Source organism: Ochlerotatus camptorhynchus, unplaced genomic scaffold (assembly GCF_037179485.1).
Source record: "Ochlerotatus camptorhynchus isolate MF236.1 unplaced genomic scaffold, CSIRO-AGI_Acam_v1.1 ptg000067l, whole genome shotgun sequence".
Taxonomy (NCBI): Eukaryota; Metazoa; Arthropoda; class Insecta; order Diptera; family Culicidae; genus Ochlerotatus; species Ochlerotatus camptorhynchus.
The window spans coordinates 2,563,983-2,636,071 of record NW_027040557.1 but is presented as its reverse complement, the minus strand read 5'-3'; the positions used below and the strand labels follow the sequence as shown (position 1 = coordinate 2,636,071).

Below are 72,089 nucleotides of genomic sequence, written 5' to 3'. Positions count from 1 at the left end.
CGATTTGGTAATGTTGGTGATTAATTCTTTTGCAGGTTCCGGCTTTCGAGACCGCCGATGGCAAGTTTCTGACCGAGAGCAACGCCATTGCCCACTACGTCTCGAACGAGCAGCTCCGTGGCAAGACCGATCTCGAGAAGGCTGAAGTCCTGTCATTCCTGTCCCTGGCCGACAATGAACTTCTGCCGGCCGTGCACGCTTGGGTCTTCCCCATGATCGGAATCATCCAGTATCAGAAGAACAACGTCGAGCGTGCCAAGCAGGATTTGAAGGCTGCTCTGGGAGCCCTGAACGCTCGTTTGTTGCATCAGACATTCCTGGTTGGTGAACGTCTCACGTTGGCCGATATCGTTGTCTTTGCCACTCTACTGAGTGCTTACGAGCATGTTCTGGACCCGTCGTTCCGTGCTCCGTTCGGCAGTGTGACCCGTTGGTTCACAACGGTCCTAAACCAGCCGCAGGTTAAGGCCGTCGTCAAGAACTTCACTCTGTGCGCTAAGGTGGCTGAATTCGATGCGAAGAAGTTAGCCGAATTCCAGACCAAGACCGGAGCTGTCCAGCAGAAGGAGAAAAAGGAGGCCAAGCCGGCCCCGGCTAAGAAAGAGAAGAAGGAAGCCGAACCGGTTGAAGAAATGGATGCCGCCGAAATGGCTCTGGCCGAAGAACCCAAGTCCAAGGATCCATTTGATTCCATGCCAAAGGGTACGTTCAACTTTGACGACTTTAAGCGTTGTTATTCGAACGAGGATGAAGCCAAGTCCATCCCGTACTTCTTTGAGAAGTTTGACCCGGAACACTACTCCATCTGGTACGGTGAATACAAATACTCCGAAGAGCTGACCAAGGTGTTCATGAGCTGCAATCTGATCACGGGAATGTTCCAGCGATTGGACAAGATGCGGAAGCAGGCCTTCGCTTCCGTGTGCCTCTTCGGTGAGGACAACAACAGCACAATTTCCGGCATCTGGGTCTGGCGCGGCCAGGATCTGGCCTTCACCCTGTCGCCCGATTGGCAGATCGACTACGAGGTGTACGACTGGAAGAAGCTGGATGCCAGTTCGGAGGAAACCAAGGCACTGGTTAAGCAGTACTTCAGCTGGGCCGGTACCGATAAGGAAGGTCGCAAGTTCAACCAGGGCAAGATCTTCAAGTAAGCTACCAGCCAGTACCCATGCGCTTAAGTAACATGCTCTGTAGGATTAATCAGGTATAAATTTGAACGATGTGAATGGAGGAGTTTATAAAGTGGCTTTGATGAGCTAACAAGACTCTTCTTTCTCTCTTTGCTGGTACCGAACAGAAATTGGAAAGTCAGATAACCACCAGCAGGTAAAATAACAAGATCAGGAAGGACTTTGTTGATAAAATACATACACACACACTCACATGATAACATTAATCATGAAATTGGCATTGTAAATGGGTAGAAATGAAAGAATTTCTGAACATGATACATTTACGAATTTATTTCGCAATGTTTCCCACAGCTTCCGAAACGTAAACATTGGGTCGAACCTACACGGAGAAAAAATACTACCCAAAATTTGAGTTCTTTTTACTTTATTTTGAGTTGAGTCTCTTACTTGCACTCGTTATTGTTGTCAAAAAAGGAACGAGAGATTCGACACAACGATATAGTTCAGCCCAATAAGTTACTTTTGAGTAAATTGCATATTTTTAAATTTACGTGAATTAAACTTAATTTTGGGTAGAATATACTAGAGGAAGAATTTGTTTGCTGGTGTTAAATGGAAACTACTATGTGCGTTTGACTCAAATTTGGGTTATTGAGCTGAACTCGGGAATTGAGGGAAAAGAACTTAATTGTGGGTAGTTTTCATCTCCGTGCATGTGGAGGCGAACCAGCCCAAGGCTGAAAGCCTCCTTAATAAAGCTAAATAATAATAATCTCCGTGCATATGAATAACGAGATTAAAGTCTTCCGTGCTTTTCTTATGCGGAACTTACACGGCGAATGAGAACGACTCAAATTTGAGTTTAGTTCACTCATAATCGCCAAAAGTGCAGGAACTCAGCGATGAGTAAAATTTGTCCCATGGTTTCCTGTGGAAAACCTAAAAAATCTGCCGGAAAATGAGGAAATTGACGAAAATTTTATTCAGTCTCGGATTATTTTATATAATAGACTGAGTGAATCCAATCTTTACTTTTCTCAAATTCGGGAATTTTTCCCTGGAAAATCCTGGAAAAACCTGGGAAAACATGAGGCAAATTAACTCATCGCTGAGCTCCTGCACTTTTGGCAATTATGAGTGAACTAAACTCAAATTTGGGTCGTTCTCATTCGCCGTGTACTAAAGCCCTACAGTAAAAGTATGGACGTCTGTCAAAAGTTGTTCCAATCGAACCTTGATGGTGCGCACGCGAATTGCTCGATTGGAACAGCTTTTTTTCAGTTTAGTGGTGACAGTCGTCCATACTTTTACTGTAGGGCTTTAGAACTTACTCGTATTCATTAAAGCCTTCGAGTTAAAGTATGGACGACTGTTAGCACAAAACTGAAAAAAAGCTGTTCCAATCATTTTGACGGTTAGATTGAAACAACTTTTGACAGACAAACTTTTACTATAAGGCTTTAGTATTCATGCGTCACATTGTCGAATTATTAGTCTCAGGAAATTCCCTGAATTTAGGCAGTCTACACTAAATTCGATAGCGCCTAGATATATGCTACAGCTGATGTGTCACGATAAGGCTTTTAAAATCCCCGAGTAAAAATATGCATTTAATTGACCACTTTGTCAAGCAGTTTTGGCGTGACTTTCTACCAGCGATTTCATAAAACTGGACCAAATAATTAATTCATTCGAGCAGTTAAAATGGCATTTACTACCACTCGAACTTTGAAATCAAACATTATTTTGGATTTTTTATTCTAGAACCTCGAGAAAAGTAGCCAACATTTGTGAATAATTGTAACATTATTTTCGGCGTCTTCGTAAACGCTACTTCTGTTTGAAATGTAGTTTGAGACTTGTAGAGAAATTTTTTTAGTAAAAATTCAAAAAGTGTTAGAAACATAAATATCTCAAAATACCCTTGTTCAATTGTTGAAACGGTTTTTTTTTTATAAATTAGGCGCATGGAAAATTAAAACATTTGAAATGTTCAAAACTATGGACATTTGAAAATTGACAAAAATCGTAGAACAAGAAATGTTGGTCAATTTTTTAATGTTTTGTTAGTACACCTTATAATGTAATTTTTTTTCACAGGAAATAGTTTAAAATGGCTCAAATATAGTATCCTGCGACGCTTTGTCTTAACTGCTAACTCACCCACCACCATCATCAGGTACAGGAATCTTTCCCCTATGGTAGCCACAGCATAGTTCTGTCAAAACCTCAGAATTTTCATTGATCCATTCAAAGCCGATCATCTGTCCAATAGTTGTTTTTTTTTTGTCAAAATAGGGGTTTTCTGGGTTCTGGGTTCTGAACAAGTTTGGAAAGACAGCCAAATGCGTTGCCCCTTAACATAAGAAGCAATGGTACACTTAACAAACTTAAAATGCGATTTTCTCGACTTGATGATTTTCGCTATGGGACGGACATGCGAATGTGGCAGTACAGGTAGGGGAAATTCTCCCTTTCTGGATAATATTCTTAGTTTTGCGTGGGCATATACTTCAGTTCACGCAGAAAGAGTTTTGGTTACAAAAGCAGATAGGCCGTTTTCAAATGTTACGCGAGAGTTGCGCTGAAGTAAAGTTATGTTTTTTAAAATAAATGTTCGAAAGGATTTTCAAGTAGTTTGAAACTTTCTGGAAGTGCTTTTTACTTCATTTAGAATCCCTGTAAGAATCCTATGAAGAATTACTATGAAGCTATGCAAACTTTCCGGAGTTTCCCTGAGCTTCGTTTAGGTTCACTGACCTGCTCACTGAACATTAATGACTTGAAATGGTTTGAACTTATCCGAAGTACTTTGATGCTTCATTACTTTAAGCATGTTAATTGTTATACATAGGTTTTTGTTTTGTTTTTTAAAATACATATTGATACTTAGGAAACATCGCCTCAACCTCCAGGAGTTTATGTCCAATTTGACAATCTCGATCGCGACGGTTTCAACTTCAGGACAGTTCAGCCAATATCACCAACAAACCGACATGAATGACCATAGCAAAAACAATAAAATTTCTGACTAAAGCACACTACTGACATCTGGCTCCGTGTTCGTGGGAAATATTTAGCTAAGCCATGAACCCACATGCAAAAGTTATGAATTGGTTCGTGTCTGATCTATTCTGGGCAAATTATTTTTATCTAGATAAAAAAATCCTATGATTTTGATAGTTCGGAGCACTGCACAATTAAATCGGTCGTTTACGGTTTTCGGGCATAAGCTAGAATTAAGTATTATGTCGGTTTGTCGGTGATAATATGTCCATTCTGCACGTTGGCCGGGCAGACCACGAAGTAACAGCCATCGCCGATGCCTCTGATAACTGGAATGTCTTTAGTTTCACGCGGCATGTTGCTATGCTGCATGATTCACTGGCGTCATAAGTTATCAAACGTCTTTCGTCAGATGTCGCCGGTCTAGACGGTTCACCTCCTCCGAGGAAGCTTCCGATTTTTGAAATGGGTGCAATTGACAACACGATCGGGACCGAGAGCGACCGTCAGCAACATTGTGAAACGCCTGGTGAAACGATTCATTACAATGAGACACCATGTTCATCAACAATACCGTCTCCGTTAGTTGCAAACCTCAAGCTTGAGTCGACTAATGCTACCGAACCTGACGAAGATGAAGATTTCAGGATGCAATGTAAGTATATCAGCATAAGGTCTGTCCGGACTCAGTTCCAGCACAAAATATTCTTCGAGAAGCGTCTCCTAGCGGCGGCTCTCTGGATAGACCATTCTCAATGCTGGATTTCTCTATGGCTCTTCTTTCATCGAACAACTCCTCACCGGGAAGCGATATGATTAAATTCAATCTTCTGAAAAATCTCCCAGATATCGCTAAAAGACGCTTGCTAGATTTATTCAATTCCTTGCTAGAAAACAACATTGTACCGCCTGAATGGAGACAGGTCAAAGTTATAGCCATTAAAAAACCTGGCAAATCAGCGTCTGACCATAACTCATACCGTCCGATTGCTATGCTTTCGTGCATTAGGAAATTGTTGGAGAAAATGATCCTTCGGAGACTCGATCACTGGGTCGAATCAAATAACTTGCTATCAAATACACAGTTTGGGTTCCGCAAGAGCAAAGGAACAAACGATTGTCTAGCGCTGCTTTCCACAGATATTCAACTGGCCTTTGCACACAAGGAACAATTGGCTTCAGTATTCTTGGACATTAAGGGGGCTTTTGATTCAGTTTCCATTGAAATTCTGTCAGACAATCTGCGCAGATGTGGACTTTCTGGAATTTTAAATAATTTCTTGTACAATTTGTTGTCAGAAAAGCAAATGAACTTTTCTCTTGGAAAACTGACAACTTCCAGAATTAGTTACATGGGCCTGCCCCAAGGCTCATGTCTCAGCCCTCTTCTTTATAACTTTTATGTCAAAGATATCGACAACTGTTTGGCAGAACAATGCACGCTAAGACAACTTGCAGATGACGGTGTGGTTTCCGTAAGAGGTCCACATGCCGTGGACTTGCAAGGACCATTGTAAAATTCCTTAGATAACTTGTCTTCTTGGGCTATGAATCTAGGGATCGAATTCTCGCCGCAGAAAACTGAACTGGTAGTGTTTACTCGAAAGCGGTACCCAGCCCAAATGCATCTTAATCTTTTGGGCAGAAACATTACCCAATCATTGTCTTTCAAGTACCTTGGGGGTCTGGTTTGATTCAAAGTGCACTTGGAATGCCCATATTACGTATTTGAAGCAAAAATGTCAGCAGAGGATCAACTTTCTCCGTTCAATTTGCGGCACATGGTGGGGTGCTCATCCGGGAGACCTCATAACGCTTTATAAAACAACTATTCTCTCTGTTCTAGAGTACGGCTCTTTCTGCTTTCTCTCGGCAAGAAAAAGTCACCTAATAAAATTGGAACGAATTCAATATCGTTGTCTGCGTATTGCTCTAGGCTGTATGCACTCAACGCATAACATGAGTCTCGAGGTTCTGGCAGGAGTAACACCCCTCCAGAACCGTTTCTGGGAGCTCTCTCTCAGAATACTAATCAAATGCGGAGTGACGAACACACTTATAATTGCTAATTTTGAAGAAATTCTTGGGCTGAACACACAATCTCGATTTATGAGAATCTACCACCACTACATATCATCAGATATGTGTCTTCCTTGTTATACTCCAGACCGTGTTCACTTCACCAATCGCAGTTCCTCAATTGAATATGATCTGACCATGAAACAAGCAACTCATGGGATTCCCGATCAACTTCGACCTATTATTATTCCGCGTATTTTTACTGAAAAGTACCAACAAGTCAATTGCATGAAAAGATATTTTACAGACGGGTCCCGTCTCAATGGATCCACTGGCTTCGGTGTCTTCAATGAAAACTCTAGCGCCTTCCGCAAACTTCAGGAACCTTGTTCCGTTTTTGTTGCTGAGCTGGCAGCAATCAACTTCGCATTGGGGATGATTTCCAACATTGACGAGTGCACGGATGAATTTGAGTTCACTCACTCGACAAAAAGTGACACAACAGCGGGGCCCTGTTTAGGGGCTGTTCATAAACTACGTAGACACTTTTTTTGGGATTCTTGACACCCCCCTCCCCCTGCGTAGACAATTTTCCATACAAAAAAATTAAAATTTGTATGGGCCGTGGATAATTGTCAACCCCCCCCCCCGTAAAATGTCTACGTAGTTTATGAACAGCCCCTTACTAAAAATGAACATATATGTGTTCATTTTTAGTAAACAGGGCCCCGCTGTTGTGTCACTTTTTGTCGAGTGAGTGAACTCAAATCCATCCGTGCACTCGTCAATGCCCGCAGACCATTACTTCATCTTCACGGATAGTCTCAGTTCGATTGAGGCTATTCGGTCGATGAAAAAAGGTAGGCACTCACCTTATTTCCTTTCAAAGGTAAGGGAGCAGATGTGTGTGCTGGTCGAAAGATCATATATGATTACCTTTGTATGGGTTCCCTCACATTGCTCAATCCCAGGCAATGAGAAGGCGGACTCTCTCGCAAAGGTGGGCGCGCAGGAAGGCGAATTGTATGACAGGCAAATTTCACACGATGAATTTTATCATTTAGTGCGTCAGAGTACCTTTTCGAGTTGGTAAACCGATTGGGACACTGGAAATCTTGGACGGTGGTTACATTCAATTATTCCTAATGTTTCTTCGAGAGCGTGGTTTAAAGGCTTGGGCTTAAGTCGTGACTTTATTCGCGTGATGAGTAGACTTATGTCCAACCACTACTCGCTAGATGCGCATCTCAATAGAATAAACCTCGTGGACAGCAACATATGTCGGTGTGGAAACGGTTACGACGACATCGATCACGCAGTTTGGCAATGTACGGATAATGACGCCGCCAGAGAGCGACTTTTGAATACCCTCGAGGCCCAAGGAAGACAACCCTATGTTCCTATCAGAGACGTGTTGGCAACCCGTGATCTCTGCTATATGCAGTCCGTTTATGTTTTTCTTCAAATGTCTAGTATAAGAATTTAATTCCTTTTGTCTTTTGTCTCTCTTTATCAGTTTTTGTTTGTCTTGTCCCCCCGTCTCGATGAGTCTCATCGTCGCCCACTGGTCACCCACCATAGCCGGTCGAACTCCGGACGAAGCTAGAACAGCACTACCGTTCATACTGGCGACAACGCTCTGATGAGACAACGAAACCCTACCCCAAGCTCCTCCCCTGATCCTATCCTTCGAAAATGTACCCTTCTAACCTCGAGTAAGCCGCGAGTAATCGGCCCAACTCCTACTAGACATAGAATTAAGTGAATCTTGTTACACACAGTGAACAATGAATTATCGGCTCCGTAAAGCTAACGCGATTGAGCCTTCCAAATAAACGAACTAGATAAAAAAAAACATACAAGAAGAAGTTGAAAAGTAGGTGTTTCACTCATAAAACCTGTAAAACAACACAACAATAGGCTGCTAACGCTGCTAACGTACCGCAACAATAGGGCTGTTTCCCTATATGTTATTATTTATATTTTATTTATATTTTATTTATATTTTTTTTATATTTTATTTAAATGTTATTTATATTAATACTAGCTGAGTGTATCGGCGATTCAATATAAGCTTGAGTTTATGCGCTGATTAATAAAAGCATATATTGTACGTAGCCCCCTTCCCTCTTATGTAAGGGGCTACCCCCTATTACCATCTCCTTATACCTCCACATGCCAAATTTGGTTCCATTTGCTTGATTAGTTCTCTTTGGAGGCGAACCAGCCCCAGGCTGAAAGCCTCCCTAATAAAGATAAATTAATTAATTAATTGATTAGTTCTCGAGTTATGCAGAAATTTCTGTTTCATTTGTATGGGAGCCCCCCTTACAGAAAGGGGAGGGGTCTCAAACCATCATAAGAACCTTTCCCGGGCCCAAAAACTCCTGCATACAAATTTTCACGCCGATCGGTTCAGTAGTTTCCGAGTCTATAAGGGTCAGGCAGGCCCCGTAACGTAGGCAGATCACCTTTTCGTGGTACGTTACGGGATGTAAGATCTACCACCGATTCCTAGCCTTAACTACTTCAAACTAGGGGAACAGGATCTTTCAGTAATCAAAGGAACACAAATTATGTGACGGGTTGTCGGATACGGGTTTAAAAAAAAGAGATCCGAACGATTGAGCTGCTCAACTAAGAATGAATTTCTATATTAATCGATACTTAAAGTTACCCTGCGCTAGCTAACTGATCTGCTGACTTAGCACGTCCAAGGGTCGTCCACCGTCGTTGTCGTCGTCGTCGCTGTGGTCAGGATGTTATCTGCTGATGAGGCCAAAACAGTGTTCGATCGTTGCACTCGGTTGAACTGTTTACTTCTGCTGATGTGGGTCAAACGGTGGCTATGGAATGTACGCAAATGTTGTTAGCAACAAGCTTCAGGTTGGCTGTGGAATAGCTGGCTTCTGATGATGTGGCCCGAATAATGATTGTATGGTGTTTATTGGAATCGTGTTGTTACTAACTGGATCTATGCTGGTGCTCCGGTTGGTAACTCACATCTTAGTCCTTGTTACTTTTTATGCCTTGTTGATAGTGATAAGTCCTCGGGTTGCCTGGACAGAGGATGATCTTGAAACAAGGAAAAAGATGAGTTAAACGCTGTACAGACTGGAGAGTTATAACATGTTATAACGGTTGTCAAATAATTGCAACACAGAAACCACCATCAAGATAGCGCTATAACATGTTATAACTCTGTAGTCTGAACGTACTATTATAGTACGTTCAGACTAAAGAGTTATAACATGTTATAGCGCTATCTTGATGGTGGTTTCTGTGTTGCAATTATTTGACAACCGTTGTAACATGTTATAACTCTCCAGTCTGGACAGCGTTTTAGTTATAGTACGTTCAGACTACAGAGTTATAACATGTTATAGCGCTATCTTGATGGTGGTTTCTGTGTTGCAATTAGTTGACAACCGTTATAACATGTTATAACTCTCCAGTCTGGACAGCGTTTTAGTCTTCATCTATGTGATTCCTAATCTTCTTGGAAGGTGTTTCGACGCTCCGAAGCGGGATCTTTCGCTTTCAATTAGAATCGATTCTTTGCGATGAAGGCAAGCAAGGTTGCAAATACTCATTTCAGCTAAAATAATGTTTTTTGGAATAACAAAACCAAAAGATGGTATTATGGCATGTTTCACTTGTAACTTACAACAAGAGGTTACAAAGTATGCGTTTGAAACATAAAACCTGTAAATTTTGCTTTGTATGAGTCACAATCAGCGATTTGCTGATCGCTGAGGGAGTGCACAGGAGTGGAACCGAGGGGGACGACTCTATCTACGATGCAGGAAATATTGTGTTTTGCTGTGGCTAGCTGCGCGTACGCTGAGTAGATAGAAAGAAGATTTATCACGATTTTGAAGATTTCCTGCAAAAAGATGATGCACGATGCAAGTAGATGAGAGAAATGAAAGAAGATGTTTCGAAGATTGATTCGCTAGTGTGAGATTTTTTGAGCATCTAGAATTGAGATTTAGATGTGTCGCCCCCTCGAGTGGAACTTACCCACACGAATTGCCGGCGAAAAAGTGACGTCATTTGACATTGAGCGACTTGAAGACTGATCGTTCGCCCTTTGTTCGGAATGCGGACGAAGGGCGACTCGCCCCGCTAGAGTAATTTCATCCGCCGGGCGACCAAATGGCGCTCCGGGATGCGGACGAAGGGCGACTCGCCCCGCTAGAGTAATTTCATGCGCCGGGCTACCAAATGGCACTCCGGGATCCGGACGAAAGGCGACTCGCCCCGCTAGAGTAATTTCATCCGCCGGGCGACCAAATGGCGGATGGAACTTAGCAATTTTTTTGTGATTTTTTTTCGCGGCGACTGATTACGTGGTCAGTCGTTTTTTTCATATCGTGCGTGTATAGACGCGTTTATCCGCGTCGTGAAATTTGCCGCCGATGGCAAAGTTGATGGTAAGTACTGAACAGTTTGATATTAAGTGTAATTATTATTAAAATTGATTCGCTGGAGGAATCCGGCTGAGTTATGCATCCTAACTGATGCAACGCATCCTAACTGATGCAACGCATCAATAAGGATGTTTAATTCATCCGGATTCGTCCGGCGGATCAATTTTGATGTAATTTATTGTTTTCCAAAATTGATCCGCTGGAGGAATCCGGCTGAGTTGAGCATCCTTATTGATGCGTTGCATCAGTTAGGATGCATAACTCAGCCGGATTCCTCCAGCGGATCAATTTTGGAAATTAATTACAAATTGAAATTAATTACAAATTGACAGATGAAAAAATTTGATGATTTTAAAAAAAAAACTTTTTTTCAGCCGACTGCTTCCACTAATTACGCCGGCTGCTTCCACTAATTACGCCGGCTGCTTCCACTGATCCGCTGGAGGAATCCTTACCGATGCAACGCATGCCGATGCCGGATCCCGATGTTTATGTTTAAGGTAAAGTTAAGTTAAATTTTTATTAAAATTAAGTAAAAGTTAAAGGTATTTCAATGTTCAGTTAAATTAAGTAAGTTACAACAAAATTTAAGTTAAAATTATGTTGAATTTAAGTTAAAGTTCGGCTAAATTAAGTTAGAGTTATGTTAATTTTATGCTACAATTATGTTTAAGTAAAGTTAAAGTTAAGTTCATGTTATGTTAAAGTTAAAGTTATGTTAATGGTAAGATAAACATTTGTTAAAACAAAAGTTAAAATTTAGTTTATGTTACGTTAAAATTAAGCTAGAGTTAAGTTAAGGTTCTGTTTAAGTTAAGTTAAAGGTATGTTACAGTTATGTTTATGTTAAGATAAAGTTAAGTTAATTTATGTTTAAGATAAAGTTAAGTTAAAGGTAAGTTAAAATTATGTTGAAGTTAAGTTAACGTTAAGTAAAATTTAAGTTAACGATAAGTTAATGGTAAGTTAAAATTATGTTAAGGTGAAGTTTATTCAAATTGATGTATAAGTTATGTTAAAGTTAAATTTAAATTAAATTTATGTTAAAGTTCAAGTAACGTTAAAGTTATGGTTATGTTAAGTTATAATTAATTTAAATTCAAAGTTATGTTAAAGTTAAACTTATGCTAAAAATAAATTAAATTTATAGCGAATTTGTTTCAATTTAAGTTGAAGTTTTGCTAAAATTATGTTCAAGTAAAGTTTAGTTAAAGTTATGCTATATGTAAGTTAAAGTTAAGTTAAAATTAAGTTAAAGTTAAGTTAAAGTTAAGTTAAAGTTAAGTTAAAATTAAGTTAAAGTTAAGTTAAAGTTAAGTTAAAGTTAAGTTAAAGTTAAGTTAAAGTTAAGTTAAAATTAAGTTAAAGTTAAGTTAAAGTTAAGTTAAAGTTAAGTTAAAGTTAAGTCAAAGTTAAAGTTAAGTTAAAGTTAAGTTAAAGTTAAGTTAAGTTTAAGTTAAATTAACGTTATGTTAAAGTTAAAGTTGATGCTTAAGTTAAGTTAAAGGTCAGTTAATTTTAGGATAAAGTTATGTTAAAATCAAGTTAAAATTACGTTAAGTTAAAGATATGTAAAGTTAATGTTCGGTTTAAGTTAAAGTTATGTTTAAGTTATGTTAAATTTAAGTTAAAATTTAAAGTCAAGTTAAAGTTAAGTTATGTTAAATTTAAGTCAAAGTAAAGTTAAGGTTATGTTAAAGTTTATTTAAAGTTAAGTTAAGTTTAAGTTAAGTTTAAGTTAAGTTTAAGTTAAGTTTAAGTTAAGTTAACGTTATGTTGAAGTTAAAGTAAATGCTTAAGTTAAGTTAAAGTTCAGTTAATTTTAGGATAAAGTTATGTTAAATGTAAGTTAAAATTACGTTAAGGTTTTGTTTAAGTTAAAGATACGTTAAGCTAATGTTCGGTTAAAGACAAAGTTATGTTAAAGTTATGGTAAATTTCAGTTAAAATTTAAAGTAAAGTTAAAGTTAATTTTAGGTTAAAGTTATGCTAAATTTTAGTTATTTTAAAATTTAAGTTATGCTAAAATTAAGTTAAGGTTATGTTAAAGATAAGTTAAAGTTAAGTTAAAGCTAAGTTAAGTTAAAGTTAAGTTAAAGTTAAGTTAAAGTTAAGTTAAAGTTAAGTTAAATTAAAGTTAAGTTAAAGTTAAGTTAAAGTTAAGTTAAAGTTAAGTTAAAGTTAAGTTAAAGTTAAGTTCAAGTTAAGTTCAAGTTAAGTTCAAGTTAAGTTAAAGTTATGTTAATGTTAAGTTAAATATATGTTAAAGTTAAGTTCAAGTTAAAGTTAAGTTAAAGTTAAGTTAAAGTAAAGTTAAAGTTAAAGTTAAGCTCAAGTTAAAGTTAAGTTAAAGTTAAGTAAAAGTTTAGTTAAAGTTAAGTTAAAGTTAAGTTCAAGTTAAAGTTAAGTTAAAGTTAAGTTAAAATTAAGTTAAAGTTAAGTTAAAGCAAATTTAAAGTTAAGTTTAAGTTAAGTTAAAATTAAGTTAAAGTTAAGTTAAAGTTAAGTTAAAGTTAAGTTAAAGTTAAGTTAAAGTTAAGTTAAAGTTAAGTTAAAGTTAAGTTAAAGTTAAGTTAAAGTTAAGTTAAAGTTAAGTTAAAGTTAAGTTAAAGTTAAGTTAAAGTTAAGTTCAAGTAAAAGTTAAGTTAAAGTTAAGTTCAAGTAAAAGTTAAGTTAAAGTTAAGTTCAAGTTAAAGTTAAGTTAAAGTTAAGTTAAAGTTAAGCTAAAGTTAAGTTAAAGTTAAGTTAAAGTTAAGTTAAAGTTAAGTTAAAGTTGAGTTAAATTAAGTTAAAATTAAGTTAAAATTTAAGTTAAAGTTAAGTTAAAGTTAAGTTAAAGTTAAGTTAAATTTAAGTTAAAGTTAAGTTAAAGTTAAGTTAAAGTTAAGTTAAAGTTAAGTTAAAATTTAAGTGAAAGTTGAGTTAAAGTTGAGTTAAGTTAAGTTAAAGTTAAGTTAAAGTTAAGTTAAAGTTAAGTTAAGTTAAGTTAACGTTATGTTAAAGTTAAAGTTAATGCTTAAGTTAAGTTAAAGTTCAGTTAATTTTAGGATAAATTTATGTTAAATTTAAGTTAAAATTACGTTTAGTTAAAGTTAAGTTAAAGTTATGTTAAGTTAATGTTCGGTTTGAGTTAAAGTTATGTTAATGTTAAAGTTATGTTAAATTTAAGGTTAAGTTAATGTTAGGTTAAAGTTATGTTAAAATATAAGTTATGTTAAATTTAAGTCAAAATAAAGTTAAGGTTATGTTAAAGTTTATTTAAAGTTAAGTTAAAGTTTAGTTAAAGTTAAGTTAAGTTTAAGTTAAGTTTAAGTTAAATTTAGGTTAAGTTTACGTTAAGTTTATGTTAATTTTAAGTTAAGTTTAAATTAAGTTTAGGTTATCTTAACGTTATGTTAAAGTTAAAGTTAATGCTTAAGTTAATGTTTGGATAAAGTTATGTTAAATGTAAGTTAAAATTACCTTAAGGTTTTGTTTAAGTTAAAGATATGTTAAGTTAATGTTCGGTTAAAGATAAAGTTATGTTAATGTTTAAGTTATGTTAAATTTAAGTTTATATTTAAAGTTAATTTAAGTTTAAAGTAATGTTAAAAATTAAGTAATGTTAAAATTTAAGTTAAAGTTAAGTTAAAGTTAAGGTTAAGTTAAGTTAAAATTAAGTTAAAGTTAAGTTAAAGTTCAGTTAAAGTTAAGGTAAAATTAAGTTAAAATTGAGTTAAAGTTAAGTTAAAGTTGAGTTAAAGTTGAGTTAAAGTTGAGTTAAGTTAAGTTAAAGTTAAGTTAAAGTTAAGTTAAAGTTAAAGTTAAGTTAAAGTTAAAGTTAAGTTAAAGTTAAGTTAAATTTAAGTTAAGTTAAGTTAACGTTATGTTAAAGTTAAAGTTAAAGTTAATGCTTAAGGTAAGTTAAAGTTCAGTTAATTTTAGGATAAAGTTATGTTAAATTAAAGTTGAAATTACGTTCAGTTAAAGTTAAGTTAAAGATATGTTAAGTTAATGTTCGGTTTAAGTTAAAGTTATGTTAATGTTAACGTGATGTTTAATTTAAGTTAAAATTTAAAGTTAAGTTAAAGTTAAGTTAATGTTAGGTTAAAGTTATGTTAAAATTTAAGTTATGGTAAAATTAAGTCAAAGTTAAGTAAAGGTTATGTTAAAGTTTATTTAAAGTTAAGTTAAAATTTAGTTGAAGTTAAGTTAAGTTTAACTTAAGTTTAAGTTAAATTATCCCGTAATTTAATAATCGTTTAATAAATGTAGAATAGTGTCTAATGAAACATTATTTCACATAATAATCAAGCGTCTATATACACCTTTATATCATCGCTGTTTAAGGAAGTAATGATGTCTAATTAACGCTGAATAATCAAAAATTTGATCGAATAAGCTCTGTTACAATTTTTGTAAGTCGAAGAGAAGCTTCTCGACATACCTTATTCAACACCAAATACTTCGATGTTGTAGTTGAATAAATTCTCCAGATTTGTGTGAACAAAGCCTGAACAGAGGTTAATATTTAAAATAGTACAAGTATTATTAAGCATGAAGTGATATAAAATAGTCAAGAAGTCGTTTCTTCAATAGGCAATTGTTTGTTGGGAAGTAAATGTTAGGTTAAAGTTATGTTAAAATTGATTTTTGGCCTCTATTCGTGACCCAAATTCCAAAAATACCCATATTTATGGACTTTTGAAATTATTTTTCACTTTTTAGAAACTGGAAGCCGCCACATTTGATTTCAAAATGGCATCGGATATCGATTTTCTCTAGACGACAACCTCCAAAAACCTTCAAAAAAATCCCATATTGATTGATATTTGATAGTAATTCCCAATCTCTTCTTGGATCTCGGAATTCAAAATGGCGTCGTATGCCTATTTCCAATCTCTAGACGTCACCCGATCCCAAAAATACAAATTTTATAGATAATTGACAGCATTCCCAATTTTTCTTAAACCAGAAGCCACCATCTTTAATTTCAAAAACTTATCGGATATTGATTAGCGGCCTTTAGTCATTAGCCAGATTCTAAAAATACCCATATTTATGGATATTTGACACTTTTTCTGCAACAGGAATCCTCCACCTTGGATTTCAAAGTAGCGTCGGATATCGATTTCCTATATCTACACGTCACCCCGATTCCAAAAATACCCATATCGATGTCAATGGTATCAACGGTATATGACAATATATCCCATATTTGATTTAAAAATGGCGTCGGATATCGATTTCCAGTTGATTGTAGATTGTAGATTGTAGTAGAGTTGGAAACTTGATCATGTAAACACTACGCATCATTGGCTGGTAGTACGTTAAAAAATGATACAACAATCGTCAAGTTCGCTGTAACGTCACCTAGTGCCTCGTCATCCACGAATTGGCGCCTATGTCAGTAGTCTAATAACTCTTAGCGCGCTGATGGCATGGTTCCAATGCCGCATAGAGAGTTGCTACAATGATATTAGGTTAGCTAAGGTCAGTTAACTGACTGGTGGGGAACGGGAGCTTTAGCTATGACTATTATGTATGCATTTCTATAACGTTATCTAACAACAATGGTGTGTACTGTTTACAAAATCATGTTTGTAATTCTAATGTGTTGTATGGTTGAAAGCATTTGAAAAAGTTAGATTTTAATGTTTTGCACATTTGAAAACATCCGAAAACAATAAGTTCTTAGTACAATTGAAAACACCCGAAAATCATTTTGTTTTAATGTCTTGTACATTTGACAACATCAGGAAGCATATACATTTGAAAACACCCGAAGAACGTTAAATTTTAACGTTTTGTACGTCTAAAATCATCTAAAAAATAAAAATTCGATTAAAATTCTCGACGTCAGAACAACATTTGAATAGCAAAATTTTATTTCATGTTACATCTAAATAGCAATGTTTTCTAATGTTTTATGCCAGGAATATATTTTATTTCGATGCTGATGTAGACATCAAACGTTAGGCAAACGTAAATTTTTATTCGGGTTCCCTCGGGACACCCGGAATATGTCCGCATGTGGCCAAAGTGGTTCTTGTTCTGGTTCTTGTAGTGGTTTGAGTTCCATTGAACCAGAAATTGAATTCTGATGTATTTTGATGAGTCGCATGATGGGTTTGACCCTAATCAGATGTTGGCCTCTTCCCCCGGGACACCCGGAATGTGTCCGGATGTGGCCAAAGTGGTTCTAGGAACTAGATTTGAGTTCCATTAAACCAGTCGTTGAATTCTCATGTAATTTGATGTGTCGCATGATGGGTTTGGCCCTAATCAGATGTTGGCCTCTTCCCCCGGGACACCCGGAATATGTCCGGATGTGGCCAAAGTGGTTCTTGGAACTAGATTTGAGTTCCTTTGAACCAGAAATTGAATTCTCATGTATTTTGATGTGTCGCATGATTTGTTTGACCCTAATCAGATGTTGGCCTCATCCCCCGGGACACCCGGAATATGTCCGGATGTGGCCAAAGTGGTTCTAGGAACTAGATTTGAGTTCCATTAAACCAGTCGTTGAATTCTCATGTAATTTGATGTGTCGCATGATGGGTTTGGTCCTAATCAGATGTTGGCCTCTTCCCCCGGGACACCCGGAATATGTCCAGATGTGGCCAAAGTAGTTCTAGGAACTAAATTTGAGTTCCATTGAACCAGAAATTGAATTCTCATGTATTTTGATGTGTCGCATGATGGGTTTCACCCTAATCAAATGTTGGCCTCATCCCCCGGGACACCCGGAATATGTCCAGATGTGGCCAAAGTGGTTCTAGGAACTAGATTTGAGTTCCTTTGAACCAGAAATTGAATTCTCATGTATTTTGATGTGTCGCATGATTTGTTTGACCCTAATCAGATGTTTACCTCTTCCCCCGGGACACCCGGAATGTGTCCGGATGTGGCCAAAGTGGTTCTTGGAACTAGATATGAGTTCCATTGAACCAGAAATTGAATTCTCATGTAATTTGATGTGTCGCATGATGCGGTTGACTTCCCTAATAAAAAATAACCATAAACGAACGATAACCCAAATCATCGAATTATTCAACAAATGGTTTGGATGATACTCAGAACAGCAGTTAGCTTGTAAGATATTATTGTTAGGTTAAGATCTATTTAATAAAAAAAACATATGTTAGTTATAAGAAAATGAAAAATAAAATTTATTGATGAAGTCATGTTTATGCTTCAACTGTTTTCATTTTTATTAATTTAAAACCCATTGAAAAAGAAAATGGTGGTGAACATTCGGGAGCGCGCCGGGGCGCCTGGGGGCGGACAAAATGGCCGAAACGATCAGTTTTTTGACAGGTATCGTTTTCGCCTCAGGCGCCCAAATGTTGCAAATATGGTCGCCCCCGGCGCGCCGGCGACCAAAATTGGACCAAGCGGCGCCGCGAGGTTCGAGTCGCCCAAGTCCGCCCCGTCCGCCGAGCGGTCCGGGGGCGAGCCGTGGGCGACTAGCCCGCTGTATGTGGGTAGGTTCAGAAAGTGGCTCCACTTGTTATTTGCGAACACTAGCGCACCTATAGCGATTTGTTTGCTTTGATTCACCGATTTGTTTGCACTTCTCCTTCTGTTCTGTGGTGAGTGTGTGAAAAATCGCTGATTGTGACTCTCATGAAGTGAAATAAACAGGTTCAATATGTCAAACCAGGTGTCAAACACATTCTTTGCAACCTCTTCTTGTATCCTACCAATTCAAAATATGACCATGGCATCTAATAATTTCATAATTAAAAAAAAACATTGTTTTAGCTGAAATGAGTATTTGCAACCTTGAAGGCAAGAATGACAACTAGCTGTATCAAAACCGAATACTTCAGTGCCAACATTTCAAAGGGGCGTAATTGCATTTGTAAACAATGGCTTTAGCCGTCGATTTCTCGTGAATAAAAGCTCACTCATGAAAAATAATGACACCAGCAGGTAGAGAGATTTTTCCTCTACCAGTTAGCATTGTCATTTTAGAGAGGTAAGATTTCATTCGCGAGAAATTGACGGCTAAAGTCATTGTTTACAAAAGCAATTACGCCCCTTTGAAATGTTGGCACTGACTTCATGATTTCTCAATAGTGATGGAGTAATATGACATGCACTAAACTAAGGACACGGGATATACTACAATAGATCAAATTACTGGTCGCAGTGGTTTTATGTCCCGAACAGAGAAAAAAGGGTCAGACAGACAGACAGACAGAAATTCATTTTTATTTATATAGAAGATTTATATTTTATTTATGTTTTATTTTATTTATATTTTATTTATATCGGATTACGGTAAACGACTTGTAGTCAATTTTATTTGTTTATACGAAAGTTAGAAGAAACTGAGAGGTAAGCACATATCATCGGTAAGAGACATGTGTGTAAGAAAATTTGCGATTGAACGCTTGCACAAAAAGACTAGGGAGGGAAACGGACTCGAAACTCAAATGTCATTAGCCAAATACATCCGTAGACCATACACACTAATCGAGTCAGTACGGTTTTACTGAGTTTTTGAATTGCGGAACTGTTCGGTAAAAGTTTAAAAATCTGTGGAAAATTTATTAATGAGAAAATTGGTTCTGAACTTGTTCATACTTAGTTCTGTTAACCTCATTTAATGATAGAAAATAAAATTGGTCGATTTAATTGATTCCTTATGGATAACGGTCATTTGAATTTATACCGACTTTTTCAGCAATTCAAAAACCCAGTAAAAAAATACTGACTCCTGTAAAACAATCTTAGTGTGTAGGTCCACCGTTGTATAATTGGCAATGCACCCGTGTACTGAATGGGAATTGTGGGTTCGAATCCCACCGGTGCCCTTAGATTTTTTCGCAAATTTTCTCACACATACATCTCTTACCGATGATATGTTCTTACCTCTCAGTATCTTCTAACTTTCGTATTTATGTTGTATTTATGTTTTATTTATATCTTATTGATATTTTATTTACATATTTTATTTCATATTCTTTATACGGTATTCATATTTTATTTTAATCTTATTAATATTTAATTGTTATTTAATTTATATATTTTTTTATTTTTTATTATTTTTTTTATTTTATTAATATTTAATGTATAATTCCTGCAAAACTTTAACTGAAATGGTTATAGAACTTTACATGAATGTTTGAATGATAAAGTTTTAACGTTATGAATTATGTTTTTTTTGGAAGTGGACCTTTCAAATAATGGGTTGTTTAGAACCATTACTATTCAAAATTGTTGTTTCTCCATACATTTTTGGAAAGAGAACTATATTAGAACCTTTTTACTTATGGTTTGAGAACTTTAATGGTAATGGTTATGGTAGTTAGGCTCTCAAGGTCCACTTGTAAGGTCCTCTTCCAAAAAATCATAATACATAAGGTCAAAACTTTAGCACATAAACGTTTATGAAAAGATTCATAACCATTTCAGTTAAAGTTTAGCAGGGATTATCCAGCTTTCCATGCTCGGTAATGGCGGCCTGTTTGTATGAATAAATGTATCCTTCACTGTGCTTTTTGACACTAACTGGAGGGCGTATGTTGTTCCATTTTCTTCTGTTCCTGGGAGAGGGAAAGGGAGGGGTCAAAATCCGAACATCCAGATAGTGTCAAAAAGCACAGTGAAGGATACATTTATTCATACAAACAGGCCGCCATTACCGAGCATGGAAAGCTGGATAAACAATTTTTAACCATTTTTGGTATGGTCAAGTAATTGTTCGCATTTATGTGGGCAATCGAATGTGCAGAGACAGCTTCCACTCCTGCGTAGAATATCTTACCCATATACACACATGGGACAGGGACCAACGGCTGTACTTCCCTTCCGAAGGAAGTCGTGACCAAAGATTTTTATGCCTCAGAAAAATCCCACTGACCTCGGCTGGGATTGAACACAGACCCATTGGGGTGAGAAAGCAGTCCCGCTTACCAAACCACCGGCGCCGGCATCATTACAATTTTAGTTGCATCATTATCAACCGCTCGGAGTAGCTGGCATGCATCATCATTAATGGTGACGTCTGGATTTTTTAAAGTGCATGATTCACGCCGGTATGTACCATTAAAGCGAGTATATTTACTGATTTGTTTTGATGCCGACATAAATTTCACAACCCTTTAGCTTGATTGCGAAATTTTTCGCAATAAATAGATAAGCCTTGAGAGATAAGCCCTTTGCAAAAAAAAAAAAAATCAGCATTCGAGCAGACCAAATTTTCTGACAGCTGTCACACTATTTGGATCACTTTGACAGATCAGAGCATAAAACTGCTCGACGACAGCATATAATTGAACGAGTTTTTGTAAACTTCCAGCACGGCAAACGGCAACACATCAGCGCCAGGCCGCCAGCGAGTGATCGTCGTTTCGTCTCGAATTTCATTCAAGTTTTGGTCTCGGTTCAGACTGGTCGTGTTTCCTGCCTTTCACCGTTTCGTGTCCGTCGAATAGTGGCGAGTTTGGATTGAAAGTAAAATTACTCCGGTGTTCCTTGTGCAGTGGTGATTGGTGTGTAATTATAAGCTGTGGATTTGTCTAATTAGTATCAAGCTGGAAGTTCTAGTAATCTTTACTCTTACTGTATCTAGCAGCTGAAATATGTAGTATTCAGAAGGATCAGGTCGAGGAAGGGTTACGGGGAGAAATCGCGTAGCTTTGCCTTTTTTTTTCGCACACTAAAACCTGTTCCAAACGAGGAGAGAGATCTCGCATTGAATTAAAGAAACCATTCGAAGAGTAGTTCGGGAAAATCAAAACTGTTGTGTCACACACCACGGCCAAGACAAGACAGCAACGGGACGGGGTCGTTTGATTACGGGTAGTCAACACTACTGTTATAAAGTTTTCGTGTTCCCTTGTGCGGCGAGAGATTTTCATCGTCTCGACGACGACGACGACGAAAATCTCGAAACGGCTCAGTCGGTCGCTTAGTAGTCTCTGATCTGTCGTCGTATTCGTCATCAGCAAACGACGCGCTCTCAATCGCGGTCCTCGTAAAGTTTCACAGTGTGCCACTCCGTCATCCTGGAGAAGAGCAAATTGTAATTGCAAATTAATGTTTAAATCGCATCGCAGTTCGGTTAAGCTTCATTCCAAGGGACTCAACTGCGCGTTTCAAAGTCCAAATGTTTCGAATCAATCACCGGGGACTTCTAGCTTGTAGAATATAATTGCCAGCAACGACGAGTGCAAGAAACTCAGAGTGAATAACGCCATCCTTAATATCTCTCCTTATTTCAATCGAAAAGGGAACATCTTTGGAGCTGGAAGCAGTGAAATAAGGCGCAATAAGCTAAAAGTCATCATTTCCCGGTAAGTGGGTAACATAAACCTAATTATTATTAAACTTCGTTTTGATGCCTTCCTCAACATCACTTTGTGGTTACGTGGTCGCCTTTTCGCTTATGTAGCAGTAAACTGCTCGAATATTATCCCCTTATCTCTCCTCCTGCTGCAGGTTGGCCGGACGATAGACCAACGAACGATAAAATTGAGGCTCCGTTCCGAGGTGGTGCCTTTCTCCGTTTTCTTTCTCGCAACGTTGGTGATGCGTGAAAGGGAAGCATAGCCAAACATTCACCTGTTGCTTGCTTGCCTCCTGTTGAGTTCGTTGGGTTGGAAGAGCATAGCACGTACAACATATAGATAAAGGGCGCAAACATAACCTTTTTCAGAAATATTTACATTATGCATTATGAGAGTAACCTTAACCTTGAAAGATATGCGCAGCTGGTAGGTTTTGGGTTTATCTTTCAACGAGTGATGTTAACTACGTTGTTTGTATTTTCGTTGCATTCTAGAAGTTCATTAGGGGCCTAAAGTTGCAACTTCTTGAGAATGAAAACTTTTCCATGCAAATCACCAGAATTGCCGTGTAGGGAATTGGTATAAATTTGCTGTAGAAGTCATTGTTATAACGTTTGCGATTTACGAGTCCTAATGAAAGATAACTATCAAGTATGAGTTGTTGACCTAATCAACATTTGGCAGATAGTTCAGCTCGGTGAACACTAAAGTCATGAGTAGACACCGAAGGCATAGGGGTCGTTCAATAATGACGTCCACACTTGACTCGTTCGATATCTCGTCGGGCAAAACTGATATCATCATTATTTAGCTAATTCTTGTGTTCGTGTGTGTGTCGACGCTTCTTTATAGATTGCAAAAAGCTCTCGTTACACAAAATGACACTAGCTTCTGAAATGAAGCATCGAAAAAACTGGGATTGAATTTTTCGAAAAGACATCAAAGTAAATTGAACCTTAGGTATGTAAACATTAAAAAATATCTTAAACATATTAATTTTTATTCATATATCTTCACGAATCTACAGAATCCGATTCATAATTCCTGTCACGTTGGATTATTTAGTGGTTCGTCCAGAATCAAAAAACTGGATTTGTGGATGGAAACCTATCTAAATTTACAGTGCTTACAGTTCAGGTTCCTCACCCACGAACTTCTTTGACAGTTCTGTAGGGGTTTGTTCAGGCTCCCATTCTTTGCTGTATTTCGTACTCTCACAGCATGGGAGGAGAAATAGAAGTAAGGGCAAAAAGAAGGTCAGTTTTTGCGCGCACTGATCTATTAATTAGGACCTCCTTGATAGCTTAGTGAGTAAAGGCACGGCATGCCAAACCAGAAGTAGCGAATCCGATTGCCAGTCTGGTCGATTTTTTTCTCCTATCTTCCCTAGTAGAAGTGCTCAAAGAACAATATAAAGTAGAAGGTCGTCAAATATGTATTCCATATCAAATTCGTAAAGGAGATCTTTTTATTTTTTGTTACCAGTCTCATTGTTTCGGAAAATGTAACCATACCACCTTTATAGGTTGACGAACAATTTAAAGCTCAGCAGCAGCTTTCACCTTTCAATGAAATCCACTTTGTCTCAGCAAGACAACGATCAATTTCGTCTCGAGACTGTTCGAGAAGGACGTTGGAAGAAGGAAACTCCATTATATGTCTCGTTTCTGCGTTTCCGCCGGTGTATGTACCTCATAAAAAGTGCATACGAAAGATACCGTTGTGGCTAACCTACTCAAACATTACCTCCGATGCGAATGGACCGGCTTCCTCTGTCTTTGTATACAACACACCAGTTGTGACAGAAAACGTAGATCGACCTTGATAAACTACATCTCATTTTTGTTCGTGTTGATGTGGTTTCGGTTATGTTCATTCAAGTTGGATTGTTTTTTTTTCTGTCTTCATGGATCCATGGAATTTATATACATACGCAGCCTCCTATCACATCGTCGTCTCCTGACTGAATACGACGACGAAGGTTTGTTTTCGAAGGATCATCCACACGGCGAATGAGAACGACTCAAATTTGAGTTTAGTTCACTCATAATTGCCAAAAGTGCAGGAACTCAGCGATGAGTTAATTTGCCTCATGTTTTCCCAGGTTTTTCCAGGATTTTCCAGGGAAATATTCCTGAATTTGAGAAAAGTAAAGATTGGATTCACTTAGTCTATTGGTACTATTCCGAGACAGAATAAAATTTTCGTCAATTTCCTCATTTTCCGGCAGATTTTTTAGGTTTTCCACAGGAAACCATGGGACAAATTTTACTCATCGCTGAGTTCCTGCACTTTTGGCGATTATGAGTGAACTAAACTCAAATTTGAGTCGTTCTCATTCGCCGTGCATGAACGCACCACCAACTGAGCAATATGAAAAGTGATGAAACAATCCAGCAACCACTGACTGGCTTGACATAAGAAGATGTTAGTATTGTTGCTTCGTCTACTGACGGTTGAGGCGTAGTCGATGACTGGATACGAAGCAATTTGACGGTCTAGACATGGCTGTCGAGTGTACGATAGGATGATGGCAATTGAGCGATCGTAACGGCTAATTAAGGGACTCCTTTAGCTCAATCGGTAAAGTCGCAGCTACAAAGCAACACCGTCCTGGAGGTGGCTGGGTTCGATTTCCGATTGGGTCTAGGAATTTATCAGGTTGAAATTTTTTTCGACTTACCTGGGCATGCAGAGCACCGAGAAATCGAGAAAACCGGTCAACAGCCGATAATTCGAAGTCACCGGAAAAAATCCAGGAGTTTCGATGACAAATCGAGAAAAAATTAGACTTTGGGTCTTGAAAAAAATTCAAGACCATTGGACTGGACTAGATTTTAAGGATACAGTCACTTTTTTCAGTAGTAGTTTTGAGTAGATTTTAGAATGAATTCTAGAGATAACTGCAAGGTATTTCAGAAGAAAAAAAAAGCCCTAGGGAGTTTTGGGATGAGCTCTAAGGGAGTTTTGACAAGAACTTCAGCTCTGTGGAAAATTCCATGGCGTTTGTGAAGAGTATTCCGGGATCGGTGAACAGCACCAAGAAATCGTACATTAAGTTTTTTTCAATAATTAGGTGCAATTCCAAAGGTATTCTGCGAGGATAATTTCAAGGGCATCTCTAAAAGAATTTATAGATAGTTTTAAGGAAAATTCCAAGTGAACTTTCTGAAGAATTTAGAGGAGAACTTCCAGATAATTCTGAGCAAAATTTTAATAAAATTCTTTGGACATTCTAAGGAAGAGAAAGCTTCAATGAATTCTTAGCAAAAGTTTAAAATTAAAAGAGACTATAAGGACCAATTTCATTAATTTTTTTGAGTTTTTTTTGTAGAGAATGCCTGGGCTGTTATAAGACATTTTCAAAGGGATTTTCATAGAATATCTTAAATTTATTTTAGAAGTATTCTGGAAAGAGATCTGTGAAGGGAAATGCATTTAAAATTAAATGCCCACTTGTAGAAAAATAAACGATATCGTTTCCTTAGATGCTTTTTGTGGGTAACGAATTGTGCTTGTTTTTAACTGGAGGTTTCACAAATAATTCATGATCATAAAACCATATTGACATACTGCCTCTTAATTTTTTTTGCCAATCACAGTTGTTAAAATCATTGACTACAAATTAAGCTTTTTACAGCATATGTCGTAAAATAATGGAACGAATTCACTTTTCGTATATTTGTTAGATGCTTTACTTTATGAGTAACATATTTTTTTTTCTTTATTAAAGAGACTTTCAGCCTTGGGCTGGTTTGTCTCTGCGTATTTTTATGAGTAACAGTTTAACAATCTATTGAGATATTATTTCTGATGTAAAATAAAAAAAAATAATCATTTGAAATACCTCATGCCTTTGCACTCTCTACTTGCAAGCCAGGAATTTTACCCCGCTATCATTATCGTTTTGGAGTTCGAAATCATTCGATTTTCGTAGAAAACATTGTAATGAACTTACTTTCTTTAGGCAGACCTTTCAGGACAACCTGCAACAAACGTTCAGTTTTGGTGTCGTAAGTGAAAAATGTGTGTTTCAGTCAATACACGGCATTCACCCCGACGACCAATTTAGAGTGAACACTTGAATTTACCGAAGTTCAAAAGTTCCTTGCGAAGAGCATGGAAATCGGATGTGGTTATCACAATAGGGGGGACCTTTTCCTTCTTGGCATTAAGCCGGGAATGTTTAATGGAATTATGCCTGGATGATGGATCATTCTCATCATCCATGAGCATATCAATTTGTTGATTGCTCAAATGAATTTCATCAGAGAGGGGATCAAGAGATTACCATTTTCTTTTACGTTTAGGTGCCATGGTGGCAGAAGAAAGTTTCTCCAAATCAACTTCAAAGCAGATTTCTGTAAGAATCCGAAAGATCGAAGAGGAATTTCCCAAATCGATATTCAAGCAGGATTATCTCGGGTAGGGTCCAAACAAGGATGGAAGAGTAATAAGAATTGAGCTAGGAAGAATTTGCAGATCATATTTATCACTGAGAAGTGCTGTTTAAATTTGTTGTAGCTTTAGTTAGCATACGTCTTTCTTCAGCAAAAAGTAAATAGTAAGCACGACAAGAGAGCACGATCTGGGCTGATGTCCAACGGAATATTTTTTATTATTATGTCGAATCAACTCTCAGCTTCATTTTTACATGTTGTGAGTAGTCTCGCAAGTCGCAATATCAAAGAAGCTTGTAAAATGAATAGGGTTAAATACCCCATTTCCGGCCTATTAAACACAGCCCGCACTTTGTCTTTCTTAATCTAGCGCAGTTTAGCACCAAACGGAATGTTATTATCACTGATGGCTTCCAAACTTATTTACCTTTCCGTACGTACCGTAAGATTTGATAAAGAGAAACCAATCGTTAAGATATTGTCAAAAGTCTAACACTGCTTCTTGACGCCAAACTCAGCCTACGGATTTTAACTCGGCCTAACGCATTGCAACTTCATTGAAACGCCAATGAATTCACTTCGGCCTATCGGATGAAGCTAAAAATTGATTCGGTCGGAGTGCTTCTTTTGTTTTTGGGAATAATAGATGCAAACCTTCATATCACGCGTTCTCATTGACTTCGTTCGGTAGCTTATTAACTTAAGTATCGTACCAAACGCATAATTGACTTGTTAACTATGATATCATGGATTTATTTGAAGTTGTCTGCTCGATAGGCCCAAAATGGGCAATTAAGCCGAAGTAGTTCTCTACCCTATCAAGCATGATTTGTAATATCTAGTTCGTATATTTGGAAGGCTGTCGAAGTGCTCAAACTGTCGAAGTGCTCAAAGAACACTAAATTTGTGAACCGACGTAAAATCCCTAGGTGCCTAATACAAAGGTGCCACAAAAGGAAGAAGTGTTAGTTTGTTTACTAAAATGAACTATGACGATTGTATACGGAAAGTTTTGCTATAATCATATCAATCGTCCTTGTGTGTATTCGCGAAATTCACATCACTTGCGTAGGAAATCAATTTGGCAAGGCATTTGTGACCAGCATACACCTTCCGGTTGTATAAAACAGGTCAAAATCTGTCCAAATACCCCGTAAACTTTTTTGTTTTGGCACTGTTTGTGACTAAATAGTGAACTTTTCATGAACATTAACGGCAAATAACTTACCTACCAACACTAACAGACCGTCAGTTCTTGACCACCTTTACATCTATCCACATCTATCCATCTAGGTTAAATCCCACATGGCCAATGGACTTCTCTGCCACCGTTAGTATTAGCAACCGGTGGAAACTAACGATTTTATATTGGCTCACTACTTGACTAGCCTATTGGTCCCAAGCAAATCGACTAACGTATCCCATTCTAGTCGAATTTCTAGTACTATACTATGTTTGTTTTGATTCGCTATGAAAGTTTGACAGATAAAATGAGGGGTTCGAGGGGTGCATCGATTAGCTTGGGACCGAAGATAGTTCTAGAGCTAAGCCAAAAAGTTGAGCACGTTTCTTCGGAACCTTCTGGTCTTAGAGTTAGCTCTATGGTATTGGTGAGCAGTTTCACTAATACATGCGTTTAACTGGTCGAAAATGAAAAACAAACCACTGTCAAATCAAACACTTTGAAAGCGGATTTCGTGGTTGAACATAATAAACAAATCCATTTTACACGACTACATTTGCAAGATTTTATTAGTGATATCTTGCGGCAAGAAGTCAATGATAATAACTCAGAGAGAGTAACTTCTTCTTATACACTCAAAAAATTTCACACGTCATCATCATGTGCCTCACACATAATTTTGCACTTATTGTGAAACACATCCATTTCATGTGTGAATCTTATGCTTTCAACCATGCCTCAAAACTATTGGTTCGAATTGTGACGCACTTGGATTCTATGTGCCTCACATGCTAATATCAAAAGCTTTGCACATCATAGTTCAATTTTCTACAATATTCTACTTCATCGACTTCTACTTTACCGACTCAAAAATTAAATCGACAAATATATAAACAAAGCTGAGGGCAGAGCATACACATGCCTTTTAATTAATGGGTCTGATTTGGGAATTGATCCTGGGCTGTTGGGGTGGTGCTGCTACAGTTGCCTTCGTTCGATCTCACTGGACCATGGTTGTTCTCATATATGAGGCTGGTTGATAAGTATGAAGTCACAACTCATGTTTTCAATGTTTACCTTGCAGAACAAGCATTTCACATCGCATTGAAATGCAAAACACTTCAAATCCATCTGTTTTGAACAGTAGTGCGATTCAATGTGCAATACACTTGAATTGATAGAGAAAGATTATCAACATTTCATAGTTTGAAACACAAGAAATCAACGTGTAGAACACATTGAACCATGGTGAAATACACTTAAAATAAATGTGATTGTGCATATGAAATATCAAGTGTTCAAACACATCGATCAGACGTGTGGAGTTTTTTAAGTGTAGGTATGGATACATTTCTCAAAACTGCAGGAACTCAGCACTGAGAACCTGCAGTTTTTCGAAATTAATCACACAACTGAGTAGAAGTGACTCTCTCTGAGTTATTCTCATTGGCCATGCTAGGCGGGTAAGAGAGGTGACACAGTCGGAAGAAGTGTTAGTTTGTTTACTAAAATGAACTATGCCCATTTTGTTATGGCAAGTTTTGCTATAAGAAATGCTCCTCGTGTTTATTAGCGAAATTCACATCAAATGTTGATTAATTGCGTAGGAAATCAGTTTGGCACGGCATTTGTGACCAGCGTACACCTTCCGGTCATATGAAACTGTTCAAAAACCGTCCAAATTAGTCCAAAAAAAATAGTGAAATTTTCGTGAACATTAACGGCAAAGAACTCACCAACGCTGGGAGACCGTGAGTTCCTGCCAACCGTCATTTTCCATCTCGGATAGATGTAAAGGTGGTCAAAAACTCTCGGTCTGCTAGTGTTGGTGAGTTATTTGCCGTTAATGTTCATGAAAATGTTCACTATTTAGTCATAAACAGTGCCAAATCAAAAAAGTTTATTGGTGGATTTAGACAGATTTGGTCCTGTTTCATGCGACCGGAATGTGTATGCTGGTCACAAATGCCTTGCCAAATTGATTTCCTACGCAAGTTATGTGAATTTTGCAAAGCTTGCCATATACAATCGTCATAGTTCATTTTAGTAAACAAACTAACACTTCTTCCTTCCCTTGCACCTTCGTATTAGGCGCATAGGGACGTAATAAAGCCAAAGAAAGATGGAGTTCAGATTTTAACAAAAGAGAACCATATAAGCACAGACTAATATATCCAACGATTCCCTTTGCGAATTGGATTTATAATGAATAGGTACAGAATACTTATCGGTCATTTGTAACCGCCGGCGTCAAGATAAGGTGGTCGTCGATCATTTTACACGTGGTTTCGATGACGAAATGGAAGTTTGTTGCCACCTTTTAAATTGTACGTTAGATTGTGGTACGGTTTGGAGGTCCAGATACGGGTGGTTATTGACCTTAAGTGAACCCTACACGATTGCTTTTATTGACAATAATCGTATTGTCAATACATGCTATATTGACGTCAATATATCGAGATTGACAATATTTCTGAATTCACATCATCAATATTATTGTCAATAATTCCCCTTCGCGTCAATATATTGATGCGTGTGGGGTTTGCTTTAAGCGAATATTTACTTCTATTTACTTTACCAGACGCTAAAACGTCCATATGTGTGACTAATTTTAGTTGAATTTCACTAATAGCGATGGATTTACCTTTTCGGGAATTATTGAGCTCAGTAAAACGTCTGACTGTTGAAAATGTTACCATGCTGTCAGTGAGTGACGTATCCCGATGGACTAAGTATGAACAGGCACAAAAACGAAACTACCGGTTCACGATATACAATTCCAATTAGCACTAGACACCATGGCGAGAGGTTAAAGAGCAACCTCACACGAGTCCGTGTCAGTGGCGACACAAACAGGCACACATCAACCGGCAGATAGGCACGTAGGCCTCACAAAATACTGTCGTTACCGTTGCCGTGGTGACGTGGAAGTTTGTGTATGTCGGTAAAGTAGAACTGTCATTGGGGCCATTTAAGTCCGCAGCCGGATTCAGCTCTCTGGAAGATAGTTTTTGTCAACAATAGATGGCATCAAAGACGGAACTATCACTTTTTATCGGTGTCCATAAGGCGAACGTTGGGGAAATGACACACGAGCACGAAGGTACGTCGAACTTAATTGAAATATGCAGAGCGCGAAGCAGAGCAAAACCTCGAGAATCTTCCATTAGCGACTTGATTAGCACGATGTGTTGGAAGAAGGCTTTAGTAATCAAATGATAGGCTATAAAGCGAGTTTTTTTTTAATTGGTTTGTGAGAAACGATCTCGCTAGCTTCTAGAACGATGATCATCAAGTGCGGAAACGAATTGCACGCGATGTAAAGTGTATCGGCAAAGAAGATCGCTTCAAACGAGCTTTCCTCTTTTTCCTTGGAGATTCTATCGAAGATATTTGCTTGAACTGTACAAGCTTACAAGGATTAAGGTTTCAGGCCACTATCCTTGATCTGCATGTCAGTCGTCAGTGGAACTCTAGCAGCGCGCCGCCTGCGGAGCGGAGATTCTTGTGTGCTTGTGTGCTCTATACAATCGAACGGCAGTGCTGCAAATTGCATAACTATACCGGTGATAATAGCAATGCACTATTGACTGCCTGAACTTCTCAAGCATTGTGCTCCGGGCCGATGAGAACCGCGTTGGAATTTCAATTGGTTCAATGGAAATTTCATACTGGGGTTTGCTGAGCTGGTGAGTGTAAAACCGGAATCGGTTCGATAAATGTTTACCGAGCACTCTGTACACAGTTTGATTGGCTGATGATTTGCTTAATCGACACGATCGAGCTTCCCTAGACGAATGTGTTCGACAACGGCGTTGGAATTAATTCCGGGGCAGTTGTGTCGTGATTAAGAAATTGAAGTTTCTTTGCTAGGTTTTAAAATGTGAGAAGGTTTATTCGCTATAAAACATAACTCGGTCAACAGTCATTCATCATTCATTATTTTTCAATCAGTTCAATCACCTAGAAGTTTGTTACATTTTGCATGCTTTGTTTTTTAATATGATGTAGGTACCTATGCATGATCATTCCACGAAAAACATGGCAGCTTCGTCCTGAAAGATGATGATAATAACCTTCAAGCTAGTGCAAAAATATGCTCAACATATTTATGAAAAATAATTTTACCTTCGATGTGAACTTGGTTTTGCTCTAAAGTGAGCGGTAAACGGGCACCACACGGTACGTCAAAAACATTAAACAATGAAACTGATTGTAACAAGCTTCGTATCCCCTGCCGGTTAATGTCAGGGTGATAGATGACAGTGTGAAACCCGTTCCAGTAAGTTCAACTCGAGAAAGTTATTGGAAGTGCAAAAGTTAAGCAACACATCGTTAATTTAACTATATGTCTTTACACCGGTCAACCTTCAGCTCATGGGCTTCCCTTGTATTGACAGATCGGTGTTGACCAATCGGTTGCTAATCTTTGGTCATTTTATGATCGCTAGATCAACGTACCAATATAAATCGCACTCTCTAGAAGGCTCGTTTTAAGGTTGCTAGCGCAGCATGGTCTTTTCGTTGCTCTGTATGATGCAAAAGAACGAAAGCGAAAGAGGGAAAAGGAGACCGGTTGTGTTAGTACACAACTTGTCTGCTGGAGTAACCAAACGGCCAGTAGGCCATTGCGCCATCGATCACCGCGCCGTTGCTACGGTACACCTCGCGTATGCCTTAGATATAGAATATAGAAGCAAACCTAATGCACTGCGAAATGCAATTTCCACTCGGTCTGTGCAGTTTGCAGTATGTAGGTACATATATACTTTCTCGCTGACGATCTGTGGTTCTGAAATTGAAATTACTACAGCATACTCACGCATATATGCTGCTAAGCGTAAACGTTTAGCATTTTTCAACCCTCAGGGCTTTGCATAATTTGTGCTGCAGCGCATTGGACGCGTGCCTTATTATGGCTTGGGAAATGGGTCTCTGGAAAGAGGTTAGGCAAATGCATGCTGGAGTACGTTAATGAATCTTTTCTGTAAAAACTTCAATAGAGATCGATGAATGCCCAAGTAGTAGTGCAGAATTTTGGGTTAAAGTGCAAACAATCCTTGTACATATATCGTATCCTATGTTCTGCACTCAATACTTGGGCACAGTGATTGATCGCTCTTTTGGAAGTTTTTCATTTAATTTACTATCGTAAAACCCAGTTAAGTTTTCAGTGAAATAGATAGTAAAATAGATAGTTTAATGCTATTAACCTCCCTATCAAAATGCAAAATTTAAATTGAAATGTAACAACAATTTTACTACTACCGCTGTTGAGTTATCCACGAAAAAGAAAACAGATATAAAGAGAATCGATCAATGTAAAGGATGGAATGAACAAAAAGTAGTCAACTCAAATATAGTGCATTTCTGTTTAGCGTGCACTTGAAAAATAACAATCGTTGATATTCAAAGGTGTGTATCTACGAAATCTCTTGTCATTTTTGGTTTTGGAATTTTGCATTAGGTTTTTAAGATGGCTACCAAACAAGAGAACCAGTATTTACAAATTCTGCACGCGCATTCGTTAAATTAAAATCATTCTTTGTGAAGGCTGATTTTAAACAGACTCCTGCCCAAGAATTTTATACTGCAACCGGAACAAAACTAGTTCAGGATAACTTTGGCAAAAAATCAGATGACATTTTCAAGAAAACTACTTGGTCGGGCAGGTGATTTGCACTGGTGAGCTGAAGAGCATTTATCTTTATGACAGCTGGCATCATCATCCAGCATATTTACGTGAGCGAGTTTTTGAACAAATGCGTATTGGATTTTATTAGAAACCACTGATACCTTAAGCCTGATCTCGTTTGCGGTTAAGTTACATGAAAATTAATAACGTTGCAGTTGTAGCCAAAAACTAGAACCCACCAAATTCATTATACTTCGTAAATTTTAAAAATATTGATCAATCATCACGAGAAACCTCAAGAAGTAATCAAAACAAATTGGTGTTAATTGTCAAATGACTTAATTTAACAATACAATAAGGTTGTGCAAAACTAAATGGAACGGGTCAACCGTGAAGTTGAGTTAATATTATTTTTCTACACTTAATTTTGTGACTACTTTTTTTTCTCGTTCCACCCTTTAAAAAACAAGTAAATGTTTTTCGCTCATCTGCACGGCGAATGAGAACGACCCAAATTTGAATTTAGTTCACTCATCATCGCCAATTTGTAAGTTGCGGCTTCCCTGTCAGCCTATAGCTGGCACGATTTACCCCGGCGCCGGCTATGAGCAGAGTACTTCCCCCAAAAACGTGTTTATGATAGGAAAAAAAGAAAGAAAATGCAATTTTCAACGTTTAGGGGAATTTACGTATTCTCGGCAACCTAAGCAGCGACCTTCTTTCTATAGCCTTTTTCTCTATGGAACGCACACATATGCAGTATTGGTTTGTTTACAATCTTTTGCTGACAGCTGCTCTAACAATTTCAGTCGAAAGAATTGTCAAAAACTGTTTTGAAACGCTTTTACAAAGCTCCAATCTTCTCTAGTGAGAGCGAGTATTGTCGGCAACCAGTTTTTCTTCGGCAACCGTTCCATTTGAACTGCATGTAAATCTGCTGTTCTATTATCGGCAACTCGAAATCAGCTACAATTTGTAGCGCGTGTGTTGCATTTCAAGAAAACCTTGCTAGATTGCTTTTTCTCAGTGGTAAAAATATAGTCAAATTGAAGCTGAAAGCATAAAGAATCGTTTGCATGCATTCAGCGAAGTGTTTTCGTAAGAAAATCCAGTGAAAATAGTGTTTCAATTTGTGTTGCCGAAAATAGTCTATCATGCCGAAGCCGTCATTTCCCCTACTTATATTGTCTAACCTCCATTTTGCTCCTCGCTGTCCTCGGTGTCTCGGTGGGGCCCTTCGATGGTAGCGGCAGTGGTTTCTGTTCACGTCGGCTCCAGACACGGTCTGTGCCGAGCGTCTCTTCTCCTACACTTTTGGTTGCCTAGCAGCAATCCTTTACTTTAAGCGGGGGGGGGTGAGCGAGGCTCCTTTTTCGGAACGGTGACGTTGGTGACGAATCGCTGGATTACCTACTCGCCGTAGGCAATCCCGGCAGTCACCGCAGTGTTTCTGCCGAGGCGGACTCACCTCTGGGAATGTCTGCTTCGTCCTGCTTGACGATTAACTGCGGTGGCGAGACTGGCTCTATTGGCTGAGCCACCGCAGTCAGAACGGCGGGTGTTTAACGGATCCTTAATGGTTAGCCGGGAAAACGAAAGACTCCTTCACGCTTAGCTTTCCAATGGCGGCGATCCAACACCCTTCACTATCCCCAGTTCACAATCCATGGGCCGGCACTTTTCGGGGGAACTCCACTATCACACACCCGACGATGCTGAGGATGCTGACGCACTCCACCAAAACCGCAATCTCACCTCAAATTTTTTTAAATGTATTAAACCAGATGACCTAGAAGGATCAAAAATCGGTCGTAAAGTGGCACACGGCGAATGAGAAAGACCCAAATTTTATGTTTAGTTGGCTCATAAATCACATAAAGTGCGGGAACTCAGCGATGAGTAAATTAGCAGCGATGAGTAAAATTCTTGGAAAAATCTGGGAAAGCATGAGATCTAAACTTTAAGAGAAGTTTTAGTATGCACACAATGTAAAACATATTAAATCAGTTACTTACAAGCTAAATTTCAGTCAATACTTTTCCAATGACCTACAAAGGTCCAACATCGGTCGTAAAATGGTAGAGATAGGGTAGAGCGCTACTTCGTCGTAATCGCCTATTTCCGTTCTATCGATTAGAAAAGATCAATAGTATCAATGGTTTCACTGTGTACAAATCAATAAAAGGTTTGTTTCGATGCGTTAGCTCATTAACTACAACATAAATCCTATTAGAGCACATTGTATGAATATTTACGCTCTTTGTTCTCAAAACAAGAGAAGCGCTCCTAGTGAATCCCCTTTTTCTATGTTTATCAAAAAAAAAGAGATACTACGAGCGAAAAACATATACATGTTTCTTAAAGAGTGACCCCAAACTTATGATCGGGAGTGTAGATAAGTGCCCTGGAGATGAAAGGTGATAGCTCTACTGTAAATCCAATGACCCATTTCAAGAATGCCTGTTCATACACGTACATTCTGAGGTAATCTTCATATACAATAAGTCCCGCATGAACTCATTCACATATCAAATGGATATCTAAAGTGTAGTCACACTTCCAGGATCAAAAAAATTCTAATTTAATACTGGCCCGTATTTAGTTATTAAGTTATAGTTGCAATGGATATGGACAAACAGAAGTAATTTTATGGATGATAAGATAAATAAACTTAGCTGAGCGTTCCAAAGCGTTAGTTAGAACAAATGGTACCTCATACCACGGAACAGGAAGGAGTTGATTCTACATTTAGCTCATATCACTTATCACTGCGACAAACACTAGTAACACCACATCTGAGCATTAAATTTAACTTTTTCTAGATGAAAATAGTAATCATTTTAATTTTTGTAAGAGCGAAAACCACGCAGCAAACCAAAAACACGTCATTTTCGCACCGCGGCCTACTTCTATCCAATTTAATACTTTTTACTTAGTATACAGAAACCCGATAAATAATTACGAAATTTCAATCCACTACGCAAAAAAAAAGTAGAAGGGTCTGTGTCTAGGGGCACGAACGGAAGGCTTGACGTAGGACCGCTAGTGGACGGAACAAATGTGAACATTTAGTTCTTTTAATTGATCAATCATCAATTATCTTAACTCTTTTCGTTTTTTATTTGTAAGCGTATCAAATTTGTAGTATTTATTTCAAAGAGAAAGTTGATGAAGATAATCCAAGGGACTGTCAACTTGAGTATTTTCGATTCATTCACCCGACTTTAGAAGGTGTATTTTGAATTTTTGATTTTTTATGAATTTTTAAGTTTTGTGCATTTTGGTATTAAAGTGTATTCAATTCACCCCTCACAGGATTTCCTTCCGAATTATATGAATAGGGCGGGGCGGAAAGTATCGTTTGTGCAGAATATGTAAAAAAGGAGGGACTTCGAGAGATTGAACTCGTGAGAGCTAATTTTCTCACAAATTTGATTTTATTGGCATTCTGGGGACTGAATATACACCCAAAGCGAATTATTCCCACTTCTCTCAAATTCTATATGGATTTTTAACACTTCCTACCAGCGTGTTCTGGAAAATGGTCGGACGGTGATTAAATCACCAATACATTAGGGCCTACAATTCCACACCTTTTATAGAGGCCAGGTTGAGCCTTGCTAGCTGCTTGCGGGAACTGATGACCTTGACAAATGTCCAAATAATACTCTTAACAAAATTATGGTGGTCCTGAAAAGGACCGTTTTGTAGTGATGGTTGAGTAATGCAGAACTGAGCTCGACGAGCTACTGATTCCGATCCTAGTCTAGCGGCGGACTTCTTCCTCCTTCTCTATGGTTGTTCATATGAGCTCTGTAGCTCGCTGCTTGCAGGCAGCCTTTCGTTGTTGTTGTTGTTGTTGTTGTTGAAAGCACTCCTGCTGCTGCTGCTGGACTGGACACCACCACTTACGGTGATTGAATGAGCACCGTGCAGTGGGACCGCATCGAATTCGATTTTTAAGTCTGTGTTAGGGAATGCGCTGTTTTCAGACATTCGGGGATAATTTTGATCACGATTGCAACAGTTGGACATTTGGAATTTTTCAATAGTGACCTATTGAAAATTAACTAAGTGTTCATTTTAGCAGATTGTTAGATAAATTTCCAATCGCTTGGCTTGTTTAGAATTAAAATCTATCTGCTATTGGTCGAAACCTGACCTCTTCTCGTAATGCTGTACATTTTGTTTTTTTTTTTAAATTGCGTGGATTCTATAGATCCTGTTGAGATCTATCTAGCCCTGATGTAGGGGAAATGTATGTTATGTCGGCCTAAGTGTTCCTAATTTGGGCCCATACATAAATTCAGCAATCGACTAAATTTTCAATAGCAACCAAAATATCCATTAGTACCGTCCCAATGACGCGTTCATCTAGATACTATTGATAAATAGCAGATTTTTAGCGATGGGCCCAATCTTAGATCCATAGGCCAACATTAGAGCCATTTGCCCTATGTTTTGGTAGGGGGAAAAATGTAAACATTGCGGGAGACGATGTCTTAACACTCGAAAGCAATTTTGTGAAATATGAAGTAAAACAAATCCTAGCTAGTTCTGCATGATGATTTTGTTTGATTTTATTTATTTGTAAAGTCGCCGGGAAATACCAGCTGGTGATTTGTTTTTTATGATAACTCCTTACTTGAAAACAGGCTGCTTTTTCATGGTATACAGTGTGATAATTCAATAAATTAACTCAACATTTAGTGGCAAACCATTCATAAATTTTGGTAACATACAAAAAATTCTATAATCCACATTAAATTTCATATGTAAGCACCGATTGAAACAATCTTTTCGACGTCACTACAAGGGTGATTGATTAAACGAAAGAAACGAATGGTACGGAATGAAAGCCGAGGAAAAACTAATTGCACCAATATATTCAGGCCTACAATTCCACACCTTCTATAGACAGGTTGAGTCTTGATAGCTAGCTGCTTGCGGGAACTGATGACTTTGACCAATGTCCAAATAATACTCTTTAACAAATTTTTGGTGGCCCTAAAAGGACCGTTTTGTAGTGATGGTTGAGTAATTCTGAGCTCGGTGTTCAACACGGATGAGGCTGTCGAGCTGTATGTCGTTTGGAGACAGGGTGACACGCTTGGCATAGATGACCGACCCGTAGCGACTCACGAAGAGCTACTGATTCCGATCCATAGCATAGCGGTGCAGCTTCTTCCTCCTTTGATGGTTGCTTATGTGGGCTCTGCAGCTCGCTGCTTGCAGGCAGCCTTTCGTTGTTACTGGAGAACAATTTTCAACGCCACACGCTGCTACTGCTGCTACTAATTTCGACGACCGAACACCACCACACAGTGGTGAGGTCGTTGGGAGCGTGTGGTTCTGAATATGGCGATGAGTGTGCAAAATATCACGCAATTCCATCCTCCCTATTCGCACGCGCCCGAGGATCGGAGGTGAATGCCACTTCGACTTGTTTCGTCTACTTACTACTCTCTGACGGCTGTGCTGGGGAAGCAGCATATGCATGTAGGTAATTGGTGGATTTGTTAATTAATTCGACGCTTTTAGGCAATGCTGGACATTTACCAGTTTTTCAATAGTTTCTTGTTGAAAATCAACATTCGGAAGCATTGTTATCGATGCGTAGTCATATTTCTGATCCATTGGTGATAAAATTATTGAAATTGGACCAGGGGCAGCTGAGCTATTAACGTTCAAAATCTTTCTTAATTTGTTACATGTTCCATTTTCGGTTTTCACAAAGTGTACCCCCATATAGAAATCAAAGACGTAGTCCTACGTCAAAAGAAGAATTAGCGTGATTAGACTAGAAAAGTATGCGTGACTAGACTGGCCCTCACTATTGCTACCGAACTGGTCCAACACTCATTTTCTGTTTTCGCTTCATAAACCGATATTTTTGAAAAATTATGGGATCTACTTGTTTTTGGATAATTTTTTGGCTGTAGAAAAGTGACTTCACGCTGTCAGTAGCTGTGAGATCAAAACTGCCTGAATGAATTGCATGAGTAAAAGAGTGCGTGCAAATTATGTAGGGTAATGTTCTAGCTTCTATAGTTTGAAAATCCCGTTTGGAAAACTTGATTGGCTGTATTGTGGCTTGCAAGACCGTCTAGCGCGAAGTATTGCAAAAATTCTACACTAAGAAAATTTCAAAGATTGTTTTTATGTGTCCAACATATGATTTTTTGCAATGTGATCAACAAATGATATCTATGTGTCGGACACATACTTAATATGTGTACACATAAAAGTCATGTGTGACCACACATACCATTCATTTCACACATAAATCTCATGTGTACTTCTGAGTGGATTATGTTTATGTGCGGTCACATGAAAGTCATGTGGAATTTCACATGGAAATTCGTCAATAAAAATGTGTGGAATTTTTTGAGTGTACAAGAGAATTCTACGTTCGTTGACACTGTGCTACGGTTGCTCGACCGGTTGCTTGGTAAATATTCGTTCCATCATCGCCGTATGCATTGGTAAACCTTTTTCACGTGAACCTGTTTGCCAGACTAGGAGGTTCCGGTATTTGAAGTACTTTGTTTTGACAAGCAGATACAATCGCACTGACTGGTAGCGCAGAATGGAACTGTTTGTATTTCCATACGTATGTCACGGCACGTGCTCAACCCGGGAATGTAGCAAAATTTAATTTAATTCTTTTATTAAAGCCCCTTCCAAATACGGGTTTCTAATTTGATTGCATGAAAGGTAGATACAATATTTGGAAGATTATCGGTTACTAACTGCTGCGATTTTGTCGCTAGCAAAAGTTGAAGGCAGAGGTCTACTACACTGGAATTGAAGAAATCGGCGATAAGATAACGGATAAGAAGTGATATGCGTCGGTGGACAGAGAATGGCCAGTCTGACGAGTATAGGATGCCCATATATGTCAAATCAGTAGAAATAAGCTAATCTGTGCTGCAGGTTCTTATCTCGGTTGATGAGTAACGGTGACTCTTGAGATAAATGTAAAAATGCTGATCATTCAGCGATGTTTTCAAATGATGATTTTTTTTCGTCAAGTCATGAAATAGCCTCTTTAGTATATTTTTACTAGGTCAATGTTTCATCAGAAAATATTTTACATCATAGTGTGAACTCAGTTCAACTCGTAATGATTAGACCTATGGGGACGGAGTACAACTTGGGGTTATGGATCTTCTCTAAATCCAATTTTTTCTATGATATTTTAACATATTTGAAGACATTTCCTAATATATTTAAATTGTCTTGCCCCTTAGATTAGACAGAACATAATTTTCAAGGAAGAGGCAACTGGCGACGTGTGCAGTTGTTAGAAGATAACAATGACGATAGGTCAGTAATTAGTCTGTATTTACCTAACCTAGACTGGTTATATCTGGTTGTTGTACCATGCATGGTAGGAATGGAACAATTGAATGGATTCGTTGAGCAGTTGTGCATGACAACTGAGTGCCTAAATTCCGCATCAGATAAAAATTGTTTTTTTCCGTTCAGACACAGACCAGTTACTGATACAGTAGAATTTTTAGGAAATGTATGGGTTTGCTTTGCAAAGGATTTTTTTTGGTATGTAACAAACAGTTAAGATACGCGATAGTTAGTGTACTTTCTGCGGTCGATGGTTAACTTAAAATATACGAATAGTACTGCCAACGACGACGATGAAAATAGCGAATTTGGAGGTTACCTGGAGGTCAAGGATAAAAACACCTTGACACCTCCACTGAGTCCTCATGTGCATCTTTCACTGTCTGAATAATCCGTTACATCCTGCCTTTTCATGTTTCAAAACCTTATGAATAATTACTTCCACTTCCCGGATGGCCGCCCGCTTGATTCACTCCATCACGATGACCTTCAGTTTGCCTATTGTTGAGAGAAGCGTGGATTTTCCATTCGCGGCCGGTAATTTAGATGAATCTGCAGCTGTTCTAACTAACACTTTGAAAACGTGTACCAATCAATTAGTTGAGCAAAAGTTTGTTTCTTTGAAAAACTCGAACAGCTGGTACAATTTGGAACTTTTGCGTCTTAAACGTAAGAGGGACAAATGGTACAAAAAGTTTTGCAGATCAAATAATGATAATCATTGGAGTAGGTACACAATCGCGCGTAATAAATATTCACAATCGATAAAACAAACTCGTTGTGAATATGTCCAGAGGAAGATTGATCAGCATCAAAACAACAGCAAAGAGTTATGGAAAATTTTGAAATCTTTATTAAAACCTAGTAATTGCAAACCGCGGTCCATAACTTTTAATGGCACATTAGAACAGTCAGAACCAGTAATTGCATCTATGTTTAATGATTATTTTGTCGAAAGTGTTTCATTGATTAATCAATCCATTGAATTGGTCGATGAACCTGACGAAATAAAACAGCCAGTTAATAGTAGTTGTAGATTTGAAGGTTTTCACCAAATTACTTTAGATGAACTTAGAGTTATTTGCTTTTCATTAGGAAAATCGGCTGGAGTAGATAATGTTAATTCTAGAGTTATTCAAGATTGCTTTCATGTCATTGGCCACATCTTGCTGGACCTTATTAATGAATCTTTGCAGACTGGACATGTGCCACAAATTTGGAAGGAATCCTTAGTGGTTCCTATTCAAAAAGTTGCTGGAACGATTAAAGCCGAAGAGTTTCGTCCCATCAACATGTTGCACACATTAGAGAAAATTTTAGAACTTGTTGTTAAAGGCCAGCTGTTGGAGTATTTGAATAGCAACTCTTTGTTGATACCAGAACAATCAGGATATCGGGAAGGTCATTCCTGTGAAACTGCGTTGAATTTGGTGTTAGCAAAGTGGGAAGACAACTTGGAGCGTAAAGATACGACTGTTGCTGTTTTTTTGGATCTGAAACGCGCTTTTGAAACAATTTCTAGGCCCTTACTGTTAAGTACAATCAAGCGCTTTGGAATTACGAGTACTGCTTATAAATGGTTTGAAAGCTATTTATCTGACAGAACTCAACGGACTGTTTTTAATGATTCTGTTTCCAGTCCCGTGGGGAATAACCTTGGAGTGCCCCAGGGAAGTGTATTAGGGCCTCTTTTATTTATTATGTATATTAATGATTTGCGACGCGTTTTACGATTTTGCGACATTAATCTTTTTGCAGATGATACTGTGTTATTCATTGCAGCTAAGGATTTAGAAGTTGCCGTCTCACATTTGAATGAAGATTTGCGTTCTCTAAGTAGATGGTTGAAGTGTAAGCAGTTGAAATTAAATACAAGTAAAACTAAATTCATGGTAATTTCGCGGAACCGAGTAAATGATAATGTCTCCGTGGTAATTGATGATGAGGCTATTGATCGCGTTCGGGAGATTAAATATCTTGGCGTGATTATTGATGACAAACTTAAGTTCAACTCTCACATTGACAATGTCATCAAGAAAATTGCCAAGAAGTATGGAATTCTATGTCGACTGAAAAACGATTTAACTATTGCCAGTAAAATACAGCTATACAAATCAATCATCTCTCCTCATCTAGACTTTTGCCCATCCATTTTATTTCTAGCCAATGAAACACAAATATCGAGATTACAGCGTTTGCAGAATAAAATAATGCGTTTGATTTTGCGATGTAATAGATTCACTTCCTCAACTTTGATGCTGGACGCTTTAAAATGGTTGTCAGTGAAGCAAAGAATAGTTTATTTGACTATGGTGTTCATTTTTAAAGTAGTAAATGGTTTGCTGCCTCGATATTTGTGTGATCGAATTGAAAGAGGAAGTGATTTTCATAGATATAATACTAGAAACGCGGATGAAATAAGAACACCACATTTCTTGACTTGCGCTTCACAGAATTCATTGTATTTTAAAGGAGTAAATGTTTTCAATTCGATGCCTAGACATATTAAACGTGCAACAACATTAGCAGAATTCAAGAGACATTGTATTTTACACGTTAAAACTGTCTTTTGAACAGTTATCCAGTGATTTTTTTTTTTTTTATGAATGGACGAAGTATGTATCTTGACGAAGTTATTTATAACGGATTATTTTGTATGGATAGCTGTCATAACGACTTTTTAATAATTATTGTAGCACTGCAAAAACTATTTTGTTCGCCACGATGGTGATGATGGATTTTTTTTTATATTTGAATTAAAGTAGTAGTTAAAAAAAAAAAAAAAAAGTAGTAGTCTACAAAGGTTTGAGCCTCGCGCGCGTATTACGGATATAGAGGACTGAATTTAACATTTGATAAAAAAAAAATGCAACTTTGAAGCTTATTTGGAAGATACTTTGAGTTAGTATTAAGTTTTCTGGCTGAATGTCGGGGGTTCGTGAGCATTCCTGACATTGCTGAAAATTATAATAGCATCATTGCGGGGTTGCTAGTGTATAGGATGCTTTGTTGATTGTTCATTAACTCTTGATTGCTTGTAATACTTATGAATATTCTAGGTGGACAAAAAGGCGAACTAAGAGGTGGACGCCTAAGCTTTTTCACATTTATGTATATTGCTGTGAAGCAACTGTAAAGTCTAGAGGGAATTTATATCTGTAACTGTAACCACCTCGTTTTTGTTTGCTAACCTGGTTAAAATGTTTATATTTAATTATCTTAAAGATAAATCGTCCAGCTCAAACCTTTGTAGGGGTAAGAGGTGGGACCATCATCATCATCATCATATTAGCTTCTATCACTTTTCGTCCTTTTCAGACACGTCATACTCTTCAGCACACGCGCCGTGAAAAATCTTCCTTTTCTTCTATTTTTCCACCGATAGTATCTTCCGGAAATCAAATCCAAAATCAGATCTTTTCACACACTCAATTTTTTAGCGAAATCAAAACATATCATTTCAATCGCGCGGCCTACTTCGTTTCGCCACATTGAGATGGTTTCGCTCAGCGGAAAGTACTGCTACGGAACGATGTAGTGAGCTTCGGTTGGATCTAGACTCCTCTCGCGCCGTTTTCGAATTAATTTTAGATCGTAGTGTCGTTCTCAGGCCGTGTTCCATTTGGCGAAATTTCACTTTCATTTGACACTTCGAAAATAAATTATTATGTTCGAAAATCCCTCTGCTGTTGCACAGATAAAAAATCTGAATTTTAATTGTGATGTAAACATTCATTCACGTAAACTTGTATTTCATTTCACGCAACTGAGCAACTTGTAAACAATGTTGTTTACAAAGATGGGTTTTTGTATACAATATTGGCTACATTGCGTGAAATGTTTTAGAACTTTACATGATATATAATGTAAACGTATATAGACCTTTTTGAAGCTTAATCATCTTTCTCTATCTAGCACACATGGATGAATAGACCCACTAATCTGTTTCCCTCTTTCTCGCACTCGGTCGTTTTAAAAGGTACAGTACCATGCGCCGATTAAACGTCAAAAAGCTCTATGATATGTGACGCTCCATTTATGTGCATCATATTGAACAGAAATTTACACTACTTTTTCGAACTGTGTGATCAATCGATTTTCGAAAAGGTGTCTGTCAGAAATAAGTCTGGAACAACAGCAGGTTTATTTGAAAAAAATTCATCTGTCAAATTTAAGTAAAAATTCACCAAATGGAACACAGCCTGAGGATCGCTTTCCGTGTCCGATTTGTTTACAGATTTTGAAACTTTATGCTGCAATGAAAATTTCTAGTTTTGTGCGCTTTGATGAAGATATTTTTCATGATTTTGGAGCGTGTGCCATATATATTTTATCCCTTTATTATCGCGATTTTTAGCCGTAGGCTAGTTCTCGCGTAACATTCGACAAGGGCCTTTGACCAAAATGTAAACAAATCGTTTTTTGATACCATTTTATAGCACCGCTAAATAGCTACCAGTCGTATAGGAGTGTTCTGCATTATCGATAAAAAATCACTTAAAATAACTTGATTTTCAAAACGGTCGTTCAACGACATTTTTCGAATCAGCGATGGCCCACATGCTAATTGGAAATTTTAAAATCAAAGCTAGGCCCTTCTGCTACTTTGCGGTTGAGGCAGGGTCGATGATATCTTTTGCATTTATTTTACGTTATGAAAAGGTTTAGCAAAGGGCCTACCATTTCTGATGACAATCACTACAGATTAACACAAAAGGCCTAACCATTGAAAGATTCACAAAAAGGCTTATTAATTTTTAAAATTAAATTGTTATCGATTTTCATTTATTTTTCAATGCATAACATACTTCAATTTCCTTATACATATATGAATTAAATGGTGGCGGAAAAATGTACAATTCATTTCCTAATTTGTTTACATTTTGGACATAGGCCCTTCTAAATATTACGCGAGAGTTCATCTCGTTTGTGTCCGGGACGGGCCTTGAGAATCGAGTTTCTCACTCTTCTTAATGTTTTTGAAGAATGCCCTTCGGAAAGTTGTATGCACGGTGTTTGACGGAGTTGACCAATGATGCCAGGAATGTTAAATATTTTTTTTTTCTATTTTAATTTGGATATTATTCGGAGTTTCTACCGCAGTTTAGCAGCTTGTGCATCATTTTTGCTCAACAAAATAAAAACAACCATAAACAATCGACAATATCCATCGCTCAAAACATGCAGGGCACTCAATTTTTCAACTTTCCTTTCGCAAATATGAACAATTAACAACGCCATTGACGTCAACATTGATTTCGGCATCATTCCCAGCCAGATTGATGCGATCCCTCTATCCTTTTTATTCCACGATTGCTACTGTCAAATCAACCAATAAGAAACTGGCTCAGATTTGACAGCAAATTGGCTCAAAATCGCTACCCGATCTTCAAGTCCCGCCCAGGTTTGTGTCATATCTGACATAGCTGACCGACAGCACAATATTTTGTACGAGGGGGGCGACTCTATCTAAGATGCAGGATAATTTTTGCTTTGCTGTTGTGAGATTCACTCGCGCTTAATAGATAGAAACACGATTGATTATGATTTTGAAGATTTTCTGCAAAAAGGTGGAGAGCGATGCGAGTAGATGGTTTTAGATGCTAGAGATGAAAAAAGATTTTTCCTAGATTGATTCGTTAGTGTGAGATTTTTCGACCATTTAAAATCGAGATTTAGATGTGTCGCACCCTTCGATTTTGTAACGTAATATTTGCCTCAAAAGTTGGGTAGGCTGCTTGAATTCATAGCATAGGAAAAATGATGATCGAGTTTCCTTGCATAACCGCTTGTTTGAATATTGACACCGCGTAATTTTATTTAGAGAACTTGTTATTCTTTCGGTTGTAGCTCGGGATAAGCGGCCATTGAAATATGACATCCACAAGTTTTCTGTCTGATAAAACTTGTGTTTCAAGTTTCAATGCTCATTTTTATGAATTTCCTATGCAGTCTGTGAACATTACCATCATCATGCAGTGGCGGCATCTGCGTAGAGCTTTTACGGCAAGTTCTCAATTAATTATATGATTCCTTAAATTCGGCTCAACGCTTCGCTCTCACTATGGCATCGACCTTAGTCATTTACAAAAAACTAAAAAACTTTGAAAAAAATTACAGAAGCTAACGAAAAAACGGCAATCGAAAAAAACACACGTCCATCCGCGAGCACAGCACACTTCGTTTTTTTCAGTTCGAGCGTGATGCCTTGTAGGCTCAAGATCGGCTCCTTGCATTTGGATTTGGACGTTGGATGGAGATGGACACGGCAAAGGGCCAAAACAGATATCGTAACGAAGCTCGATCCACACAGATCGATACTCCGGTACGCCCAACTTGAAGTGCTTCCACTTGGCTGAGCTGGTGCTTGCGATCCACAGTATGCCCTTGCACTTTCAGCCAGGAACAATGAGTCCTAATGGGAACACAAATGTAGTTCTTAAAACTGAGAGTTTGCTACTGCGTTTGATCGATTCCGGTTAGATGCTTACCAGACTCCTTTCTTAGCAGCTTCACTGTTTTATCGGCATTATGCCAAACGGGATAGACCCAAACAAAAAATAACATTCGCCGTGTTGTTGTTTTTTTGATTGAAATAAAACGAAGAAAAGTGTTTTCTATAAGATTTTAACACGATAATGAAGCATTTGTATCGTCCCTGCGCTCAGTCGGTAAAGGCGCAGTTCGTTTCCTGGTCCGGTCTAGGAATTTTTCGGGTTGACAAATTTCTCGACTTCCCTGGTGGGCATAGAGTATCATTGTACTTGCCACATAATTATATTAATGCAAACATGGTACAGGCATCGAATGTTGTCAATTAATAACTGTGGAAGTGCATCTAGAACAAACTAAGTTGAGAGCACTCAATAAGCTTATATGCGATAAGCAATAAGCTTGAAATGAGATAAGCAATGAGCTGAAATTCTAGCAAGAAAAAGAAGTTGTATCGTCCAATAACGTGGTAGGATAGGAATAATGTAGTTAACGGCGCCGGTGGTGTAGTGGTAAGCGTGATTACCTCTCACCCCAGCAGGCCTGGGTTCAATCCCAGTCGGCACCGCCGGGATGTTCTGAGGCATAACATCTCTGATCACGCCTTCCTTCGGATGGGAAGTAAAGCCGTTGGTCCCCGGTTCATGAGTTGATGGGTCGATAGGTGGTAGGGTCCAGGTGTGGGAGCTGCCTTCCTGGCACGTCGGTAGCATTGGTGCTCAGCACGGAAAACAAGATCGACGGAAAAAAGGAATAACGTAGTTTGTTTACGTTTGCGATATTGGCTATTGTTAAATATAACTCTATCCAAGATGCAGAAAGATCTTGTTTCACTGTTCTATCACTCGAAGTCGACAGAAAGAACATAGAAGCTTGTCAAGATTCCCTGCGAAAAAGTGGAGCGTGATTGGAGTAGATAGCTTCAGATATAATATTACCTATTCATTGAATGCTGGAAGCTGCCAGAATCTTCGGCCACTCTTACGGTTTCAGGTTTTTCTTGATGTTTACATGCACCAGTTGGATTTGTTTTGTAACCATTATCAGCTAGAAGTACGTGAATGAAGGAATCGAAAGTAAATATCAGGAGACGATGCTTCAGGTAGCCGCCAGAGTAGACGCAACACGCGACTAATTCAAAAGAATACAATTATTTATTAGTATTTATTGTGTGGGTCGCGTTGCGTGTCGCTGAATTGAAAGCGAAATATGCGATCGTCGAAGTTAAAATCGCTACAGTCTAAAAGGAGAACCATCACAATCAATAACAAAAATACGTTTCGTAGATTCGCTAGCGTGAGATTTGTCAAGCATCTATGAATTGACTCGACCGATATCAATTTCGTCGTTACGATATTTCGCTATCGATTTCGCTCTCATACATCTCACATCATACATACTCTCGTACATCTTGAACATTGTTGACAGAATGGAAATCGAGTGAAAAAAAAATGAAAAAAAGTTTGTTGTTGTTTGTTTTTTGTGAAATTTTGAAGCCGCTCGAAAAGTTAGCTTTTAAGTGATTTATTTTAAACTGTTTTACAACAAAATTGGTAAGATTGGTGATTTGCAAACTAAAATTCAACCGATGTAATAATATCATATTTGTAGGAACCTTCTGCAAAAGGAACGAATGGCTTCCAGAAGGGCATCCCGTAACGATGATGGTGAGGATGTAGACAAGGAGGATGGCAATGAGAACGAAGACCCGATGGCGGATCAACTCGATGACCCGTTATTCGAAGACGTTCAGGTTCTCGACTATGACTGGAGCGACCCCGACAGTGATCCAAGCCATGAGCAGCCTGATGCACCTGAGCACGTAACTCAGCCGAAAGGAAACAAATCTCCAGCGTTGTTCAACTGTCGACTGCTGGTGTTTCTGCGTGAATTTAAAGGTCAGTCCTCCGGAGCTCATATTGCGCACTGGAATGTAGATGGAAAGTCGCTCAATGATTTTAAGACGAAATTATGGGAGCTATGCAGACCACATCTACTTCGAGAAGTAATTTTTAATCAGCAATACGATGGAAGCACGGTGCCAGCATGGATGGATAAGGATTCTCTGGAAGAAGAAGATTTGGTGAGGTTTGCCATTTTTTACGAGAAGCAAAATCGTAAGTACACTTCGCTGGACAAACTGACCACCACGTTGCTTCAGAACTGGAAAGGAAAAGAAATTCAGCTGCTGTTGCATGTTTATTCACTGTTCGTAAGTTCCCGTAAGATTTTCAATTCAGTGAAGCAACATTTGATTGACCCATCTGAGCGCGATAAGGCAGGAGCAGCCTCAACCCAAGTGGTCGTCGATTTATCTAAGGATTTGCGTCAACGACATGGTCATCTTTGGGATGGACACGAAATGGCATGGACAATGTGGGCATCAGCCATACTTGCTTCGCCAGCTCATACGCGTGAGAACATGATTAATTTAGTTCCTCCAAAGCATCTGCAACATCTTTTCAGAACACAGGACGGTCCGAAAATTGAAACTGTGAAGCGTGGGTTGGCTGTAGCTCACAATGTAAATGCGTCGTTTTGTGAAGAGATCACAGCGCTGAAGGAAGCGTTTTCCTCACTTGAGATGGTAGCCAAGAATATGCAGCTACAAATTTCATTCGTGAAGCATCGCATCGAAGCATTGGAGCAGCGTGGACGCATGAGTGATTCATTCATAAGTGCGATGGAAACTTCAATGGAAGTTTCCGAAGGAGAGTTCAGTCGACATATTGCTGGCAGGTAGTTGACATGGAGGATGTAGACCACGAATAAGCCAACTTGCAAATGAGTTGAGATAACTTGTTTTAATGAATAAAGACAAATACATTGTTTTACTATATTTTCTATTTTATTGGTTTTCAAATACGAAAGATCAAAGAAATTAGAACTTTTCTGCATTGATTATGTTTCATTCATCTGTTTCAATATTCTTGAAATCAAACACATCTGCAACCGAAGGATCAAATTTTCCTCCTCTCAGGTAACCACACTTCCTGAATAAGTTAGACATGTTATAATTTCTAAAGGTAGCCATCACTTCAGCTACTACTGGTTTAATTCCTTTCTTTACACATTCCTGATAGATAGCTTGAGTTTGTCGCTTGCATAATCCGAAAACGACTTCAATAGGGTTATAGAAGGGGAAATACGCAGGTAGAAAGATAGGGAATATTCCAATTGATCGAAGATATTCTATGATTTTCGCACTGCAGTGAATTTTCGCTCCATCCAATATCCATATGGAATGTCTACCCGGATAGCACTGAACATGGCCCGTTTCCAGAGCAAATCGTCGGCAGCATTCAAAAAAGTTTATTTTTTTTTTTTTTTTATATTAATTTATTTGTACAGGCTCAATCGAATAAACTTTACAGAGCCGAGTTATCATTTTCATTATACATAATTAATGTCTTAAATCTAGAGTTAAAGGAATTGAACCGATTACTCGCGGTCGTCTCGAGGTTAGTGGAGATTTACAATTTTTTGAATGGGGAAAGGGAGAAGGAGGTTTGAAATATGATTTATTATACAAATATTTAATTAATCCTAAAACATGAACTTATTTCTATTCATCTTGAAGACAAACATTAAAAAAAAAACCTACACGCACAATACACAAACTAAACACAAGGTTAATCAAACTTACAATCTAAGGTTACAAAAAAGTTTAGTCGGTTGAATGTTCCGTTGGTAGAGAAGGCTTCAAGCATTCCGTTTTGCCCAATGAAACAAAGCAAGGATTCCCTAGGCTTCCGCACAAATTCTCCTCGAAACACTAAGCGGTGGCCTCGAACTCCGTAGCCCCTGGAGCGTAACATGGATCTGTTATCGAAACTAACCTCGTCTAAAAAGACGAGGTTGTGGTAGTCCCACTGAATGCACGAAATTTCGTTGAAAAAACGGATTACATCATTTTCCTTGATTTGAATTGCACGACGTTCCAAACATTTCCAGGTCAAACCAGCGTTATGTATGATGCGCCAAATGGATGAAATAGATATTGTCGTCTTGAACTCCTGCTGGAACCGCTTTCTAGATTCATGTAGATGAAGCGTAGGATTTTGTAGATACAGGTTTATCAACCATTGTCGTTTTTCGGGAGAGAATTTCACAGCATCCCTTTCGTAACTTCGGCGAGAATAGAATCCGTCCTCCTCGTATCGCATGATCCAATTTGTGATTGTGGACTTGTGTTTGTGATAAATTGTTGCTAGCCTCGATTTGGACAATCCAAGGAAATAATATCCATATAAAACATGATAGGGGAATTTACGAATTCTCGGCAACCTAAGCAGCGACCTTCTTTCTATAGCCTTTTTTCTCTATGGAACGCACACATATGCAGTATTGGTTTGTTTACAATCTTTTGCTGCCAGCTGCTCTAACAATTTCAGTCGAAATAATTGTCAAAAACTGTTTTTAAACGCTTTTACAAAGCTCCAATCTTCTCTAGTGAGAGCGAGTATTGTCGGCAACCAGTTTTTCTTCGGCAACCGTTCCATTTGAACTGCATGTAAATCTGCTGTTCTATTATCGGCAACTCGAAATCAGCTACAATTTGTAGTGCGTGTGTTTCATTTCAAGAAAACCCTGCTAGATTGCTTTTTCTCAGTGGTAAAAATATAGTCAAATTGAAGCTGAAAGCATAAAGAATCGTTTGCATGCATTCAGCGAAGAGTTTTTCCTAAAAAAATCAGTGAAAATAGTGTTTCAATTTGGGTTGCCGAAAATAGTCTGTCATGCCGAAGCCGTCATTTCCCCTATATGGTATTCACTGACGCTCTCTGATCTTTCACAACGGAAATAATAGATGCCATTTTACGCAATAGTATTTATGATATAGTTACGTTTTTAGTTGAACATCGATGTTAACTGACGTTTCTTTTATTTACAAAATTTTAATGATCAAGACACATGACGTAAATAGGGAAAGGTGGTAGCTTTTGACATTTGAACCATCTACGAGCTCCCTCAATTTCGTCTCTATAGTCTAAATATTCGTGAAAGACACAATAGTAAACTCAAATTTAGGCTGATCTAATTGCCTGTGTGATTCCCATAATAAATCCTTGTGGCGAAAAATCATAAGTGGTTGTTATGGAATTCCTAAGTGTATTTGTCTCAGCGTGGGGTATTTCGGTGTAATAAATTCCAACCGTAGTATTAGGTGATTGTTTACTATTAATGATTTCTTGATCCTCGCGAAATTTTCGTCTGTTTGTTCCGCCTATTTCAATTGCTGGTCTAGCTTCAAATATGCACTCCAGCAATCATTTTTGGAGCCACGTTTCAACGCTATCTTGATTGATATGACCTTTGTTATTATCTTGATAAACATATGAAAATTTGATAGTATTGGGCGCTTCCGAACCGAATATATTTAGAAATTTCCACGATAGCTTTGTTTTGAAACTATTACGAATCATCGGGGTATGGAAATTCCGTATTTTAGGATAACACGAAAACAACGCGGATAGTTTGTTATGATCGCTCGCGACAACTAGACTTTATTGCCGTGATGATGCGGATTTCAGTGCCCGAAGTAGCTTCTTCTCAGTTTTTTTTCCACCTTCACAAACAACCCGAGTTTATCAGAGAAACCTTCCTCCGTGTTTTTATTCATATTATTATCTCGGGTGCCACCTCCCTCAGCGTAGATCACACTCAAGCAACGTGTGTGTATCTTCTGGTGTTCCTATCGTTTCAGTCTCACACCGCACACCAACTGCAATCAAATTCGATTTTTCTGCAACCTCACGAAATCGCGCAAAATACATACACACATCAGACTAGGCTAGCACGCACGGATAACCTACACCGATATTCGAACGCGCGTTAGTAGTGCTAGTTCTCCGAGTCCAATTCCATTCAACCGTCCGTCAGTACTGTTCCAGTGTTCGTCAGGCAAAGAGCGCACGGATCGACGCAGCAGCTGCCGCAAACGCGTATAACAATAGTAGTGATCCTGATTTAAGATACAAAAAGCTGCTGATCTCGTCGCGAATCTTGAGCCTCATCACACACCGCTCTTTCCGCTGATCGTGAAGATCGCCGTAGTGAACTGTGTACTTGACCTTCCAATCTCTGTGTGTGCGAAAGGAAGAGAAGACGAACTGAGTACGCCGTCGCTGCCGCATTAAACTACTAATAATTGTACGTAATGATATGCATACAGGATTCCCCCGCATAGCGCGGAGGGTGGTACCTTCCACCCATCGCAATTTCTCGGCTTTTGTTTGTGATTAGGGTCAACCATAAACTTGTCACCTGCAGAAAATCAGCTCAATTGGTTGGAAGAGAGTCGGTAAAATGCATTGGATGGACGGCACTACCCACCGTGCTATTTCGGGGGATTCCTGTACATCTCGGCGGTTACGCATGAATGGAATGGAAACATTGCATAACCTTCAAAATCGAGCGCACTCTATGTGGAGGTCTTGGTCGAGGTTTCGGCCGTCAACGGGAAAAGATTTCGATTCATGCCATATCTGCGTAATTTTTTTTGTATGTGGGGAAACGACGAAAATGGGACACCTTATTTCGATGATAAGGGAGGTGTGATAAGAGCTTGGTTGTGAAGGTGGACTAGTGCCGCCGGGGTGAATCTTTTGTTGGAATTCAAATCGGTGAAATTATGCCAATTGGGAGGGGTTATGAGTCAAATTGTTTATTTATTGGTGAGCGAACCGTGACGCGGATCCGGAAATTTGCATACAAGTAGCAGTTAGTTTTTGTCTGCAGAATTGGGCGATCTGTTTTGCAGAAATGGTTTCTTGTGCATTGATGAAAAGAACAATAGAAATTTAAATCGGTTGTGTTATTTGAACCTTGAAGTGTTGGGTTGTGAGAGACCTACAAAAATCGATTGGAGATCGCACAATACTAGTTTTATTTGTTTTCTGTCCGCAAGTACCCTGTAACTGTAATCGCACGTATCGTAGCAATCGGCGTATATAATACCTTTAATTGTAAGCCGAGCGTGACTTCAGCAGAAAAATGATATACGAATGACCGATTGAAATTTGAATTTTCATGTTTGTCGTTTGCCAGTGCCGTGTTTCGTTTTATAGTTGGCTATTCTAACCGGCCTTGGCAACGAAAATATTAGATCCGTGGCTCAGCAAGCTTTGATTGAATTAAGTTCAGCTGTTGAACAGCCCTTGATGCAGAGGGAGTGACGGGAAAAGCTAGCCATGCGTTTCTTGCTCGATAATGGGGTGTTTGCACTTGTGCTGATTCACGTGCTGGTGAGCCTGATGGTTATTAGCATGATGTAAACAGTTTTTCGGTGCGGATTGGCGCATCAATTTCTGGCTTACATTTGATCGGATTACATTAATTTTGGTTAATCAGCATTATCAACCAGCACATATGTAAACAGGCCATAAACGAATACCGATATGGTCACGTAAGCTGCGGCTGGATCTACACGCATGGATAGAAATTGTTTCGCGAAGCTATAAAAGTATGAGGTACGTCTCTGACTTAGCAACGCCAAGCAGGCGGAGAGATGATTGCAGAGCAGGGTTTTTTGCTTGCTGGTTTTATGTTTATTAATTTTGTTATCACATTAAGCGTGTTGAAAATTGTGAAAAATCTAATGCAAAAATTAGTCCGATAATTGGATTTTTTTTTCAATTTGGAAGACAGCGAAACTTCTGCGCGTTGATTTTCCTACAAGCCGGACAATAAATTTGCCACTTAATAGTGTAGTTCACTTCATCGACCTTCGCACGCTGCGATGATGATTATGATGTTCCATTGAAGAAAGGCTAAGGTCTAGGATCTGTAGTGCTCGGTGACGTCCTATTGTTGTTATGGAAATTTACATAAATTTCAATCTCGGTGTTGATTGCCTTCGAAAGAGACTCGATGCAGGTTAAAGGAAATCAAGGGGGATGTGGAATATTTTTCTATCGGGATCTATTTTTAGCGGTTAGGGCATCCTGAGTAAAGCATACATTTGATTGAATCAAGAGTTTAACATCTAAAACTTCAGTCAAATATATAAATCAATACAGAGCTGAAAAAACGTAATGTTATCAATTACCTTTCTTGATGATTTCTAGGAATTTAAGACAGGCCCATGCAAACCAACATAACCATCGGGTAGGGAAGACTTTATTAGTGTCGTGATTTGCCATTTTGCCTGATAACATGGCTGCTGCGTATGATGTATGCTAATCAGCGTAAAGTAATCGAATGAGCCACCTGGACTCAGGGGTGCCAGGTGTTTTGAGAAAAAGTTTTCACTGAGATCGAACAAATGTCTTCACATATCTTCACCGCTTCTTTCCAAGGGCTTTCAATGCACATATATATGTTTTAAATTTATGGAATACTTGGAGAATGCTACCCCTAATACTGTATTCTGTAGCAGTAACTTAATAAATTTTAAGAATTTTTAAATTGGACTTGAAACATTTTTTTTAATTTTTAAGTATTTCGTGTGACCTTTTGATTCCTGGTAAATGCTCAGGAGATTTACAAGGAAGTTCTGAGGAGAAGTTAAATGATAAGAGCTTCAATTTAATTCCAAGGAGGTTTCCAAGTTGAGAAACAGAATTCATAAGATTATTTAAGCATAATTACTAAGCAAATGTGAGAATAATTCCAAAAGGGATTCTGAAAGCATTCTAAGTGAATTCTAAGGAGAAATTCAATGGGGGATGTCGTAGCATGATTCCACGAAAGGAGAGGAGAAAACTTTATGGAAGCCAAGTATTTTATTGCCTAGGAGTTGTGGAGAAAGTTACAGGTGGATTTAAATAAAAATCTACAGAGAATTCCAAATGAGTTCTAACTATAACTTCATGAAAAATTTAAGGAGAATTCAATGAGAGTTCTGAGGGAAGATCTAAATAAACTTTATGGTATATTCTAAAGGAATTCAGGGGAGATTTCCAATAAAAAGTTAGAAAGGAATTCCATATTCCTATCAGAATTTCATGGAAACTAAAGTTGGATTCCCATGAGAATTTTCTCTGGAATTGTGAGGAGAGTTACAGGGGAGTTCTAAATATAATTTCAGCAGGAAAAAGCCATGGTAGCTCTTTTTATTTTTTGTTTAAAGCAAGTTGTACAAATTTGTAGATGGTACAAGTCCTAGACCATTGTTTGAGAGTATTGCCTGTCGTAACCCAACATGGTGGCGATACGGCTTGGTCTGCCACCCCGATGCTGACTCTTCTCGGCTCGCTTCGCTGGTAGTTGGTAAACTGCTTTTCCGTAGGTGGTCTGCTCGCTGCAAAATCTGTCAATCGAATGCCTGTTGCTTCCGCTGTTCGTTTCTTATATACCGTCGGTCTGCTGCAGCTTTTTACTGTTTGTTCACTATTGGTAGTTCATTCTCTAAAAGAGCCACCAATAGAATGTCGTTTTCTCTGTTGTGCGTTCTGCGAGAGGTATGCACGCATCGAAAAGGAAAAGGGGAAGACCAATCTATTACTACAATAACTCACAAGAAGAATAATTAACTGCCCAACAAATTTTAATAATTTTATTCCAAAACCCTTATATCTACTACATTGCCGTCTCCGCATTGACCGAGATTTGTGATTTGTCCTCTTAGATGGAAGTGGCACTATCTCCAACTTTCGAGAACTGTCCTGGCCTAAAGCACTCTAGTAAAAATATGTACAACTGTCACCACAAATCTGAAAAAAAGTTGTTCCAATCGAGCAAAGCAGTGCATTTTGACCGTCAACACCGTCGATTGGCAGTGTTCACTCGGCTGTCGACAAAAGCAGGCCACTCTCGATGTGTGCCACGCGATCGTCTGTTTTCTCGGCAGCAACCATTGTGTGGTCCTCCTCATTGTTCTTCATCAGCAGTTCTTTCAGTCGATGCGTCGTCGACTTTGCAAAGCAACCGTTTCGTGATGAATGTGTGAGTACTGACCACGTTTTGCGTCCATTGCTACAATGGAAGCGCTCTGACCCTCGTTGGCGTACAACAATTTGCCATACAATGAAACTACTGGAAGCGGCTCCAGTCCTGATGGAGGAGGCTTTTTGGATAGCGGAAGATAAAGTGTTTATTGTGTTGTACCTTTTGACTATAGTTTTAAGATGTATTGTATAGTGACCAAGAATCCTCGGCTCAACCGCTTATCAAATAAATTAATAATAAAAAAAAAAAAAAACGTCGATTGGAACATTTTTTGACAGTTGTCCATACTTTTACTTAGAGGACTTTATCCTGGCCACGTCCTTGCAACTGCTGAGGATGGGATTAATTGTTAGTCGTACACTTACTTGAGAGAGATGCAGAGAACTCTACGACCTCTCATAAACGTCACAGGAGTTTGTTAGTGGGCCTGGGATTGAACTCCCGACCTTCTACTACAGTGTTGTTACAGTGATCTCTATACTCAAGGGTTGGTTTACTGGGCACGATAATAGGTTTGCCTATTCTTAGTGTCGGTTATTACGGCCAATGGTCAATACAAGCGAACCAAAAATCCTGTGTGGCCAATCAGTTGAGCGGTCAGATGTTGCCAGCAAAAATGGTCAACGAAGATGACTTGTGGTTGAATGGATTCAGGCTGCTAATCGGAGAATCTGACCCACACGTAAGAAACAAAAAGAGCCGGAAAGAACAACCAATAAGGCCGGATGTTGGTGCTAGATTCCGATCGTACCAATGGATGATGATGATGTCCCGGGTGGCAAAAAGAGCAAACGAAGTCTGATTGAAAGAACACTAATTTAAATTTATGGTTTATTCTAAAGGAATTCAGAGATGATTTTCAAGGGAAATCTTAGCAGAGCCTGAAAGGAATTTCATGGAGTATTGCAATGGTATTCCTATCAGAATTTCATGGAATCTAAAATTTGATTTCCATGGGAATTCATGAGCAGAAGAAGGCATACCAAGATACTAATAATACTATTAAAGAAATGCTGAGGAAAAATTCAAAGGAATCAAATTTAAGCTAATTCTGCTAGAATTCAAGCTGAACATTGCATTAGGTTCTAAGTAACATTGATCGATTCTCTTCGTTTATAAATTGAGCACATAACCGTTTCTTGATCTGTTTGACGTATGAGATGCTACATAAAAGCTTCTTTTATCGACCTGTGAGCTGAAAATAAGTGAGAATGTCTTTACATGGCCATTGGGATGCAACGAGAAAGTCGACGATGAGAATCTTTCAATGTTACTTAGGACCATGCAATGTTCGGCTTGAATTATTTGAAATTCGAAATGAATTAATATAGATAAAATAGATAATTTCTAGAGTGGTTTGAAGACAATTATGAGGGTTTTACCATAGACAGTCGGAGTTCCAAGATTGAATTTTAAGATGCTTTTAATTAAAAAAAAAATCATTTGAAAGGTTCCAAGATAAATCTGAAAATTAAGATTCTGAGACTCTGTATAAGTTTTTACTTAACAGATTTTGGAGATCTTATATAAATGTAAATTGATGATTAACAGAAATATTCTAACTTTTTAACATTGTTAACTTAAAATAAATCAAATGTTTCAGCATTTTTGGGTACTTGCATTTTGATAATTTTGAAGATACTGAAATCATATTTTTTGTTATGGATTTAGGGCTATTATTTCGAACAATTTAACCTAGTATCTCACTTTGCGGCAGGTGCTTCCAAAACTTTGGTATTTTGTAATCGTAAAATTGAACATATTCGTAGTTCCATGGCTGTTACAACAGGCGTGGATTTCGCGATTTTCGCGGAGTTGTCGCGGATTTGAACTTTCAATCGCGAAAATCGCGGAAACGTTAAATGATGTCGCGTAAAACGCGAAGGGACTGATGTGCTGTCACAAAAATTGTGAAATTCATTGCAACCTTTCCGTCGCGGATTATTTTGCTGTCATCAATTTTGTTGTTCAATTTGGGTTTCAATTTTTTACCGGTTCAAACCAAACACCCTGCAAATAATCGAGAAATGATCTCAATTCCATAAGTCACACCGGATTTACACGGAAATTCCCTGAGGTCTGTCCAATGTGAGAAATTTTCCTTTTTTTTCTTCCAATATTAACATTGCATTTTTCGTTGTCAAATCATAAACGAATTGCCATGTACACCGGATATTCTAGGTTCTCCAAATCGTTCTAAAGTTCAGTTGATTTGTTCTACTATATCAACCAAGACTCCAATAATGTCTGTAGTATCGGAATATGTCCAAACAGATTCAAAGTGTCTATGTGGATTGCACCCGACCTATTGCTACGTATACAAGATGTTATAGGTTCTGAAATCATTCTGGAGATCAGATTATTTTTCTACTAGATCACCCAAGACTAATTCAATATCTGTAGTATCGAAATATGCCCAAACAAATTTGCAGTGTCTATGTGGATCATGCCAACCTTATTCTGTGTATGCCAAATGTTCTAGGATTTCGAAATCTATATTTCGATACTACATGTATTATCCCAGTCTTTGTTGATCTAGTAAAACAAATCATCTGAACTGCAGGACGATTTGGAGAACCTAGATCATCTGGTATACGTGGAAATAATTTCTCATTATCAATATAGACATATTTCGATACTAAAGACATTGTCCCAATCTCGGTTGATCTAGTAGATCAAATTATCTAAAATCCAGGACGATTTGAAGAACCTAAAACAAATGGTATACATGACAATAGTTCGTGCATGATCCACATAGACACTGTGCATCTGTCTGGAAATATTTCAATACTTAAGACATTGTCCCAATCTCGGTTGATATAGTAGATCAAATTATCTGAACTCCAGGACGATTTGAAGAACCTTGAACATCTGGATTACTCGGAAACAGATCATGCATGATCCACATAGACACTTTGAATCTGATTGGACATTTTTCGATACTACAGACATTATTGCAGTCTTGGTTGATCTAGTAGAACAATGCAACTGATGTCCTGGACGATTTGGAAAACCTATAATTCCCGGTATACATAGTAATAAGTCGTACGTGATCCACAAAGTCACATATATACGATTCGGTTATGATTTGACAACGAATAGTGCTAGGTTCATATAAGAAATTAAAAAAAAATCATAAAAATGTCTCACCATTGGACAGAACCCAAGGAATATCCGTGTAAATACACAACCGCGAAGTGGCCTACAAGTATTACTCATAAAACTATGGTAATTTCTCGATTATGTGCAGGGTGTTTGGTTTGAATCGATAAAACATTGAGAAAACTAGAGCCAAATTAACTACAACATTTAGGACAGCAAAATACGTCAGAGACACAGCTGGAGGCTGGAGGCTGGAGGCGACTGAGTTCGATTTCCGTCCTGTCTATTAATTTTTCGGGTTGGAAAATTTCTCTACTTCCTTGGGCATAGGATGGTACAGAAAGCTCTCACTTAAAATGGCATAGAAAGCTCTCACTTAAAATGTGAAAAGTACCTCAAAGAACACTAAGTTGAGAGCAGCCGAAAATCTAATAAGCTATCCCAAGCAACATTGCAAGTTTTATTGATGTTTTTTCGGACATTACTACAAGTCTAAATCATGGTCTACAGAACCCTCATAAAACCCAAATTGTTACTTGGGATAAGCAATAAGCTTGAAATGCCATGTAGTAGTATACAAATGCTATTTTTAGCCAATGAAAACAGCTTTTTTTTTTGTCGCGGATTAGTAATTGAAGTCGCGGATTTCTTTTGAGAAATCGTGGATTTCGTGGATCAAATTTAGGAAATCTTGTAACAGCCCTGTAGTTCAGTGACTAAGGTTTCAGCTCAATTGATCATATTTAAGACAACAAAGTTACATCATGTCAAAGTTGACCATTTTGTATGAGAATCGGCATGCGCTGCTATCATATCGAACAGCACTGTATTGAAGACTCCGACGGTTTCAAATGATGATCCGTAGCAGATTTTTCTTCCTTTGATTTTATCTCCTCAATAAAGACAACCAACCAACCATCTTCCTTTGATCACTTTATTCGAGATTTAGCCCCCTCTAATTAGAAACCTGGTTACGCCCTTGCTTATAATTAAAAAAATCTAGAAGCTGCCTAAAATATGAAGCCAAAATCTACTGCAATATCCAATTAACTTCAAAAGTCTTCAAACAACATGAAATGTCTTCAAAATGTCTGCGGAAAATAAAAGTCTTCACGGGATTTCAAATGAGGGGGTTAGAAGGAAAGGGGTGTAAGTGACTTTGATCGATTCTCTTCACCGACTTTCTCTTTTGCTAGCCACAGCTTTATAAACAGATTTTGCGCTATTTTTGCCACATAGTTTTATAATGGAGGTTCTCATCTAGCATCCAGAATGGCACACGAATCAAGGAATGTGTTTGCAGCTGAATTATTAATGAAAGAGAAAATCGATTAAGAGAATCGATCAAAGTCACTTACACCCCTTTCCTTCTAACTAACCCCCTCAAATGACACAGATGTGTCTTTTCAACTTTAGTTCTTTTGATATTTTAATTATAATTAGGAACAGGTTTGCTCTGCGATGTTTTCTACTGTTCGGCGTATGAAACAGGTCCAAACCTGTCTAAATCTGTCCGTATTTTTGTTTGTTTTTGCATTCCTCATGGCAAAATAATGAGCTTTTCATGAGCATTAGAAAAATCTCAACGACCTCGACTAAAATTGAAACCAGATGCAATGGGCTGAGATAGCAGTCACACTTACCACTAAACCACTACTGGCGCCGGCAATCCATGCTTCATAATTCAAAATTGTATGTGCCAGTGTGACCTACCAAAAATATTGTTGAAAATGTTTCTACTTGTACACTTTGAATAGATAGTTATGACGGTTCAGTTCGACAGACCTCGATGGGTTTTTGAAAATATTTTTTCATTTGCTTATGTCAAATCCACTATTAACGATATCAACAATCAGAACAATCACAGATTCCGTTAATTTGTAACCGGTGGGGTACTCCCTGCCCAGAACTAATGAGACCCCCCTCTACACTGCCTCAGGGTCGGCATGACTATCGCTTCCAAGAAAACACTCAAATAGTTTTAACACACCGCCATGAACTTTCACACAGGTCTCATTTATTTCCCTAACTTCCCACTTTCTTATCGGCTATCTCCTACCTTAGCCTTCACTAGTTCTTCCTTCGTCTTCCATCGTCGATGGGGACCCCCTTCTCCTCCGTTCCGCTACACCTTCAACTTCACTTTCTCATTTCTTTTGCTTCTGTCCTTCGTCCATCGGTTTCGACTGTGCCACTCGAAACACTAAATTCGCGACAATCTCAACATTATTAGACAGACAGACACACCACTGGTTACAAATTATATAACTTGAACAATTCAATTACCCAACGCTTCCTATTTAACAGCTTACACGATCGCGTACCATCTCCTACCCGCGCAGTGATCTAACGCCCACCGTAGACCAACAATCCCATCTTGTCTTATCACCAAATTAACATCTACAACAATCAAACTTAATTCTAAGGCTGCAATTGCTTGGGATCATCCATTCTGGGTGGTTCTTTGCATATATTATTTCCTCGTCTATTTCCTCGTTCCTCGCCACGTTAAGTTAGTCACTCACGAAATCAGCTGGTTCGGTAGTTTAAAATGCAACCGAAAACCGGTTCGCAGCGTTAGCTGAACTTTGTCAGCTTCCATCCATAATGATCCGGTTTTGTGAAACAACTACCTACCATAGTTCAGCGACCTATGTTCTCCTCTCAAATAATAATAAATTTCTTTTCTCTAAACTTTCAGCCCCAGAGCACTATTCTGGTAGCAGACCAAGATGGACGTACAAACGGAACCGGAAGTACCTCCGGCACCGGTCAGTGAGGAACCATTCCTGGGCCCACTCGACATCATCCTACTGACAGTGCTGATCGGCGGTGCCGCCTGGTATTTTCTGAAAAACAAAAAGAAGGACACACAGACTAGTCAGTTCAAATCGTACTCGATACAGTGAGTTTGATCCCGGGCTCCCCTCATGACGTTGAATGACCGTTTTTGCTTTTGTTTTAATTTCGCTGAAATAGACCAACTACCGTCAACACGATGACCATGGCGGAAAATTCATTCATCAAAAAGCTGAAATCGTCCGGGCGTCGGTTAGTGGTATTCTACGGTTCGCAGACCGGAACGGCGGAAGAATTCGCCGGCCGTTTGGCCAAGGAAGGTCTCCGCTACCAGATGAAGGGTATGGTGGCCGATCCGGAGGAATGTGATATGGTAAATGCAAGATTCAGTTAGTTGACATTGGATTTGGTGATGATTCTTTTTCTACTTGAAACATTGATTCAATAGGAGGAGCTACTTTCACTGAAGGACATCGACAAGTCGTTGGCTGTGTTCTGTTTAGCTACGTACGGTGAGGGTGATCCCACCGATAACTGCATGGAACTTTACGATTGGATTCAGAACAACGATGTCGACTTCTCGGGGCTGAATTATGCGGTAAGTTTTTTTTTTCGGTGTGAGCTGCGTCAGCTTATTCGGCGTGCAGGTTCAAATTAAAAAGAGTTCAAATCGATTAATTCTGACGCAGGAAAGAGCTGTAATTAAATTGATCCCATTAATTACAGCTTTACCTACTTTAATTACACCATGCTCATTTTAAGTCCATTAACTACAATCGTAATTTCGTAATTAAAGTCATCGTCAGCGAGTTCATCAATCACAACCTGTAGCGTGCATAGAAATTTCTCTTGCGTTTGACGTTTACACACTACCGCCATCTGTTGAGCTTACTGCCCAACACAGTGTACTCAACAGATGGCCGTGTGTTTAAGCTACGATGTTTTATAGCGAGAAATATTCAATTATGTTATGTCTGTTGATCTGAGCTTGATCGACCGGAAAATTTACAGGATTGCATTGAAATTTCCAATCAGCTGGAGATCTTTTGACTACTTCCTGATAACCCTACTATATTAAGAGATTATCTGAGGGATGACATTTGAATTTTTGAACAGTTGAAGATCTTCAGAATAATAGTTGATGTTCCGAAGTCTTGAAAAATTTCAAGAGAACTTTATCGAAAACTTCGATTAGCTTTAGATCTATTGAATACGTCCCTATCATCCCGACAGAATAATACACGATCAACCAGAAGTTTTGAACAAATATCCAGAGGACAGAGATCTTTTGAATAGTCCCTGACCAACCTGCTGACTAGGGAAAATATCTGATAGACGACGTTTTTTAATTTTTCATCAGCTGGAGATCTTCAAAATAGTATGTGAACAACTTGAAGTCTCGAAAAAATATTCAGAAATCTTCAATCGGCTGAAGATCTTTAATTGCTTCCTGAGCAACCTGCCATATTGGAAGAATATCTGAAAGATGCCATTCGAAATTTTAAACAATTTAAGATCTTCAAATCTTTATCTTTATCAACCTGAATATTGCCCCTATCTACGCTATGTCATTCTTACATGCGATGTTGACTTAAACTGTAGCAATTTACGATACTTTCTGTACATTGTTATACGACTTCTGGTTGTCTGGGTTTTCTAAATACATCTGTCTTCCCTGGGTGCACCCAATATTGATAATCGATCCAGGTTGGAACTGAATCAAAAACACATTCGGTATAAGTATCGCGCGACAGGTGAACATTGTTAGTAGGAAGGGTAGATTATAGCACAGAACAGAAGTGGAACTTCGGATCAGAAAGTGGCCACTATTATTTGGCGAACACTAGCGCACCTAGCGGTAGAAGGCATCTTCTCCCTGCAGTTAATATAGGCAGCATGCTATGATAGTGTGAGTGCGCATAGAAAGCCCGTGTGGAACGCTACCACATCGTATCGCTTGTTGAGCAGAAAAACGTACCACTTTTTGATTCACCGATTTGTTTGCACTTCCCCTTCTGTTCTGTGATTATAGGATGCATTTGGTTAACGTTGCTGCCAATGGATCACATGATTCGAGCACTTCAAAATAATGTTTCCTACCACTCGAACATTGCCATGGAACAATATTTTGAAAGAGCTAGATAAATCTGGAATTCATAGATTCATTTTCTTGAAATCGCTGGTAGAAGGTCGTCTCAAAAATTGCTCGACAATATGATTAATTAAGCAAACTCACATTTTTTTTCAACTGGACGGGCCTGGAATTAAACCCAAGACCTTCTGCTAGCTGAATGATTATGTTTCGATGTTATCTGGATTGCTTTTTGAATAGGTTGTATGTAGCAGATGTAAACAAATTGAGATTTTGAAGCTGCCAGACAGTACGGCGATTACTTCACCTACAATATGCAATATTTGCATAGAGGTAACTCTAAGACCAGCAGGTCCCGAAGAAACTTGTTCAACTTTTTGGCTCAGCTCTAGTACCAACCTATATTAGGGTAGTTTCCCTATTGTGCAAAAATGCTACATACGGCTTAATCAAAATAGTCAGTTAAATTTGGCAGCATGGAAACGCAATATTATTACGATGAAATGATCCTTGCACATTGTAAAACTCTGTTTTACCAACCGGTGGAAACTAACGATTTTAAATTGGCTCATTACTTGACTAGCCCTAGGCTATTGGTCCCAAGCAAATCGATTAACGTACCCCATTCTAGTACTACACAATGTTTATTTTGATTCGCTATGAAAGTTTGAAGCTAATCGATGCACCCCTCGAAACATAGGAAAATCCACGATCCCCTCATTTTATCTGTCAAACTTTCATGGCAAATCAAAACAAACAGTGTGTAGTACTAGAACTTCGAATAGAATGAGGTACGTTAATCGATTTGCTTGGGTTCAATAGGCTAGTCAAGTACTGAGCCAATTTAAAATCGATAGTTTCGTATTGATTGTTGGTTTTACTGCCCTGTCCTGTCCCTGTCCACATTTTTAAATCAGAGAAGCCTAGATGGGCAAGCGTCTAGAATAAGCTGCCAAAAGAAGCATCTTTTAGAATCTTGTTTAGAAACTTTTTCTTTGAAAGCTCATTCTAGACGCTTGTCCGTCGCTCCGCTCCTCTGACTAAACAAAAAACGCGGGCAGGCCAGTAAATATGAGTAGCTACGCAGTAAAAGCATAGAGGTAACTCTAAGACTACAAGGTCCCAAAGAAACGTGCTCAACTTTTTGGCTCAGCTCTGGTACGCTCTTCGGTCCCAAGCTAATCGATGCACCCCTCGAAACATAAGAAAATCCACGAACCCCTAATTTTATCTGTCAAACTTTCATAGTGAATCAAAACAAACGTATTGTAGTATTAGAATTTCGACTAGAATGGGTAAAATCGTTAGTTTCCACCGATTGGTTAAATAGTTTTTTTCGAAGGTTGAAGGAGCATTTTTCATCGTTTTAATACCTATTGCCCCACACTAACAGCCCCATAAAAGCTTAATCAGGCAAAAATATGCTTCTTCACATAATAATTTGCATGTTCAACTTTTGTTCAGCTCAAATTGTTTGTTGTGGCGTTTCCATGCTGCCGAATTTAAATGACTATTTTGATTAAGCCGTATGTAGCATTTTTGCACAATAGGGAAACTACCCTAGCATAGACTAGTAAATCTGAGAAGCTACGCAGTGTAAGAGCATTTTTCCAAGGTTTCAGGAGCATTTAATCGTTTTATTATTGCAAAAAAACACAATTTTCACGTTAAATTCAATCACTTTTTCCTTGTTTTTCATTAAAACTTAGTTTTGGTGAATAACATTTTAGCACTATTTCCAACTGTGCAAAAAGTGTACACTGAACTGAACCATCTCTTCATCACGCGCGCGACGTCACGCACACACTCACGTTTTTCACGTGCTCTTTTCGCGTTGACGTTTCTCGCTGTCATTGCTAGTCGTGTTTTGGTCCTTCCTCATTCTTCCATCGGCTTTCGGCCGAGCGTGACGTGTGTTCGGTACGTTGCGCAAGAAAAAATCTGTCTCCGATTTAAAGAATAGTGATTTCCTGAAAATGAAATAGCTCTCATATTTTTCGTCGTGTGGGAGCAATTATCGCAAATAAAAAGACGATGATTGGCCGCTGTTGGAATCCGGCCAGGGTGGTAGTGCGAAACGGGAGCACCTATTTGGTGCCGACGGTTCCGGTAGTTGGCAAAGAAGTCACCGCAGGCAATATTTGGCCCTGGTTCCGGTGGTTGCTGAACAGTATACGGCAGGATCCGAAAGCTAGTGGACGATTCCGACGGAAACAGAGTTTAATCAAGGTGTGGCATAACGAAAGGGGTGAACTTGGGAATAGTACTTATTCATTATGTAATCAATTTTAGCTAGGACGATTATAGTTTCACTGAAAGTTGAATGTTAGTGTTGGTCGTTGTTTTTTTACATTAGTTTTTTGTTGCTTTTCAGGTGTTTGGGCTTGGTAACAAAACGTATGAACACTACAATAAGGTTGGTATTTATGTCGATAAGCGGCTGGAGGAACTGGGAGCTAACAGAGTGTTTGAACTGGGTCTAGGAGATGATGATGCCAAGTAAGAGATTCGGCTATTTATTTTTGTGGTTAAAGAGGTCGTTTAAAATTTGAATTTTCCCTTTATTAGTATTGAAGATGACTTCATTACCTGGAAGGACAAGTTCTGGCCAGCGGTTTGCGATCACTTTGGCATTGAAAGCTCCGGTGAGGAAGTCTTGATGCGTCAGTATCGTTTGCTAGAGCAACCGGAAACTGCATCGGAGCGTTTGTACACGGGCGAAGTGGCCCGTCTGCATTCCCTGCAAACGCAGCGTCCACCGTTCGATGCAAAGAATCCCTTCCTGGCCCCGATCAAGATTAACCGCGAATTGCACAAGGCCGGTGATCGGTCCTGTATGCACATCGAATTTGACATTGAGGGTTCCAAAATGCGCTACGAAGCCGGTGATCATTTGGCCATGTATCCGGTCAACAATCAGGACTTGGTGCTGAGATTGGGAAAGCTGTGCAATGCCGATTTGGATACGATTTTCTCGCTGATCAATACCGATACAGATAGTAGCAAGAAGCATCCGTTCCCTTGCCCGACGACATATAGAACTGCGTTGACGCACTACGTGGAAATCACTGCCTTGCCAAGAACTCACATCCTCAAGGAGTTGGCGGAATACTGCAGCGACGAGAAGGATAAGGAATTCCTGCGGTTCATGTGTTCGACCAATCCGGAAGGCAAGGCCAAGTACCAAGAATGGATTCAGGATAGCTGTCGAAATATTGTCCACGTGCTGGAGGACCTTCCCTCATGCCGCCCACCGGTCGATCACATTTGCGAGCTGTTGCCTCGCCTGCAGCCTCGCTATTATTCGATTTCCTCGTCATCCAAGCTGTATCCCACCACGGTTCACGTTACGGCAGTGCTGGTTAAGTACGAAACGAAAACCGGACGCATTAACAATGGTGTCGCAACGACATTCCTATCGCAGAAGCACCCTCTAAATGGCGAACCGCTGCCACGCGTACCGATCTTCATCCGCAAGAGCCAATTCCGATTGCCAGCAAAAACGGAAACCCCCGTCATTATGGTCGGCCCAGGAACGGGTCTGGCACCTTTCCGTGGCTTCATCCAGGAGCGCGACATCAACAAGAAAGATGGCAAGGATATCGGGCAGACGATCCTGTACTTTGGCTGCCGAAAGCGAGCTGAGGACTACATCTATGAAGAGGTACGAGATGACTCGATTGTTGTGGGGGGTTTGAAAACAATTAATTCACATGACTTTGCTTTTTGTTCGTCACAAACAGGAGCTTGAGGACTACGCCCAACGCGGCACAATCAAACTTCGGGCAGCATTCTCCCGAGATCAACCGCAGAAGGTATATGTCACCCATCTGCTGGAGGAAGACATGGACCTGCTTTGGAATGTGATAGGGGAAAAGAAGGGTCACTTCTACATTTGCGGGTAAGTTTTAGCTTCCACATTTCTCGAAAATACCGTAAAGCTAATCAAAATTTTCTCCCCGAAACTCCAGTGACGCCAAAAATATGGCCACCGATGTGCGAAACATTCTGCTCAAGGTGCTGCAGGGCAAGGGCAACATGAGCGAGAGTGAAGCTGTACAGTACATCAAAAAGATGGAAGCCCAGAAGCGGTACTCGGCCGATGTGTGGAGCTAATCTTATTCCATTCTCCCTCCCCTCATCCTTCTTACCCCTCGTTTTAATCCTCAAATTTTGCTCTCCCCTCTTGTATTTTCCCTCTAAGAACTCAGGTTGAGAGGCTTCTTTCTTCTGCATCGTTCCGGATGTTTTCCGAGTTTTCCCGATGTAGTTTAGTTATTCATTTTTTAACGAATCATTTGTGGGGTTCCTGTTTCTTTTCGTTACGTTTCTAAATGTGCAAAGTTGATCTTTTAATACAAATCTTTTTTTAATCAAATTCTCAGCCAATACACTCACTCACTCACTCACTCACACACGCAAACATGCATTCACATGCTAGATTTGAGAGGGACAAAGTTTACATTTTTTTTTGTTAACGTAATTTTCATCTACACTGATAAAGATTAAAATTGTTCGTAGGTTATATATTTCTCCATTTTTTTTGTGAATGTGCAGGAGTGGTCCTGTTTAAACAATCATGTTGAATGTTTAGGTGAGACAGGCCAGCAGGCAAATATATTCACAAATTGTAGGAAAAGATAATACAAAACAACAAAAATGGTGTTAGAGAGCATGTGGAACAGTACTAAAAACTAAATCAGAATCGATAGGAGCAACTATAAGGAGCGCGCTATAGATAGGCAGTTTTGTTAGCTAAAATAGCATCTTAGGATGTGAATGATGCAATATACATTTTTGGAGACATATATTTACGGAGTTCTTGCAAGGTTGGAGCTGAATCGAGCCAATCGAGCTTATTGGTCATAGATGACAGCCCTGGATTTGGAAATCGAGCCTCAGTTTCGACGTAGCGCAAACAAAATGAGGCCATTGTTCAACGATACGATACTAACTTATGTGCTTTTCACACAAAACCTACCCAACCCTTCTCTTTTCTACAATCCCTGAGCAGCTGGTTCAGTATAAGTGTACCTCGCAGAAGTTTTTTAACCCCATGGGTAAGGATGCTGTGTTGCTCACTTCTCTCCTTTTCCCTGGTGTATTATGGATGGTATGAATATTCACTTCGATGACATGTCAGACTTTTTCAGTGTCTTGTACTAATACTTAGTAAAAGAAAAAAGTGTGCTTCTTTTAAAAACACTAGGAAGGCTGCGGATTCTGGGGTCTCGTCCCCGAGCAATTCCCGGAAGCTCGATGTCAGGCCGTCTTCCTGAGATTATGGAACTCCGGGCAGTTACACAGAATGTGTTCCACTGTTACAGGTTAATCGCCACCCCTATTCTGTATTTCGTTTCGAACGAAATTCTCATACAAAAAAATATTTTTTTGTATGAGAATTTCGTTCGAAACGAAATACAGAATAGGGGTGCGCATATGCAGCAGGTTTTACGGACAGAAACTACTCGAAGTTGTAATGAATCTTAGAATAACCAGTCCGGAGTCTTGATAATGCACGCTGCTCTCGTAGGTTCCTGAGATAATCATGTTGGTGTTCGTTGATTCATACTTGGCTGTTGCTTAACTAAGACTTGTGGTACTTGCACAACATTTTATGCTAGTATCCTAGTATCCATATAATAACAAAATAACTTTAATCGTAGGTTCAGAGTGAGACAATATCCCTGAGGTATTCAGATGAAACTATTGACCCTTATTACGAGTGTCACTTTACGGTGAAAACGAAGTGAAGTGACCAGTTGTCACTCACGGTGAAGTGATTGCCGTGTAAATCAAATGGGAACCACTTCACCGTCAGTGATAACTTGTCACTTCACCGTGAAGTGACATCGGTAATAAGAGCCTTTATTTTAAAAAGCTAATCCTGGTTGTATCTCTTTTTCGTTTGCATGTAACACTATTTGATATTACTAACCATATCAAATCTATGATGCACCGAGCGTTCATTCTGGGTGGTGAGCGAATCTGAAGAAGAAGAAGATGAATATACAATATTCTCGGAACGAGTGTTTTGTTAATGGACCTGGTCTACGATTTAAGATTGGCTTCTGTGATGATTGATATCACATAAAAGGTAAAATAGGTAGCACCATCTTCATCGAAATGTAAGTATTATTGACAATAATCATAGCTAGATGAAATACAAATTTATATGACTGGTAACTGGATCAACGATATTTAAACATGCGCATTCAATCCCGACAACATGCATCTACGCTTCTATGTTAAGAATCAATTTAGCCATCATTTATTTTCGGTAGATTTCAAACGACTCGCATATGTTTGTAGACGTTTATGCTTCTGATTATCTGATTATTATATTACATATTACTGTAGTTAAAAAATTCGGGATGAGGAGGGACCATTAGGGCACTAAATTGAAGCGATTTGGATGGGTAGAGTGAAGATGTCAACTCTCTGTTGCTAACATTTCTTGGATAAAGGGCGGACTCTTCTCCCCATTCATTGGGGCTTTCTGTCGTTTTCTGATCAAGTTGTTGGAAGGAGATTCTTAACTGTCCCAAGGAAATAAATAGGCGAATTGCTTATCAATCCATCCATTCGTTTTTGGCTCTTCATACAGTTATTTGCTGATGACAATCAGGGTTATTAAGCTTGATCAAGTTCAACCGTGAGGAGAGCCCACAGCTATCGGACCAGTTTCCATGCTACAATGAGTGGAACACTATCATCATCATAAGCTACATGGAAAATGTGTTTATTTTCAAAATTATTTTGGGTGGCACTCTTGTCCCACCTGTTTCTGCACATCGGGCCACTACTTTCCTGCCATCGTCCAATGGCGTCCGATTCCGGCGCTATCGCCGCTTCCACTCAACAACCGTCTCGCTACTGCTGACTGCTGGGGGGTTCCCAACTCTTGCAACAGCGGCTGCTCCCCGAAGTTCCTCTCTGTAATTTTGACGTAGTACTACGTCTGTGATTTCTATGTGGGGGTACACTTTGCGAAACCCGAAAATGGAACATGTAACAATATTATGAAAGATTTTGAACATTAATAACTCAGCTGCCTCTGGACCAATTTCAATAATTTTATCTCTAATCAAACAGAAATACTTCCACGCATCAATAGCAATACTTTCGACTGATAATTTTCAACAAGAAACTATTGAAAAAATGGTGATCTCAAGCATTGTCCAATGTACAAAAAAAGTGATAATTTTATCACTGTTTTCATGAAATAAACGTTTTTTTCCAAACCCAGTCGTC

General features: G+C 38.6%; 3 protein-coding genes across 5 annotated transcripts in view; all 3 read left to right on the top strand.

The window, feature by feature from the left end:
- Nucleotides 1–1,399, top strand: part of eEF1gamma (elongation factor 1-gamma) — a 2,030-nt gene extending 631 nt beyond the window's left edge. Inside the window, exon 3 of the mRNA XM_065216754.1 lies at nt 36–1,399. Coding sequence (XP_065072826.1) covers nt 36–1,154 — 1,119 coding nt within the window. The 3' untranslated portion in view covers nt 1,155–1,399. The remainder of the gene's footprint in view (nt 1–35) is intronic.
- Nucleotides 1,400–20,944: 19,545 nt separating this feature from the next.
- On the top strand, nt 20,945–69,645 carry LOC135697171 (NADPH--cytochrome P450 reductase). Of its 3 annotated transcripts, XM_065216789.1 has the most exons (9): nt 20,945–21,078; nt 21,819–21,882; nt 62,646–62,849; nt 62,924–63,116; nt 63,192–63,341; nt 67,210–67,334; nt 67,404–68,499; nt 68,579–68,736; nt 68,807–69,645. In XM_065216789.1, exons 3-9 carry the CDS (start codon nt 62,677–62,679, stop codon nt 68,949–68,951), a joined length of 2,040 nt encoding a protein of 679 aa, XP_065072861.1. In that variant the 5' UTR covers nt 20,945–21,078; nt 21,819–21,882; nt 62,646–62,676; the 3' UTR covers nt 68,952–69,645. The 3 variants fall into 3 exon arrangements, with proteins under 3 accessions (XP_065072861.1, XP_065072862.1, XP_065072864.1); XM_065216790.1 differs by lacking the exons at nt 20,945–21,078; nt 21,819–21,882 and adding an exon at nt 52,904–53,104; XM_065216792.1 differs by lacking the exons at nt 20,945–21,078; nt 21,819–21,882; nt 62,646–62,849; nt 62,924–63,116; nt 63,192–63,341 and adding an exon at nt 66,841–67,064.
- On the top strand, nt 48,568–49,694 carry LOC135697108 (uncharacterized). The gene has a single exon (XM_065216695.1). It carries the CDS (start codon nt 48,585–48,587, stop codon nt 49,692–49,694), a length of 1,110 nt encoding a protein of 369 aa, XP_065072767.1. The 5' UTR covers nt 48,568–48,584.
- Nucleotides 69,646–72,089: the final 2,444 nt, after the last annotated feature.

Excerpts from the sequence above, each read along its gene's own strand:
- LOC135697108 (XM_065216695.1), top strand. The coding sequence starts at position 48,585 with ATGGCTTCCAGAAGGGCATCCCGTAACGATGATGGTGAGGATGTAGAC.
- LOC135697171 (XM_065216789.1), top strand. The coding sequence starts at position 62,677 with ATGGACGTACAAACGGAACCGGAAGTACCTCCGGCACCGGTCAGTGAG. Across the intron at positions 62,850-62,923 it reads TTCAAATCGTACTCGATACA|ACCAACTACCGTCAACACGA; the intron begins GTGAGTTTGATC and ends TCGCTGAAATAG. Across the intron at positions 67,335-67,403 it reads CTAGGAGATGATGATGCCAA|TATTGAAGATGACTTCATTA; the intron begins GTAAGAGATTCG and ends TCCCTTTATTAG.